This window comes from Lutra lutra, chromosome 16, assembly GCF_902655055.1.
Source record: "Lutra lutra chromosome 16, mLutLut1.2, whole genome shotgun sequence".
In the NCBI taxonomy this organism is placed as follows: Eukaryota; Metazoa; Chordata; class Mammalia; order Carnivora; family Mustelidae; genus Lutra; species Lutra lutra.
The window spans coordinates 28,943,816-29,015,904 of NC_062293.1; positions in this window are offsets into that span (position 1 = coordinate 28,943,816).

Consider the following 72,089-nt stretch of genomic DNA (forward strand, 5'->3'; position numbering starts at 1 on the left):
AGAGCTAGTTCAAAAGTCTCTAAATCTAATTCACAGAATTGTTGGGCTCAAATTAGATAATGGTTGTTAGTGCGTTTTGTAAAATGCAAAGCTATCAACCTGAGTGGCTCTGGAAGTATTATAGCATGGACTTAAATTTTCTCAGCTTGCAAAGTGGACTAACCTCCTTCTTTTTTTTTTTTTTTTTTGACTGTCTCAGCTTGATTTCTCTTGCCCTTGTACCCTTATATGGCTCATAAAAGAACCCAGTTTCCTGAACACACCCTTTCATCAGACTCTTTGATCCCAATCATATGTTGGCCTCAACCAACTTCAGGAGAGGTAGAATATATAGTTAGAGTAATCCTGCCTCCTCCTGTATTCCGACTGGCAGGGCTGAGAAAATACCCACAAGCCTGTGCTGGGAATACAATGCTCAGGGAAGATTTCTGGGTACCCACATTAGACATCCTAACCTCTGCGCAAAAGTCAGCACTTCCTTGAACAATAGAGCCGAATGAGCAGTTTCGTCTTAGCAATGGGCACTCTTCAGGTCCTGCTGAACTCACCCCTTTCCTGAGCCCCAATAACATACCCATAATGCCTCACCCCAAAGGTGCTCACTGTGAAAATGCACAATTTTGTATCTAGCCATTCTGTACTGGTAATGGTGAAAAAAAAAATCATTCCACAAGTATGAATTAGGAATGATTTGTGAAGACTCAGGACATCCTTAGCTAACTTTGGATGTTTGAGGTAGGTTTCAGGGAAACACATGTATTTACTCATGAAAACATGAAAACACATGTATTTATCCAAACAAAGAAATTTGGAGGGGCGCCTGGGTGGCTCAGTGGGTCAAGCCTCTGCCTTTGGCTCAGGTCATGATCTCAGGGTCCTGGGATCGAGCCCCACATCAGGCTCTTTGCTCAGCAGGGAGCCTGCTTCCCTCTCTCTCTCTCTCTCTCTCTGCCTACCTCTGCCTACTGGTGATCTCACTGTCAAATAAATAAATAAAATCTTTCAAAAAAAAAAAGAAATTTGGAATAGATTTTCCCCATTGAGGGAACAGCATCAACCACAAATCAGACAAAACTACAGTCAGTGTTATTGCGAAAGCATGATGCGTGAAGTCTATCCAGAATGACTAGAAACTTAGCTGAAGAATGAGACTGTCTTAGAAGGAGTTTATGCTAATGTTAATGCATTTGGACTTCATTCTGCAAGTCATGAGAGAACCCTCAAGCAATTTAAGCCAAAAAGTGATCTACCTCTACAAATTCTTATTTTTACATATATGTCTTGAAATGGTTTGTTTGGGTAAACCACTGCTTCTAATATGCTATTTACATTTGCACATCAAGAGGTTTTTTTTTTTTTTTTATGAGAAAGTACATGTAAATTATATGAGAGCAGGGATATAAATGCAACGACTCTGAAAACATTTTGCAAATACTGCGGTGGAATATTTTAAAGCGTATACGTTTGCACTGAAATCCAGATTCCTAAACGTTAACCTCTTTCTGAATGTTGGAAATTATTTTATCACTGGCAAGCACATAGCTCATTTACAGAGGCTTACATTTTACTGACACTGGCTTAACAAGGCACTGGAGGCTTTAGTTTACATTTCTCCCTAAAATGCTGTTAGAGTTATGCAGATCTGTTCCTGATGCTGCTGTTGCTCTACCTAATTATTTTTTGCATATTCATTTGAGTGTTTTGGTTCATTTTCTTCCACATGTTCTCTGACTTCAAAGTGGTTTTGGGTCCCCTCACACATTTATGATATTTCTCCCCCACTGGATTCTAAAATGTGGCAACTAGCTACCTTTTAGGAGATGATCTAGCAGTTAAAAAAAAAGAAATTCTTTAAATTTTAATTCCAGTGTGGTTAACATACAGTGTTATGTTAGTTTTCAGGAGTAGGATATAATGAGTCAGCAATTCCACACATCACCCAGTGTTCGTCAGGACAAGTAGGCTCCTTAATCCCATTCGGGGATTTTGATCCTGGGCATTTATAGGCTGAATTGGTGGTGTCCTCAGTATCCTCTCAACCGTGCTGCTGAGAAGAGCATGACGAAAATCTAGACTACTGCTTCCTCCTCCAGCCCCCTTTCCTCTTCTTACTCATCCCTGCCAGCCTCTTTCCCCCATACTTTTGAATACTTAAAAGAAGAATAATCCAAATTTTCCCTCCATTCCATTTCTACACACATTCTATTATTTGTTCCCATTTCCACTGAAGACTGTCTCATCAGAGAAGGAAGATCTTTTAATTGATCGCCTACAGTAAAAGAATGGCAACACACAAACTCATCCCTCTTCTAGGCAATGTCTTCAGAACAAGATCTGAATATTAATATCATAATCATCATCAGAAGCACAAGAGCTACCAGAGATTGAGCAGGCAATGTTATGACTTACATAACTACCTCAATTAATTTTGCAGGAATATTATGGAGCTGTCATTAACACTATCTCCAATTACAGAGAAAAAAACTGTATTTATTCAGAGTGAATATATTTCCCCAGATCAGACCGCTAGTAAGTCAAAGAATCAGTATTCATCCCCAGTCTCTCTGACTTTTAAACCTGTTTTGTGAAACCCATTCTATGTCTGCTCTGCAATCCACACCTTCAGACATTCATCCGTTCATCAAGAGGTAAAAATGGCTACCATCGGCAGACCCTGTGTTATAAACCACACAGGATACCAACAGGAGTCCAAACTGCATTCAGTCCTCAAGAATCACACATTTTTTAATACAGATAAGTACAATACGAGATAGAAGAAAACACTGTAACAGCGACATGTGAAATACGTGTTGCTGAAGTTCCAAGGACGAGGCAATGCCCCAGCTGGATGACTGGGAAGGGCTCTTAGATGTGCAGCCTCATTAATATTCAGAAAAACGCAAACTGAAATGACAATTAAATATCCTGGCAATCTTAGATCAGCAAAAATGTTAATGTCTGCACTAACTTGTTGAAGATGTAGAGCAAAAGAGTTTTATAGAATCAATTGTTCAAAATCTGGGAAAATGTAAGGTGCACACACATCCTAGAATGCCATGGTACCTCTCTCAGGGTATCGCTAAGAAGTACTCTTGCAAAACTACACCAGGAGAGACATGCAAGTATGTTCACAGAATTGTTTGTAATAGACTAAAACTGGACAACCTAAATGTCCATCATGACCTGATAAATACAAAACAACAAAACAAAAAAAGGGATGTATCCCACCTATAGGGTACCATACAGTAATTAAAACGAATGCACTGTAACCATATGCTTTAACATCAGGGCATCTCACAAAAAAAAAAAAAAAAAAAATTCAGAACCAAAGAAGCAGACCACAAAATAATATATACAGAATGATTCCAGCTACATAAAATTTTAAAAGAGGCAAAATGAAGTTATTTTTCAGGATGTATGCATACATGGTGAAACTATAAATAACAGCAGGAGAATGTTTCCCGAGAAGGAGTCAGGCTGTTGGTGGTCTCTGTTCCAGAGGCAGGATGATATGTGAAGAGAGTTTACATGTAGTGAATGACATCTTATCTCTTAACACAGGCAGTGGACAACATGAGTGGGCTCCAGTCAGTCTTCACACTTTACAATGACCTTTTAAACACTCTGCATGTTACAAGTATCATTTTATACGCAAAGCATTTAAAAAAACACACAGTTTTCAAGACCGGACTACGAAAGGCTGCGATGGAAATGTTCTTTATGTGATCACAAGGAAGGAGGGCTTTGGGATTATGGAGAAGGGCAGGAAGGGTATCAGAGACAAAGGTGCAGCACGACCTACTACTGCTTACCTAGGGTGTGGTCGTGATGCTATATGGGATGAGTAATCGTAATCATTGTGAAAATGAGGCCCCTAAATAATTACATGAATGTCCTGGGGGGCTCAGCGGAGAGGAAGCACATGCATGAACAGGAGCTGTTGTGAAGAACAGTTCCTGGAGATAACTGTGGGTCAGCGGAAGCTGAAGACTGATATCAACAAAATCCGATGTTTTTGTAAAAATATCTGCCCGTTGTAGGAGTATCTAAAAATGTGTCTGTGATGACATAATACCTACATAATAGAGACAGCAGTGTAAGATGTGATGGACATGAGCCCTTCTGAAGACCACGAGCCACAAAATGTATTAATGATTTAAAAACATGTTATGCCGGTATTTATCACATGAAAGCAAAGGTGGGTAGGCAGCATCATGAGACTAAATTAGAAAAGTATCAAGACACAGAGAGTATGGGCCTTCTTTGAGCAAAAATCCACAATAAAGTGGCACCTGGGTGGCTCAGTCATTAAGCATCTGCCTTTGGCTCAGGTCATGATCTCTGAGCGCTGGGATCGAGCCAGGCGTCAAGCTCCCTGCTCAGCAGGAAGCCTGCTTCTCCCTCTCCCACTCCCCCTGCTTATGTTCCCTCTCTCGCTGTCTCTGTCTCTGTCAAATAAGTAAAATCTTAAAAAAAAAAAAAAATCCACAATAAAGCCGACAGAGGAAAACATAGAGGTCTTAGACCGTTAACGTTGAGACACAGAAATGGTGGGAAATGTAAGTTGCTCCAGCAGCAACTGAAATTCTTGCATTCCCATGGCTACAAAAGACTCAGAGCCAGAGCTATCCAGAGCTCACAAATCTTAAATGCTTTCAAGGGTCAGAGAAAAAAAAAAAAAGGCAGTGGTAGGAAATGTAATTAAGGGAAGAGAGTCCACATAACATGCAGGCAGTCAGAATCAAATTTAGAAAATGAGTAATGTGCATATGCCTCCTGAATTCAGCCTTCAGGCCACCAGACGGGGACTCCTGAAGGCCAGTTGCCTTCGATAAGGCAAAGGGAACTACCTGCCATCATACAACCAAGCAATACCGTAACACTATATATAGTAGAGTCTCCGTCCTCCTCATTCAGCACTGTTTCCATTACAGTAGTCTAGCAGTACCCTTTCTGAGGATTATGCTGTCAATGGAGAGTGGTGGGGGTTGCAGCAGATACAGTGACATGTATGGTCCGTCCCTGAGCTGGATAGAATTTAGACTTTCCATTTTAAAAGTAATATCAACTCATTTCAAAAGCACACAAACCTAAATTAACATACAGGTGTGGATTTTTAAATCTTATGAAATAAATGAGGTCATTGTATTCAGCACATTCTTGACGTCTTAATGAAGCATATTAACAAAAATTATGTTCCAAAGTCATTACACTAAGCTATTATTCTCTGTTACACTAGGCCATCACTGAATCTGAAGGAAAAACACCTAATAAAATTATGTTATGGTAATATTATCAATAATGGCATAATTATAGTGACATTAATGACAATACGAGGGACTTCATTCTAAAATATCACTACATGGTTGAACAAGTTGAGTGTAAATAAAAAGCCATCATTTGTAGCTCATGAGCAATTCTCTGCTTAATTTTTCATGCTGTAATTTGCAGTAAAAATGACAATACGGAGACCCATACTTTACTTGAGAAGAAGAAAGCTGCACTTTCTTTATTATCCATCACTGAAAGTATCCATTCCAGGCAATCTGAATTTCTCATTCTCCCAGCATTTTGATAATACAGTGAGAAGTGTAGAAAGTATTCTACACTTGGACATACTTTAAATAAATTAATGTTGTCTTTTAATATTGCCATCTCGAACTATTTTACTATCATCATCATTATCATTTTTACTATTAACTAGATCCCTTGATGGCAACAGATGTAGTGACTCCAAAATTGAAGAGAATCTAAACTGTGAGCCCCATGATCTTGTACTTCTCAGTCAAACAAGTCAAGTGACTAGTTTTATTTCTAAGGATATTCTCCACTAAAATCTAAGGTAGAAGCAGCATTCTTTGCTTCCCCACTTACCAGCTGAAGGGCTTTTGAAGTGGCACTTAAGTTCTCTGAAGCTTCCTTGAATGATCTGTAACATGGGAAGTTCCTAATGGAAAAAGAATAGCTGAGTTTAAGACCAAAAGAAATTAGTGAGGGAAGACTGACTGGCCACATGAACCAATGAGCTCATCTTTTCCAAAGTCATGTACTCAGCTGACCAGACTCAGACTCAGTCTTGCCAAAGTCTTGGAGTTGATCAAGGATGATGATTTATATGAGCAAAACTTGCAAGAGCTGTAACATTAACACAGTTCCTGACATTTGTACATAGTGAAGGAAAAATAGTTCCCTAAGTACCACATAACTCCCAGAGAGTCTCTGTCAACAGTGTGAATAGCACTATTCATGCTCTTTAAAAGGAGCCACACAATACAGGGAACAAAACTCGCCATGGAGTCAGTCATCTTATTGATGCCAAATAGTATCCAGAAGCCTAGTAGGGTATCATGCTCTCTAGTATATATGTTCCAGCAGAAATTCATCTCTCTTTTGATGGACATCTTCTGGTTACACAAAGACCAAGACACGGCTCTGTAATGACTACTTTTCTATACCTGGTCAATCTCAGCTCTTAGAGTGTATACTCAGTACTATGCCTTATAAAAAGAAGAAGATATTGCCTCCTTCTTAATATATGAATGATTTAAAAAATATACATTAGTAGAGAGAATAGTAATAACGAACACTTACATACCTATAACTCAGCATAAACAACAAACAGCATAGAGATGACCTTGTTTCTCTCTAACCCCCTCCACCCTGCTATCTCTTTAAATAGCCACATCAAACTCATGTATTAGAGTCCATCATTATCTTACCTCACAAAGCAATGGATGCCTCAAAAATAATTAAATACGATGGCAGAGGTCACACTTAGTGAATGCCAGACCCACAGTTCAAAGACAGTTCTGTCTATTCCAGAGTCTTTTCTCTGGTCTGCTTTTGTGTGCTCCATGAAAGTTAGTGGAGTCTAGAGCCATATAAATTGCCATATCAGTCACAGCACTGCCATAAAATAGATGGCATACTTAAATCGGTAATTTAAAAAAAGGTTAATAAAATGACTATTTACAAAAAGTTAATGACGTTCCATGAGTTCATAAAATCCAAAGGAAGTGTCACTAACCCTAAGCCCAAAGAGCAAAGGTAATGAGCATTTATAGGAACCCAGATTCAGAATAGCTTGATAGGAGCCCCTGTATTTAAGGGACATGGCTAATGTAATTGAGTCCACAGAGAGTAGCTGGAGCTATCTCACATGCTATTCCTTTATTTCCTTACTTCTCAGCTGCTGAAATCCAATCAAATGCCAGAAACCAAGGTCACCCATTGATAAGAGTCCACAGGAGTCAGGCTCCCAGAGCTCAGAGCAGAATAGAAATGCTGGATTTGGACAAGACAAAGATGATACATGACACAATTGTCTATCTATACATAGGGAAGATAGGGGATATTATTTTGACATAATGACCCTATGCTTATCAGAAATTTAGGAACCTGATGAATAAAAAATGGTATTGATCTTTCATTAAAAAAGATGGCATTACTTATTACATTGGTAATGCAGATATAAAGTTTTAAAGAATTTGTTATAGCCATTAAATCAAAATCTGCAACAGTTTAAGAACATTTTCTCAGTAGAGGCAGGATGGGGGAGAAGAAGTGGACTGAAATGACATCAGATCTGAGGAGTACAGCTAGATAGGTATCAAACCATTCCGAACACCTATGAACTCAACAGGAGATAGAAGAGAAGAAGAACAGCAATTCTAGGAACAGAAAATCAACCATTTTATGAAAGGTAGGACATGCAGAGAAGTGAATCCGAAGTGATGAGAACATAGACCATGGGGGTAGGGGCTGGCGCCCAGTGAGTGGCAGAGTAGCGAAGCACAAAATCAGAAATTTAGAAGTCTGCTCCACTGAGGGACATCACTCCAGAGGCTAAGCCGGGATGGAGCCCTCGTGGGGATAGTGTCACGTGGGGTCACAGAAAGATCGGGGGTGTCTGAGTGTAGCAGAGCTCACAGGTAACAGAGTGGGGAAGCCAACTACAGAGACAAAGCAGGGAAGTGAGCTTTCAGATTGGGGTTACCTTAAACTTGATCCAAGGCACAGTTGGACCACTGTTCTTCGAGCAGGGACCCCACAAGTGGCAGATCTGGGGAGACCCACCTTCCTCCTCTAGAAGGAGCAGCGTGGCAGAAATCTGGGTTTGGAGACTCCAAATAGGGCCATTTGCCAGAGACAGAAGTGCTTGGTCACAGGCATGGTGAGCAAGGAGTATGGCCAGAGACCAGGGAGATAGGAGTGATTGACAGCTTTTCTCTGAGGGCTCACTGAGGAGTGGGGCCCTGAGCTCTCAGATCCTCCAGGCAGGAGATTAGGAGGCCAACATTTTCATTCCTGTCCTCCAAAATGGCACAGAAAGCATTCAGGGAACAAAAGCTCTTAGAGCAAACACAGGCAGATTACTCAGCCGGGTCCCCGGCAAGGGTAGTGCAATTCTGCCTCGGGCAAAGACATTTGAGAATCACTGCAACAGGCCCCTCCCGCAGAAGATCAGCAAGAACATCCAGCCAAGACCAAGCTCACTGATCAAGGAGAACAGTGGAACTTCAGAGCTGAGGAAAGCAACACACAGAATTCATGGCTTTTTCCCAATGATCCTTTAGTCTTGCAAAGTTAATGTGTTTTTTTTTTTATTTCATTTTTTTCTTATTCTATCTTTTTAAGATTTCATCTTCCCTCTTTTAACGTTTTTTTTAACAAGTTTATCTAAACAATACCTTTCTAAAAATAATATTTTTAAACCTTCATTGTTATAGTCATATTTTATCCCTTCATTGTATTTAACCTTATTTATTGTATACATTTGTATACATATAGGTTTGTTTTTTCTAAAAAATTTTGGGATACAATTTCTTATAATAATCAAAATACAACCTAATCTAGCACATGGCTTTGTTCTAGTCTCCAGACTGAGCATATTCCCTCCTCTTTTTCTTCATTTTCTTTTTCCAACCAACTTATCTTCCCAATTTTTCTTTTAGAATTTTTAAAATTTTCATCATTACAGTCATATTCCACCCCTTCATCGTGCTTACCTTTATTTTTGTATACATATATAAATTTTTTCTTCTTTAAAATTGTGGGAGGTAGTTTCTTCCAAGAGAACAAAATACACCAAAAATCAAGTGGGTGGCTCTGTTCTATTCATCAGTCTACTATATATTATTTTTAATATTTTAGTTTTTATTTCCTTTTCCCCCTTTTTTCTCTACCCCCCCCCAGATTAGGATTGCTTCTGATTTGATTAGTGTACATTTTTCTGGGGACTTTGCCACCCTTTTAGTATTTTTTACTCTTGTTCATATATTCTACTCTGGATAAAATAACAAGGAGGAAAATGACACAAAAAAACAAAAACAAACAAACAAACAAAAACAAAAAGCAAAAAAACCCCACAAGAGTCAGTACCGGTGCCTAGGGACCGAATCAATACAAACATTGGCAATGTGTCAGAAAGCGAGTTCAAAACAATGATACTCAAGGTGCTAGCTCAAAAAAGGCATGGCAGATATTAGAGAAACCCTGTCTGGAGAAATAAAATCCCTTACTGGAGAAATAAAAGAACTAAAATCTAACCAAGTTGAATTCAAAAAAGCTATTAATGAGGTGCAATAAAAAATGGAGGCCCTTACTGCTAGGATAAAAGAGGCAGAAGAGAGAATTAGTGATATAGAAGACCAAATGACGCAGAACAAGGAAACTGAGCAAAAGAGAGATAAACAACTACTGGACCACGAGGGGAGAATTCGAGAGATAAGTGATACCATAAAATGAAACTATATTAGAATAATTGGGATCCCAGAGGAAGAAGAAAGAGAAAGAGGGGCAGAAGGTATACTGGAGCAAAGTATAGTAGAGAATTTCCCTAATATGGCAAAGGGAAGACCATCAAAACCCAGGAGGCACAGAGAACCCCCCCTCAAAATCAATAAAAATAGGTCCGCACTGTGTCATCTAATAGTAAAATGTAGAAGTCTTAGTGACAAAGAGAAAATACAGAGAGCTTCTCAGGACAAGAAGTCTGCAAGACCTGGCAAGCCAGAAAGATCTGGCATAATATATTCAGACCACAAAATGAGAAAAACATGCATCCATGAATACTCTATCCACCTAGGCAGTCACTGAAAATAGGAGAGATAAAAAGCTTCCAGAACAAACAAAGATTAAAAGAATTTGCAAACACCAAACCAGCCCTACAAGAAATACTGAAAGGGGTCCTCCAAGCAAAGAGAGAGCCTAAAAGTAGTAGACGAGAAAGGGACAGAGACAATATACAGTAACAGTCACCTTACAGGCAGTACAATAGCACTAAATTAATATCTTTGAATAGTTACCCTGAATGTAAATGGGCTAAATGCCCCAATCAAAAGACACGGGGTATCAGAATGGATAAAAAACCAAAACCTATCAATATACTGTCTACAAGACACTCATTTTAGACCCAAAGACACCTCCAGATTTAAAGTGAGGGGGTGGAAAACAATTTACCATGCTAATGGACATCAAAAGAAAGCTGAGGTGGCAATCCTTATATCAGATAAATTAGATTTTAAGCCAAAGACTACAATAAGAGATGAGGAAGGACACTATATATACTTAGTCTATCCAAAAAAAAGATCTAACAATTTTAAATATCTATGCCCCTAACATGGGAGCAGCCAATTATATAAACCAATTAATAACAAAATCAAAGAAACACACTGACAATGATACAATAATAGTCGGGGACTTTAACACCCCCTCACTGAAAATGACAGATCATCTAAGCAAAAGATCAACAAGGAAATAAAGGCTTTAAATGACACACTGGTTTAGATGGACATCACAGATTTATTCAGAACATTCCATCCCAAAGCACTAGAATCGACATTCTTCTCTAGTGCCCATGGAACATTTTCCAGAATAGATCACATCCTCGGTCACAAATCAGGACTCAACCAATACCAAAAGACTGTGATCATTCCCTGCATATTTTCAGACCATAATGCTCTGAAGTTGGAACTCAATCACAAGAGGAAACTTGGAAAGAACTTGAATACATGGAGGCTAAAGAACATCCTACTAAAGAATGAATGGGCCAACCAGGAAATTAAAGAAGAATTGAAAAAATTCATGGAAACAAATGATAATGAAAACACAACTGTTCAAAATCTGTGGGACACAGCAAAGGCGGTCCTGACAGGAAAGTATATAGTGATCCAGGCCTTTCTCAAGAAACAAGAGTGGTGTCAAGTACACAACCTGACCCTACACCTAAGGGAACTGGAGAAAGAACAGCAAAGAAAGCCTAAACCCAAAAGGAGAAGAGAAATCTTAAAGATCAGAGCAGAAGTCAATGAAATAGAAACCAAAACAACAGCAGAACAAATCAATGAAACTAGGAGATGGTTCTTTAAAAAAATTCATAAGATTGATAAACCCCTGGCCATACTTATCAAAAAGAAAAGAGAAAGGACCCAAATAAATAAAATCATGAATGAAAGAGGAGAGATGACAACCAATACCAAAGAAATACAAACAAGTATAAGAACATATTATGAGCAACTATATGCCAGCAAATTGGACAATCTGGAAGAAATGGATGCATTCCTAGAGACATACAAATTACCAAAACTGAACCAGGAAGAAATAGAAAAGCTGAACAGACCCATAACCAGAAAGGAGATTGAAGTAGTCATCAAAAATCTCCCAACAAACAAGAGCCCAGGGCTTGATAGCTTCACAGGAGAATTCTACCAAACATTTAAAGTAGAATTAATGCCTATTCTCCTGAAACTCTTCTAAAAAATAGAAATGGAAGGAAAACTTCCAAACTCATTTAATGAGGCCACCATTACCTTGATCCTAAAACCAAGACCCCAGGAAAAAGGAGAATTACAGACCAATATCCTTGATGAACAACAGATGCAAAAATTCTCACCAAAATACTAGCCAGTGGATCCAACAGTACATTAAAAGGATTATTCACCATGACAAAGTGGGATTTATTCCTGGGCTGCAAGGTTGGTTCAACATCTGCCAATCAATCAATGTGATACAATACATTAATAAAAGTAAGAACAAGAACCATATGACACTCTCAATAGATGCTGAAAAAGCATTTGAGAAAGTAAAGCATCCTTTCTTGATCAAAACTCTACAAAGTGTAGGGATAGATGGTACATCCCTCAATATCATCAAAGCCATCTATGAAAAACCCACAGTGAATATCATTCTCAATTGGGAAAAACTGAGAGCTTTTTCACTAAGGTCAGGAACATGGCCGGGATGTCCACTATTACCACTGCTATTCAATACAGTAATAGAAGTCCTAGCCTCAGCAATCAGACAACAAAAAGAAATAAAAGGCATCTGAATCAGCAAAGAAGTCAAACTCTCACTCTTTGCAGATGATATGATACTTTATGTGGAAAACCCAAAAGACTCCACTCCAAAACTGCTAGAACTCATACAGGAATTCAGTAAAGTGTCAGGATGTAAAATCAATGCACAGAAATCAGTTGCATTTCTATACACCAACAGCAAGACAGAAGAAAGAAAAATTAAGGAGTTGACCACATTTACAATTGCACCCAAAACCATAAGATACCTAGGAATAAACCTAACCAAAGAGACAAAGAATCTAGGCTCAGAAAACTATTAAGTACTCATGAAAGAACTTGAGGAAGACACAAAGAAATGGAAAAATGTCCCATCCTTATAGATTGGAAGAACAAATATTGTGAAACTGTCTATGCTACATAAAGCAATCTACACAATTAATGCAATCCCTATCAAAATACCATTGATTTTTTTTTTCAAAGAAATGGAACACATAGTCCTAAAATTTATATGGAGCCAGAAAAGACCTCAAATAGCCAGAGGAATGTTGAAAAAGAAAACCAAAGTTGGTGGTATCACAATTCCATACTTCAAGCTCTATTACAAAGCTGTCATCATCAAGACAGTATGGTCCTGGCACAAAAACAGACACATAGATCAATAGAACAGAATAGAGAGTCCAGAAATAGACCCTCAACTCTATGGTCAACTAATCTTCAACAAAGCAGGAAAGGATGCCCAATAGAAAAAAAGACAGTCTCTTCAACAAATGGTGTTGGGAAAATTGGACAGCCACATGCAGAAAAATGAAACTGGGCCATTTCCTTACACCACACACAAATATAGATTTCACGTGGATGAAAGACCTCAGTGTGAGACAGGAAGCCATAAAAATCCTTGAGAAGAACACAGGCAGCAACCTCTTCGACCTAAGCCACAGCAACTTCTTCCTAGAAACATCAGCAAAGGCAAGGGAAGCAAGAGCAATATGAACTACTGGGACTTCATCAAGATCAAAAGCTTTTGCAGAGCAAAGAAAACAGTCAACAAAACCAAAGGACAACTGACAGAATGGGAGAAGATATTTGCAAACGACATATCAGATAAAGGGCTAGTATTCAAAATCTATAAAGAACTTATCAAACTCAACACTGAAAGAACAAATAAACCAATCAAGAAATGGGCAGAGGACATGAACAGACATTTCTGCAAAGAAGACATCCAGATGGCCAACAGACACATGAAAAAGTGCTCCACATCACTCGGCATCAGGGAAATAACAAATCAAAACCACAATGAGATGTCAGAATGGCCAAATTGGCAAGTCAGGAAATGACAGATACTGGCAAGGATGTGGAGAAAGGGGAACCCTCCTACACCTGTTGGTGGGAATGCAAGCTGGTGCAGCCACTCTGGAAAACAGCATGGAGGTTCCTCAAAAAGTTGAAAATAGAGCTACCCTTCAACCCAGCAATCACACTACTGGGTATTTACCCTAAAGATACAAATGTAGTTATCCAAAGGGGCACATGCACCCGAATGTTTATAGCAGTAATGTCCACAATAGCCAAACTATGGATAGAACCTGGATGTCCATCAACAGATGAATGAATAAAGAAGATGTGGTATATATACACAATGGAATACTACACAGGCATCAAAAATGATATCTTGCCTTTGCGATCCTGTGGATGGAACTAGATGGTATAATGCTGAGCAAAAAAGTCAATCAGGGAAAGACAATTATCATACGATCTCCCTGATAATGAGGAATTTGAGAGGCAGGGTCTGGGTCTGGGCGGTAGGGAAGGAAAATATGAAACAAGATGGGATCGGGAGGGAGACAAACCATGAGAGACTCTTTTTTTTTTTTTAAGATTTTTATTTATTTGACAGAGATCACAAGCAGGCAGAGAGACAGGTAGAGAGAGAGGAGAAAGCAGGCTCTCCACGGAGCAGAGAGCCCGATGCGGGGCTCGATCCCAGGACCCTGGGACCATGACCCAAGCCGAAGGCAGAGGTTTTAACCCACTGAGCCACCCAGGCGCCCCCCATGAGAGACTCTCAATCTCACAAAACAAACTGAGTGTTGCCAGGGGGAGGGGTGTACGAAGGCAGTGGTTGGGTTATGGACATTGGGGAGGGTATATGCTATGGTGAGTGCTGTGAAGTGTGTAAGCCTGATGATTCACAGACCTGCACCTCTGGGGCAAATAATACATTATATGTTAACCGAAATACTTAATAAGAAAAAGCAAAAAAAATATTCTTACACAATACTTAAAGCAGCATGTAATCACCAACAGAGTATATAACACTTCGTATGTACTTGATCAACTTTTGTTTTTACATGGGGACACAGAAGAGCTCAGCTGGGCTTGAAAGACCATGTCCATGTTATTAAGGAAGAACAGAACCAGAATATAACAGCCTTGTTCCTTTCTGATTTCACTGGTGAGTCATGGGTAAATATTTATTACAGCGGTCGCACTACTAGGGAATTCCTGAAAGAACTTTAAAACCATGAAGATATTTAAATCCACCCAGGCCACACCTACTCAGTCAGAATCACCAGAGGGCACCTGACATGTGCATGTATTGAAGCCTCAGAGATGATTATCAAGCATAACCAGGGTGAAGAAGCCTTGATTTGTCTTGAACCGCTTGATAATGTTTACATGATATATGTAAAAGTTTGTGGAATGAGGAAAGAGGAAATCCAAGATGACTTTCCTGGGATGTAATCTTGAAGGTGGAGATCTGTGTCTCTTTCGTGCACGGATATATTACAAGAGTGCCTGCCATTATGTCATCGGTATTTGGTAATATTTTGTTGAGTAAATTAATTCCAAAATGAGATCATGTGCACAAAGGACTTAGCACAGTGACCAAATTATGTCACAATCAAAATTAATCTTTTTTCTTCTAACTGATTGATTATACATCTATCTTTATTAGCAAATTATCCAGTCTCTCCCTTTTGCATTCTCAGTCTAGTGATGTATCCAAACACCAGGGAAGCAGAGACAAATAAAGGATCACACAAACTGCCATTAATTCTTACAGTGGTGCTGTCACTTGGGAAGACAGCTCTGAACAGTCAATAGAATGATTGTATACTGTTTGTCCATTTCTGGGTAATGGGCTTGCTAGTCCAAATTTGTGCACTATACATAAAGATTCATCCATTCCTATATTGTACATCCTTATGCATATCCAAACTTTAAATGTGCCAGCATGGCCAAGTAATAAGGAACATTAATGCTTCTCTTTTGAAAGAGTCCTTCCAGGGCAGCTGTGTGGCTCCATTGGCTAAGTGTCTGCCTTCAGCTCAGGTCATGTTCCCAGGGTCCTGGGATCGAGTCCCATATCAGGCTCCCTGCTCATCAGCAGGCAGCCTGCTTCTCCCTCTCCCTCTGCTCCTCCTACCCTCTCATGCTCTCTCTTGCTCTATCTCAAATAAGTAAAATCTTAAAAAATGGCATGTAAGCCACCATTACTGAGCTTCTAGCTCCATCTTCCTGCTGTGTGCTTGGTAAGTCCTTAGCAAAGGTTAATTTGGATCCTTCCTTCCTCTCACTTCTCCCCATCAACAAATAGCCCTCATTTTATATTTTGGAGAGGCAGAAATAATTTGGAATCTCCACCTGGCCATTACCTAACAATCTGAGCCTCTAGCACATACTGGAAAGTATTTATTGAATGTTGATGATATCAAAGATATTAGGTATCCTACATCAGTGTTTGTGTTCTATCCATCACTATTTTGATAGTCTTCAACTTGTGCTCAGTGTCCAAAAGATTTCATGGTCCACATATTGTACAGTTCTATTTATAAGAGATGTCCAGAAGAAGCAAATTGATGGAGACAGAAAGTAAATGAGTGACTCCCAGGTGAGATCAGAATACTGGGGAGGGGGTGATGGCTGAGAGTTGTGAGGTTTCTTTTCGGGATGATAAAAATGTTCCAGTATCAATTGTGGTATGGCTGCACATTTATGAATATACCAAAAGGCAGTGAATTTAAATTGGTTAACTCCACGGTGTGTGAATTATATCTAACAATGGTGTTTGAAAGAAAAAAAAAAAAACGGATTTTTCTGGTAAGTAAGCTTGGGAGCACTCATTACTAAAATACATTGGCATAACAAATGTTCCGATCAATCCCAAAGTGAAATATAGTCAATTACAGTTACACTTATTTACACATAGAGAGACTTCTGTGTTTATTTTGCCTTATTAAATGCACCAACTTACTATATCCTGAACAGTTTCTGCTGCCGTTTTCCCAAAACACCAGTTTGGGAACTACACATATTTGACAAGAACTCGTTTAATTTTCACAGTGGTTCTTTATTAAAAAAAAGTTATCCCTATTTTAGCAGATGAAGTAACTCGTAGGGTTAATATATTTGTCCAAGATACCACAAATGGCAACAAATGAAGATTGGTTGTGAATTAGGTCCCCACACACATCTGTGTGATTGAATGCTACACAAATACTAAAAATATGATGCAATTCTATATTACTGATGTGGAGAGAGAAAGCCATAATAAATTTTGAAACCAAGCAATAATATTCTCTTACATAGCATATATTTATTTTAAAAAAGTTACATATGTAAATATCTCTGTGTGTATTTGTGTGTGTTTATGTATAAGAATATAAAGTAAACAGGTGGTAGTGTTACAGACGGATAAAAAGGTATTTTTAATTTATGAGTATATTTTACTTTTTCAGCAAACACATGCATTAGTTGTAACCAAAAACAAGGATAAACAATCTTCTCCTGCTTCCTACCCCATTTTCTTCCTTTTCTTCCCTATAAGAACAAAAAGCATCTTGAAAATATTTTATGAGCTAGAGATGTACCTAGAAATCCCAAATGGATTTTGTTTTCATTTTTGTGTGTGTGTTTGTGTTTTAGGAATATGAGAATTTTGGGGTTTCCAACCAAATAACTCATTTGGACCTTGATTTTGATGTTTTTGTTTTTAACCTTAAAATTCTACCTTCACAGATACAATGAAATCTACCTACACTGTTATTTACTTACTTTTTATAGTTGATAAGTTGCTGCAATATAAAAAGCACAAAGAAAATTAGAGTCAGAAAGGCCAAGAGAGATAAATAAGTCAAGGCTCTTCATTTTGGAGATGAGGAAAATAAGAGTGCAGAGAGGTTAAGTAATTTGTCCAGGCTCACAGAGTTTGCTGGGGAGAGTAAAGGCTAATCTGTACCTCTCTAAATTCCCCTCCCAGCCCACTTTCTGCTCAATGACATTATGTCCCCAAGAAAACTTGATTTTTCTGCATAGTCCTATACTAATTAAAAACATCCACATTTCCTCTGCATAGGCAAAACCTTTCAGATGGTACCCAGCAGGTATCTCAAGACCAAAGCTTTCAGAGCAGCAAGAATGAATGCTTTCAGTTGTCCCTCCACCCCAACAAACAACAGAACAAATGTTTTCAATATATGCTCTGTGGCACAACATACCATGTTAATGCACTGTTGCACTGTGCCTTCCAAGGAGAGATTTCCAGCCCTGGCCACTGGCTGATACACTTTGGAGCTCAGTTGCATGAAACTCCCTGTTGTAAGTTGTTGCCCCCTTGAGATTCTCCTCCTTGGAATTCTGTGATTGGTTTTGCCCTTCATCAGTAAGCACAAGGAGGTCAGCAAACCTGAAGAGGATAATGCCTGGAGGTTCAGGGAATTTACTTTTCATATTCTATCAGTTAAGAGTCAGTTAAAGAAGCAGAACTATTGGAATACAGATAGATAGACAGACAGACAGTAGTTTTGTGGGGTGTTTTGTTTTGTTTTGTTTTTTAGCAACTGGCTATCTTGGAACTAATCTGACTTTGCTAACTAAGCCTCAGTATTCTTAATGTTCTTACAAACTGATACAAGGCAAACTGATACAATTAAATCATATTGTTCTTTTGTTGGACACGAACAATCTCACAGAACACCTACCTCAAAAAAGGACATTGTGCAACACAAAATATCAAACATCCCCCTCTCACTAAATGAGTGACTGCTGCTTCCTTACTAGGGACAGCTTTATCCCTGCTGCTGTGTGCCCTCCCTATAGATAAGATTTGAAATATCCAATCACAGAATTGTTTCTGCTTTCCAGTAACTCCCAATTTAGATCAAACCTTTGCTTCCTTATGCCCTCCCCTAAATTATTCAATTGAAGTCCAAATTCTTTAATAGATCTTTCTTACACCCTTTTACTGAGATACCCCACATTTCTCCAGGGTGTATATTCTTGCTCACTATAATGAATAAAAGTAAAGCTTCTTCTACTGCAGATATACCTATGGTCTTTGCTCGAAGAGCACAGACCCCATTTATTTGTGTGTGTATATATATATATACAGGAGGTATCTCAAAACCAAGGTTTTCAGACCTACAAGAATGAATGAGTGAATGAATGAATAAACAAATATGTGTACACACACACACACACACACACACACACACATATATGTATATATATATATGTATGGAATTGTTTTTGCTATAGGGATTTGACCTTGCACAATTGTGGAGACCAGTTTAACCATCTCTGTAATGCTATTATCTGCTTATCTGATGCTGGATCTAGAAATGCACAGGACAGGCAGTTGGGAAAGAAAGATGAATAGAAAGTGAGGGAGAGCTGGGATAAAGTGAGAACAAGCTGGATCACTGGAGACAGCACTATAAACTCATGTTTAACTTAATATAGATACAGTTGGCTACATACAGAAATATTTGGAGATATGTCTATATACATTGTTTAGTATGCACACAAATATCTTCTGGCCCAATCAGCTGCAAAGGCCGAAAAGAAAAAACACCCCACTAGCAATTAAGACACCTCATATCCAGATCTTGATTTCTACTCTCATTCTCCAATAAAAGGATCCAGAACTCCTTGGAGAAATGGCTGGTACTAGGACTGGAGCAGAAAATACATAATGTGAGTCTGAAGCATCCTATGATGCCAGAAAAAAAGAAAGTGCTAAAAAAAAATCCCTATAATGGGGATAAGTCAGAGAAATATTGGGACCACCTGCAAGAGCTCCTAATAGCCAACACTGGAATAAACTGAGCAATAAAATAAAATGGTATTTGATTATAACCCAAAAAAATAAAATAAATATTTATCAGTTCATATTGATGCAAGTATATGACTGAACAAAAAAAATAGTAAATAAGTGGGGAGAATAGACAAATTTCTCATGCAAAAGATCCCAATAATAGTTATAGATACTTTGCTTTTAAGGAGGTTGAACATAACGGCCAATTCCTAAATGTGAGCTGAGCATAGAGGCTTTCTTCCAAAGAACACGGTATAGAAGGGAAAAGAAAAAAGAGCAACTTTACAGTGAAGAGAGGTAACAAATACTACCTGAAGCCAGGTAATCAAAGCTCTCAGATTTTCTGAGACTGCTCCCTCAAATGGACTGTACAGTTTTTGAGATGAGACCTCACCCATCCCTTGCTTTAATCCTCTATCCTCAGCAACTTGCAGAGTATCCAACACACAGCAGGGTGACTAAATATTTGTTGAATGAATGACTGAATAGTATAGGTATATTTACAAAGAAAAAAAATTAATATTACGGCAGCAGCATTGTTTAATGGAAAGATCACAGCGTCAGAATCAGAGAACGCTACCATTGGGGCCTCCGAGAAGATATTTAACATCTAAATTGAAAATTTTTTTCATCTACAGGCTTATGACTCCCACTTTTATACTTTTAGCCCAAAGTACTTCTCTCAACTACCACTCTCATGTCCAACGGCCTGCCTGACATCTCCATTTGGACATCTAGTAGACTGGGCAGACTCAACATGTCTAAAACTAAGCTCTAGATGAGTTCTATCCCACAACTTAAGACAGTATTTTGTGGGGATGCCTGGGAAGCTCAGTCAGTTAAGCATCTGGCTCTTGGTTTCGGCTCAGGTTGTGATCTCATGGGTTGCAGGATCAAAACTAGCATCTGGCTCTGGGCTCAGCGTGGAGTCTGCTGGAGATTCTCTCCCGCTGCCCCTCCCCCCACTCTCTCTCTCTCTTTCTATCAAATAAGTAAGTAAATAAATAAATAAATTTTTTAAAAGCTTTTATGGACTGTTCCTCACTCATTCATTAATGTCAACTCCATTCTTCCAACTGCTTATGCCAAATATATGATGTTCCCTTTAATTCTTCATTCTATCCCAGACTTTAAAACCGGCTCATCAGCAAATTTCATCCTCTCTATTTTCAAAATATTTATAATTTATAATTTGACCACTTCTCATCTTCCCTATTGGCTCTGCTCTAAGCCACTATCATCTGTGACTGTGATTATTGCAATAGGGTCTTAACCAATCTCTCTGCTTCTGTCATTGCTGTCCTTGAAGACAATTCTCAAAACAACTGCCAGGTTTATCTCCTTAAAAATCATAGTGTTTCTACTCATAGCTGTGTTTCTACTCAGAGGAAGAGACCAACACCAAACATTCTTACTATGAGCTGTGATGCCTTATAAAAGCTGCATTCCTTTACTGCTTCAGTTATCTTTACGCATTTGTCCTCCACTAGTTTGTTGCTCATTCACTCACTCCAGCCACACTGGCCTCCTAGGGAGGATAATAGTATCTAACTTAGGTTTTATCACAAGTATTAAATGAGATAAAACATATAGAGTGTAGCCCAGAGCCTGCTTCAGGGAAGCATTTAACAGAAGTGAAGAGCAGTTGCTAAGGTTGTTGTCATCATTTTACCATTATTATGCTTCCCAAGGAAGCAACATTTGAAGATGGTGTATTCATCTTCATCATTAACCATATGACTCAAAAATCACTTTCAACTGCTTCTCAAAGTCAAGTTTATCCTCCAAGGTTAAAAAAATTTGCCATGAATTTATTTCTCAAAACATTTACTTCAGACTCTGGAGGGACTTCCAAAATGCAATTTCTAAATTACCCTATGTTTCACAAACATCACTTGCTAAACACTCTTTGGTTGGGAAAACAGTAAATCACGTAAGTTTATATATATATATATATATATATATATATATATATATATATAATTTTTAAAGATTTTATTTATTTATTTGACAGAGAGATCACAAGCAGGCAGAGAGGCAGGCAGAGAGAGAGGAGGAAGCAGGCTCCCCGCCGAGCAGAGAGCCCGATGCGGGGCTCGATCCCAGGACTCTGAGATCATGACCCGAGCCGAAGGCAGCGGCTTAACCCACTGAGCCACCCAGGCGCCCCATATATATATATATATATATATATATATATATATATATATATATTTTAATATGAGCTCCTTTCCTTCACTCATGTATTATAGAACATAAGGCATCATACATTTAAAATCATATCCAAATAATACCATGAACAGCTAGTAATAAATAAAACTTAAATTTAAATAATGCTTTGTTTCCTTTCTGATAAGTTTTTCAAAGTTGGGAGGGAGTGGAAGCTTTTGTTGCTGCTATTGTTTTTGCTTTTTGCTTGCTTTTAAATTTCCCTTTGTGTCCAGGGCTCAGAACTTGCAAAGAAATCCAACACCAGTTTCTTTTGCTATATAAGGGTAAGCTTGGGAAATGAAATATTTTTATACTTTTACCATCGACTTACTTAAAATCGGGGCAAGAATTTATGTCTCTATGCCTTATGGTACTATTGCAAACACTGAGACAGGTTTCAGAAAATTTCTGCTAATATGATTTGAAAAGAGCTCTTCTATCTTTGGCCCATTGGTGATGGATCACCAACATGTCTCTCACCCAGTCACAGTCCTTCAGATAGGGAATCCCCTTTCTTGGCCTGGTGACTTCCTGAGCAGACCAGTGTTCCTTTATATGGAGCTATACAAACTCCTTAGGTTCTTTTTGATGGCCTAAAGACCCAGTTACCTGGAGTTAGAGGAGATGTCATCTACCACCTCTACCCTTCTCTTGTGTTAGTTCAAGCTTCCCTCATTCTGAACCTCCAGCCAAAACCAGACATGAGAGAGGAGGAAGAAGATGGTGGAGGAGTAGCAGAATAAAATGACATCAGGTCCCAAGAGTTCAGCTATAAAGTTATCAAACCATTCTGAACACCTACAAACTCAACAGGAGATAGAAGAGAAGAAGAACAGCAATTCTAGGAACAGAAAATTGACCACTTTCTGGAAGGTAGGAGGTATGGAGAAGTGAATCTGAAGTGACAGGAAGCTAGACCACGGTGGGGAGGGGCCGGCTCCCGGCAAGCGGTGGAGCAGTGGAGCACAAAAATCTGAACTTTGAGAAGTCTGCTCCACTGAGGGATGTCACTCCAGAGGCTAAGCGGGCAGTGGGAGGGGGGCGGCGTGGAGCCCTCGTGGAGACAATGTGGTCTCAGGTCCCGCAGGGTCACAGAAAGATCAGGGGTGTCTGAGTGTGGCAGAGCTGCCAGGTATCAGAGCACAGAAGCCAGCTACAGAGAAGGAGCCGAGGAGTGAGCTCGCAGCTTCGGGTTACCTTAGACCATGATCCAAGAGAGAGTGGGGCCATTGCTCTTTGACCAGGGACCACACAAGTGGCAAATCTGAGAAGACCCCCTCCTTTCTCCTCTAGGAGAAGTGGCGAGGGAGCATGTGGTGGGAATACGCTGGGTTTGGAGACTCCAAATGGAGCTGTGGGCCAGAGACAGAAATACTTGGTCACAAGCTGAGTGAGCTCTGAGTGCGGCTGGAGACCAGGGAGATGGGAAGGACTGACTGTTTTTCTCGGAGAGTGCAGTGAGGAGTGGGGCCCCAAGCACTTGGCTCTTCTGGACCGGAGATTGGGAGGCTGCCATTTTCATTCCCATACTCCAGAGCTGTACAGAAAGTGTTCAGGGAACAAAAGCTACGGAGAGCAAGCCCGAGCAGATTACTTCGCCTGGCCCCAGCAAAGGAGGTGCAGTTCCACCTCAGGCAAAGACATATGAGAATCACTACAACAGACCCCTCTCCCCCAAAGATCAGCAAGAACAACCAGCCAAGACCAACTTCACAGATGCATGAGAACTGCAGAACTCCACAGCTTGGAGAAAGCAATGCATAGAATTCATGGCTTTTTCCCCATGATCCTTTAGTCTTGCAAAGTTAAATTTTTTTAATTTTATTTTTTTCTTATTGTATATTTTTTTAACTTTTCCTCTTTCCTCTTTTAACATTTTTAAACTAGTTTATCTTAACAAAATCTTTTTAAAAAATCTTTTAAAATTTTCATTGTTATAGTCATATTTTATCCCTTCATTGTATTTAACCTTATTTTTTGAATACATAGGGGCTTTTTTTTTTCTTTAAAATTTTGGGATACAATTTCTTCTAATAGATGGAAATATACCCTAAATCAAGCATATAGCTTTGTTCTAGTCTCCAGCCTGATCACATTCTCCACTTTTTTTTCCTCTTTCCAACCAGCTTATCTTATCAACTCCTTTTTCAGAATCTTTTTTACATTTTCACCTTTACAGTAATATTTCATCCTTTCATTGTGTTTACCCTTATTTTTGTATATATATGTTTTACTTTCTTTCAAATTTTGGGATGTAGTTTCTTCTAAGAGACCAGAATAACCCAAAATAGAGTGGGTGACTCTGTTCTATTCAATAGTCTAATTAATATATATATAATATAAATATGAATATATATTTATATAAATACATGAATATAAAATATATTTATTTGTATATAAATATTATATAGTCACATATTATTTTTACATATAAATAATAATATAAATATATAATATATATAAATAATATAAATATATATTATATTATATAAAATATATTATATTATATATGTTTTATATATAATATTTTATATAAATATCATATACATACACACACACACATTCCCCACCCATTTTCTTCTCCCCACAGTTTTGAGGTCTCTTCAGGTTTGGTTAGCATACATTTAGCTGGGGTCACTGTCATTATTTAGCATTTTATTCTCTCATTCATATATTCTTATCTGGATAAAATGACAAAGCAGAAGAAACCTCCACACAAAAAAATAACAAGAGGCAGTACCAACAGCTAGGGACCTAATATGGACATTGGTAATATGTCAGAACTCGAGTTCAGAATGACAATTATCAAGTTCCCAGCTGGGCTCAGAAAAGGCATGGAAGATATGAAAGAATCCCCTTCTGGAAAAATAAAAGAACTAAAATCTAACCAAGTTGAATTCAAAAAGCTATTAACGAGGTACAATAAAAATGGAGGCTCTTACTGCTAGGATAAAAGAGGCAGAAGAGAGAATTAGTGATATACAAGACCAAATGACAGAGAATAAAAAAGCAGAACAAAAGAGAGATAAACAACTACTGGACCATAAGGGGAGAATTCGAGAGATAAGTGATACCATAAGATGAAACAATATTAGAATAACTGGGATTCGAGAAGAAGAAGAAAGAGAGAGGGGGGCAGTAGGTATATTGGAGCAAATTATAGTAGAGAATTTCCCTAATATGGCAAAGGGAACAAACATCAAAATCCAGGAGGCACAGAGAACCTCCCCTTCAAAATCAATAAAAATAGGTCCACACCCTGTCATCAAATACTAAAACTTACAAGTATTAGTGACAAAGAGAAAATCCTGAAAGCAGCTTGGGACAAGAAGTCTGTAACATACAATACTAGAAATATTAGATTGCAACAGACCTATCCACAGAGACCTGGCAGGCCAGAAAGAATTAGCATGATATATTCAGAGCACTAACTGAGAAAGATATGCAGCCAAGAATACTATATCCAGCTAGGCTGTTATTCAAAATAGAAGGAAAGATAAAAAGCTTCTGGGACAAACAAAAATTAAAAGAATTTGCAAACACCAAACCAGCCCTACAAGAAATATTGAAAGCGGTCCTCTAAGCAAAGAGACAGCCTAAAAGTAGTAGACCAGAAAGGAACAGAGACAATATACAATAACAGTCACCTTAGAGGCAATACAATGGCACTAAATTCATATCTTTCAGTAGTTACCTGAATGTAAATGGGCTAAATGCCCCAAATAAAGGACACAGAGTATCAGAATGGATAAACAAACAAACAAACAAAAAACCCATCAATATACTGTCTATAAGACACTTATTTTAGACCCAAAGACACCTCCAGATTTAAAGTGAGGGGGTGGAGAACAATTTACCATGCTAATGGACATCAAAAGAAAGCTGAGGTAGCAATCCTTATATCAGATAAATTAGATTTTAAGCCAAAGACTACAATAAGAGATGAGGAAGGACACTATATATACTTAGTCTGTCCAAAAAGAAAGATCTAACAAATTTACATATCTATCCCCTAACATGGGAGCAGTCAACTATATAAACCAATTAATAACAAAATCAAAGAAACACACTGACAGTTATACAATAATAGTCAGGGACTTTAACTCCCCCCTCACTGAAAAGGACAGATCATCCAAGCAAAAGGTCAACAAGGAAATAACGGTTTTAACTGACATACTGGTCCAGATGGACATCACAGATATATTCAGAACTTTCCATCCCAAAGCAACAGAATATACATTCTTCTCTAGTGCACATGGAACATTCTTCAGAATAGATCACATCCTCGGTCACAAATCAGGACTCAACTGGTACCAAAAGACTGTGATCATTCCCTGCATATTTTCAGACCATAATGCTCTGAAGCTAGAACTAAATCACAAGAGGAAACTTGGAAAGAACTCAAATACATGGAGGCTAAAGAGCATCCTACTAAAGAATGAATGGGTCAAACAGGAAAGTAAAAAAGAATTGAAAAAATTCATGGAAACAAATGAAAATGAAGCCACAACTGTTCAAAATCTGTGGGACACAGCAAAGGCAGTCCTGAGAGGAAAATATATAGTGATCCAGGCCTTTCTCAAAAAATAGGAAAGGTCTCAAGTACACAACCTAACCCTACACCTAGAGGAGCTGGAGAAAGAACAACAAAGAAAGCCAAACCCCAGAAGGAGAAGAGAAATCATAAAGATTGGAGCAGAAATCAATGCAATAGAAACCAAAACAACAGTAGAACAGATCAACAAAACTAGGAGCTGGTTCACTGAAAGAATTAATGATTGTTAAACCCCTGGCCAGACTTATCAAGAAGAAAAGTGAAAGGACTCAAATTAGGGGTGCCTGGGTGGCTCAGTGGGTTAAAGCCTCTACCTTCGGCTCAGGTCATGATCCTGGGGTCCTGGGATCGAGCCCCACATTGGGCTCTCTGCTCGGCAGAGTGCCTGCTTCCTCCTCTATCTCTGCCTGCCTCTCTGCCTACTTGTGATCTCTGTCTGTCAAATAAATAAATAAAATCTTTTAAAAAAAGAAAGGACTCAAATTAGTAAAATCATGAATGAAAGAGGACAAATCACAGCCAACATCAAAGGAATACAAACAATTATAAGAACATATTATGAGCCACTATATGCCAGATAATTTGACAATAAGGAAAAAATGGATGAATTCCTAGAGACATATAAGCTACCAAAACTGAACCAGGAAGAAATAGAAAAGCTGAACAGACCCATAACCAGTAAGGAGATTGAAGCAGTCGTCAAAAATCTTCCAACAAACAAGAGCCCAGGGCCAGATACCTTCCAAGAGGAATTCTACCAAACATTCAAAGAAGAATTAATACCTATTCTCCTGAAACTGTTCCAAAAAATACAAATGGAAGGAAAACTTCCAAACTCATTTTATGAGGCCAGCATTGCCTTGATCCCAAAACCAGACAAAGACCCCAGCAAAAAGGAGAATTACAGACCAATATCCTTGATGAACACAGATGTGAAAATTCTAACTAGAATACTAGCCAATAGGATCCAACAGTACATTAAGAGGATTATCCTCCACCATGACCAAGTGGGATTTATTCCTGGGCTGCAAGGTTGGTTAAACAACTGTAAATCAATCAATGTGATACAATGCATTAATAAAAGAAAGAACAAGAACCATATGATCTTCTCAATAGATACCAAAAAAGCACTTGACAACGTACGGCATCTTTTCTTTCTTTTTTTTTTTTTTTTAATTTATTTATTTGACAGAGAGAGAGAGATCACAAGTAGGCAGAAAGGCAGGCAGAGATAGAGGGGGAAGCAGGCTCCCCGCTGAGCAGAGAGCCCAATGTGGGGCTCGATCCTAGGACCCTGGGATCATGACCTGAGCTGAAGGCAGAGACTGAACCCACTGAGCCACCCAGGCATCCCAAGAGACTTTAATCTCACAAAACAAACTGAGGGCTGCTGAGGGATAAGAGGTTATGGAGAGGGTGGTTGGGTTATGGACATCGGGGAGGGTATGTGATATGGTGAGTGCTGTGAAATGTGCAAGCCTGACGATTCACAGATCTGTACCCCTGGGACAAATAACACACTACATGTTAATAAAAATAATTAATTAAAAAAATACATGCATTTGCCAGCATGCCCCTCAGAGCACAGTCTGTGTGCTAAAATAGTTTAGGTTTATGGCCCATTTCTTCCCATAGAATATAAGTTCCATAAGCTCAGGAATATTTTTTTTAATATTTCTCCTTGATGTAACCATCATTTCTAGAACAATGACTATAAACCAAATGAATGAATCTTTCCCCCTATACAGCATATAGGATCCATGTAATTTTATTATTAATCATTTGGTAAGCCTAATTGTAAGAGCAATCCAAAAAAAAAAATGCTCTTCGTTTGTAGGTTTTGAAAAAAACCTTCCAATAGTCACGTGTGTCAGTGCTGTATGGCATAAAATGTCAAAGCCTCACAAAAAGAGAAATTAAAGAATACTGTAAAGGGCAATGATTACCGCAGGGCTTACATAAAATATTTTATAGTTACAACAGTCTATTTTAAGCTGATAATTTAATTTCATTTGCACAAAAAAATGGACATCTTTACTTTTCTCCCAACATTGTTATTGATGTCAAATTTACTTCTAATTATTTTGTGTATCCATTAAAGTAATTATAGTTATTTGTAATACCTTTGTCTTTTAACATTTATACTAGAAATAGAAGTTATTTACCCACAGCCATTCCATTAACACAGCATTCTGTATTTGTCTATATGTTTACCTTTAATAATGAGCTTTATACTTTCATATGCTACCACAGGATGAGATCAGGGCTCAGGCCACTGAAGGTCCACCACCACCACTGAACATTGCCGGCAATCATGGCATGGCTATCTTTTCCTCATGATAGGAAACAGAAAAGTATCCTGAAGGGCACAAAAGGGAATGAAGGGAACAAGAGTTTCTGGACCTAAGCAGGAAGAGATGAAGAGCCTGGATGCTATGAAGAATCTTCACATGCACTGATGAAAAAATTTCTAATATTTTCTTTAAAGATTTATTTATTTATTTGATGGAGAGAGAGAGAGCACAAGCAGGCAGAGAGGCAGGCAGAGAGAGAGGGGGAGAAGCAGGCTCCCTGCTGATCAGAGAGCCCGATATGGGGCTCGATCCCAGGACCTTGAGATCATGACCTGAGCCGAAGGCAGAGGCTTAACCCACTGAGCCACCCAGGCGCCCCAAAAATTTCCAATATTTAACAACATTTTCTCTACCCAGCATTCTAAATCATCATCAGTGAGTCACTGTACATCACACGGGCCAATAAATTTAGCATTACACTTTTTAATAAAATTGTTTATAAAGACAAAGAGCCACCAGAAATATTTGCCCAGGATCTGCACAAGGTCACCCTTGTTTATATTAGTCACAAACTATAATGCCGGTGCACCAATAACCGCATCTCCTGCTATACCATGCACCATGCCCAGGATGCAGTGATTTTACACATTTTTATAACTGTTTCATAATAATATAGGGAGTAGATGTACCACAGTCTGTGTCATAATCCCCACTATACTCAACACTGTATTGGGTAGCAAATGCATTTGTTTGACCCTCTCATTTTCTCTTCATTAATTTGATTTTGCCTTGAACGTTATTTTTTCCTCCCTTTTGATTTTTTTCTACTTCTGTTTTATTTTCTTTTATAATTTTTGTTCCTCCTTTAATGACTTTGTTGTTTATCATTTTTGCAACTATTATTCAGTTTTAGTCTTTGGCTTTACTCTATATACTTAAGCTTCTCTTCATGTCATATGTTGACAGCCTCATGAGGCATCTAGCAGAAAACTCACCCTTCTTTCCTATGAGACAGACACTTGGTTCCCCTCCCCACCCTGTATTAATAACAATTTGCACTAGTTTTACCTCTGCCCAATTTTGAGTTTTTGAGAGATTAATTTTGATTATTACCATAGTGCAACATCCATTTTATGCTACTGGTGAAATTGTAATTTCTTGACCTTACCTCACTGGTGTTCAAGAAAGCCCTTCTAAGACTTGACTACAGAAAATTATTATTATTTTTTTAAAACTCATGTTCAGGGCGCCTGGGTGGCTCAGTCCATGAAGTGTCTGCAGTTGTATCAGGTCATGATCCCAAGGTCCTGAGATCCAGTCCCACATCAGGCTCTCTGCTCAGTGGGGAGTCTGCTTCTCCCTCCACCCCTGTCTCTGCTTGTGCTCTGTCTGCCTCTCTCTCTCCAGCTGTCTCTCAAACAAATAAATAAAAACTTAAAAAAAAAATAAAACTCACTTCTCCTATAAGGCCTTCCCTGTTCTCAGTCTCAGGCAAAAGCATTTCCTCAATGGTCTGATGCCTATGGTTTACAAAGTTTTCTTTGACTATGTATCTCTGTCTACCTCTCTGGAGTGAGCTTCTGAGGTGTGGAAGTCTGGTCTTTCCTGCTGGTTGTACCTCTAACTCTTGGCACAACTAATAATACACCAGAGCTGGTCAGTGAATGCCTCCCTTGGTAGCTGTTCCTCAGAATAAGAATAAAAAAATATTCACATCTACTTTCCATCCTGGTTGCATTCTTTTTCATATACTATTTTCATTTGAATTACAAAATATTTTAATCACCCACCGAAGTACAGAAAACAATGCTGCAATCATTCATGCATCTACATCTGAGATTAAAGAGATATTAATAATTTGTATTATTTGCTTTTCATAGCCCCCTATTTTAAAATAAATGAAATATTATAAAAAACAACAAAACCTCATTCTCCCTCACTCCTCTGTTCCCCTCTCCTCCCTTTCCGGGGCTAACTAATGCCCTGAAGTTTGTGTGTATTAATCCTACACAAGACTTTTGACTTTTAAAGTAAATGTAGGAATCTATAAACAATATATACTGCTGTGTTGGGTGTTTTGTTTTTTTTTTTAAATCTCATAAGCTACATTGAATATAAAAATATTATAATTTTTACCCTCACCAACCATTTTTAGACTTGCATTTTTAGCATGTGTGGAAAAGGAAAGGAGAGGAAAGAAGAGGAAAAGAGAGTGGAGGGGAGGGGAGGGAAAGGAGGGGAGGGAAGAAAAGAAAGAAAGGAAGGAAGGAAGGAAGAAAGAAAGAAAAAGAAAGTTAGTTCTCACTCCTATAATCTTACTGGTTACTGGTTATATCTAAGCATCTGACATCAGAAATAATTGTTTACTTATTTCATGTATTAGGGTTCTCTAGAAAAACAGAGCTAATAGAATGTGAGTGTGTATCTGTAACTAATATTTATCTGTATATCTATATCTATGCTGAAAGTGAGACAGAGAGAGGGGGATTGGCTTATTATAAAGAACTGGCTCATGTGATTATGGAGACTAGCAAACCCAAAAGCTACAAGGTGGTCCAGCAGGCTGAAGACCCAGAAAATCTGTGAAGACTGTCTGCTGGAGAATTCTCTCTTCCTCAGGGGAGGCCAATCTTTTGGTTCTATGCAGGCCTTCTACTGATTGGATGAGGCCCACCCACATACTGCAGGCTAACTGCTTTATTCAAAGTCTATCACATTTAAATGCTAATCTTATCTAAAATACCCTCAATAATGTTTTGTCCAAGCCACCTTGAACATGTAAATTGACCATTATCTTCTCTGAATCTGTTTACTTAGTTTCATGTTAAGTCTGAACAATACCCTTCCTGTGTTCAGGAGAAAGGTGTCATGGCCAAAACATATTTCTTTTGACATTTCTTTTGGAATACAGTCATGACCTCTTATCTAATCATTACTCTACACTTAATCATAGTCACCATGACCCACCCCCTCAGTCTTCCATCTTTCTATGGATATTCTGTGCTAAGAACAAATCCGGCCAAGCCTTTCTTCATTTAGCTAATAGGAAGGGCTAAAACCCAATCCTTTTATAAAAAATAATTACCCTTCCTCAAATTGGTCTTTGTTTCTTCTGTGAATGTCCCTCCTGGTTCTTTTCTCTTGATGCCCCTTAGGCTAAAGCCCTATCCTTCTACAGCCTTGTAATCTATGCCATTCATCCCTAATTGAAGTTATGCTTAACCCAGTTTGTAAGATTTTAATTAATCCTTCAAGCTTTCCTTCAAGCAAAACCTTCCTACTTGGAAGTTTTACTTCACTTACATTTGTAAGATTTTAATTAGTTCTCCAAGGCTGCTGCTTTTGAACTTTCTCTCTGACTTCACCACTTTTGCTGCCATTTTCTCAGACTCTAAAATGCCCTGTGTTGTAAGACGCACTGCTGGTTAGTAACAGCTTTCTTTTTCATGTGGGGGAATTAATGGGATTGAATCAAGAGTACATAGTTTCTTTTATAAAATAAATTAATGACCAAAAGAATGTATTTGTCCATATAATTACATAGTGCTTCCTTTTTCAGTATCACAATCAAAATTTGAAAAAAGCTCATCTCCTTAGCCAAAGTGCAGTCTTCTCATTCCCTCCTAGGCACCAGCTGTTAGGCATCTGCATCATTGTAATGAGCTGCTTTTCATAACCTGTGCTTACGCCAATTTAGAAACCTTGCCCTCTGGTCTTCTTCCCTAGTATTGTATCTGTGTCTGCTTTTGATGCATCCAATATAACCTATAGTAAATAACCTTGGGAACTTTTCCTAGGCTCTGGAATTGTTTCAGCATAAAAATTAACAGTTCCTTGTAGACTTGATGGAAATGCACAAATAAAATTGTGTGGAGGGTGAAATCTGGAATTACAACTTTTTTTTTTAAAGATTTTATTTATTTATTTGACAGAGAGAGATCACAAGTAGACGGAGAGGCAGGCAGAGAGAGAGAGAGAGAGAGAGGGAAGCAGACTCCCTGCTGAGCAGAGAGCCCGATGTGGGACTCGATCCCAGGACCCTGAGATCATGACCTGAGCCAAAGGCAGCGGCCCAACCCACTGAGCCACCCAGACGCCCCTGGAATTACAACTTTTCAATTTTGTCTCCTGATTATAGTTTTAATCAAATGCCTTAAGAAATTTTGTTCAATTATGGTTTCCTTAAATTGACCATTTAATCTAGGAGCCTAAATTTATTAATGTAATTGATATAAGTATTACCTTATAGTCTCACTGTCACACAAGCATTTAATCACTCAAGTTTATTTCCATTTTCTTGACTGCAGTACGTTATTCCCCTTTGTGAAACTCTTCCTTCTATTCTCTTTCATGTTCTCTCCTTATTTTACTTCATTGAATACAGTTTAGTTTTTGTTTGCTTGCTAATATGGTAGGAAAAATTGGCAATCCTTTTCACACACACACACACACACACACACACACACACACACACATTTCATCCATCCGAATGGGACTGCTGAAGTTAAACACTAAATCAGGACTGACACATATTCATGGAAATAGCGAGAACAGATATTAAAAAGCTAATGAGGTGCTTTATTATTCCAAAAGGGTCCAATTTGAGCAGATAAGAAATCAAAGACACCTCAATAATAAGCTGCTGACTTTTAAGAGCTGAGTAGGTTTCATGTAATAAACAAGATATTATTCCCTCAGTATGGGTATAAAATATATGTTACCTAAAAAGCAATACCAGGCATTAATTAGAGCCTATCCTTATCTCCATCCACCTACAGAATGGATGCAGTAGGGGTAACGACTATCACTGCTCACCCCACAAAAGCTGGAGCACCCTAAGATCCCACCATGTGGAGGTAAGGAAGAGGGCCATTGTAAACAGTCACTTCATCTTAAAGGAGCAAGGTTATACCACTGGAGGAACCTGTAATTTGGTTGTGAAATAAGTCAGATGAGAAAGACAAAACTATATGGTCTCACTTATATGTGGAATCTAAAAAACAAAAACAAAACAAAACACCAAAAATCCAAAAAAACAAACAAACAAAAACCTGAGGTCGTATAAACAGAAAGTAGAATGGTGACTGCTAGTGGCTGCGGGGAGAGTAGAGGAAATGGGAGATGTTGGTCAAAGGGCATAAACTTCAGTTTACAAGATAAATAAGGTCTGGGAATTCACTGTATAGCATGGTAACCATAGTTAACAATACTATATTGTACACTTGAATATTGCTTTGAAAGTAAGATCTTAAAATTTCTCAATACACACCCAGAGTCAAAATGTATGGCAATGGATCTATTAACTTTACTGTGATAATCATTTCACTATCTGTGTATGCATCAAATCATCATGTTGTACATCTTAAACTGGTACAAGGTTACATGCCATTATATCTCAATAAAGCTGTAAAAAAAAAAAAAAGACAAGCTAAAAAAAATAGATGTAAACAAGAGAGTGCCTTGGGTTTCACCTTCAGAGGCTGCGTTAGGAGTGGCATTGACTGAAAGGATACCCATCCCCTGTCTCTAAGTGCTTCTTTACTGAGTTCAAGGGAAATAACTCCAGCTGTCTTTCCTTTCACACTTAGACAATACCTCCAGAAACTGATGTGTGTTTGTATTGGCTCCTTGGGGCTTCATAAAAAATTCTTTTTATTTTTTTTAAGATTTTATTTATTTATTTGACAGAGCGAGACATCACAAGTAGGCAGAGAGAGAGGAGGAAACAAGCTCCCTGCTGAGCAGAGAGCCCAATGCGGGGCTCGATCCCAGGACCCTGAGACCACGACCTGAGCTGAAGCAGAGGCTTTAACCCACTGAGCCACCCAGGTGCCCCTTCATAAAAAATTCTTAAAGACAAAGATATTAAATCTGAATCTTGAAAAGCCGGTAAGTTTTATCAATGTGGATGAGGAAGAAACAAATCTAGGAAGAGAAAAAAGTATGAACAAGGATGCTGTCACTCTGAATTCAAATTCAGAGACAGACTTGGAGATAGACTGATGGAGATAAAAATACCAGCTTTACTCCTGCTAAAGGCTCTACCCAGCTGAAGTGATGTAGAGGTAAGGCCATGAAGTATTTTCTGAGACTCTCGTGTGGTAGGAAAGTTCTAGGACGGCTCCCAGTGATGCCAGTATGCATCTATGCATCTGGTTACTCCTGATATACATACCTCTGTGTAATCCCTTCTTCCCAAGTGTGGGCTCACCTACAGACTTGCCTCTAATAAAGAGAATGCAAGTATAAGATGTCACTTCTGAGGCTGAGTTATAAAGAAGCTCTGACTTCCATCTTGTGTTGATTCTTTCCTTCTCCTCCCGGCTCTTCTCAGCTTCCTTGTTTTAGTGAAACAAACGGCCTTGTTGAGAGCTGTCTTATGGAGAAGAGCACATAAGAAGGACCTGAGAGTGGGGGTACCTTGGGGGCTCAATCGGTTGAGTGTCAGACTCTTGATTTCCACTTGGGCCATGATCTCAGGGTCATGAGATCAAGCCAGACATAAGGTTCTGTGGTCAGCACAGAGTCTGCTGGAGATTTTTTCTCTCCCTCCTCATCTGCCCTTCTCCCCTGCTTGTGTGTGCTCTCTCTCAAATAAAGAATATTTTTTTAAAAAAAGCAGGGGGCAGAGAAAGAGAAAGAAAGAAAAAGAAAGGACCCAAGAGTGGTTTCTGGCTAATGGCTAACAATGAGTCAACTAGGAAGTGAAGTGAATCCTTTCCCTATCAGTGTTGAGAAGACTGTAGCTCTGGCCAATACCTTAACTTTAACTCATGAGAGACTATAAAGTGGAGGATAAGCCAAACCCAGATTGCTGATCCATGAACTATGATATAATAAATGTGAGAGTCACCAAGTTTTGAGGTAATCTGTTAGGCAGGAATAGGTAACTAACAAACTTCCAGAGAACACCGTCTCAATGGACAAATAAAGTCCATGCATGAGGAAAGAATCCTTATTACCAAGGAAGGAAGAAGCCTTTAAGAAGACAAAAAACAGAAACAAAAACATATTAAGGTACACATCCCTGCCTCTATTTTCCAAATTCATCAATTAGATAACCATTCCCTCTTCCCCCAGGGAGTGTTATTCAAAGAGCAGAATTTGTCCAAACGTGAACCTATGTTGCTTAGATAACAAGCTAGTTAGAATCTGAGGGCTCACTTTTCCTCTAGCAAAAGGGAAAATCTTCAAGTCTCAATTCCCTTGGGACTGGAACCACTTTGTTTTTGTTTTTATGGTCTGTGGGACTACATCATCCCACAGACCCCAAGTTTCAGGTGCAAAGTAACTGGCGTTTCCAGAAAATATTGTAAATAAGAAGCTCTACAAATCCAGACGGTGCAGTGCCAAGTAACCTGAGCTTCCCATAGACAAGGTAATTTTCTCATGCTTCTATTATAAAAAGTGGCACCCATGGGTCAGGCTGGGGTTGGGGGGGGAATGGGAATGCAGTTCCCATTCTGGGTTCTGCAGATGCCTAAACTGGCATGCGTCTCCTAGGGATAATGGAGAGACTGAGAATCCCATGCATCTCTATCTTGTTATCTCTGGCTTAAGAGTAATCCTTCCCCCCAGCAATCTATCCCTTAATTCAGATTATGGAATCCATTCCAACCACTTGTATGATACCCCCTCACCCTCCGCAAGAGAGAGAGGAGTGAGAGACAGAAGTTATGTCAGAAGTGTTTCTTCTCTATTTTCCCCCATGAGAGGGAAAATGTGAGGAGAGAGTTAAGTATCCCTTCACCACCTCCTGTGCGTGTGCACGCAGCCATATCAGAGACAGAAAGACATCAGTGGAAGAGGAGATGAAGAGATAGAACAGGTTAGGAAAATACAAAGGGATCTGCAGGATGAGGTAAAAAGGTAAGTTCAAGGACATGTGTCAGAATGTCACATATACAGGGCCACCCTGTTGTTATTATTATTTATTATGTTATGTTAGTCACCATACAGTACATCATTAGTTTTTGATGTAGTGTTCCATGATTCATTGTTTGCTTATAACACCCAGTGCTCCATGCAATATGTGCCCTCCTTAATACCCACCACCAGGCTCACCCATTCCCCCCACCCCGCCTAAAACCCTCAGTTTGTTTCTGAGAGTCCAGAGTCTCTCATGGTTCGTCTCCCCCTCTAATGTCCCTGTTCATTTTTCCCTTCCTTCTCCTAATGTCACCCATGCTATTACTTATGTTCTACAAGTAAGTGAAACCATATGACTGACTTTCTCTGCTTGACTTATTTCACTCAGCATTACCTCCTCCAGTCCCATCATGTTGATGCAAAAGTAGGGACACGCTGTTCTAAAACTCCATGCTGCCCAAACCCATAGGGCTGCTCCCCTTTGGAGCTGCTCAATGCAGTAGCCCCCAGAGGAGTGTTTAAATGACACTAGTCACTCATATCTCCATCTCTCCCTTGACCTTTCCTATTTTAGGGATGACAGTTGTATTGGCACAAGCAAAACAGAACAAAAACTCTAAATGAGTCCAAGACCTGCCACCATGGCACTGAATTGCTTCTTACCTTTCTGTTGTATTTGTGGGGCTGCTCAAAATAAGTAGCAGAATGAGTCATCGTAGCCCCTGGAAGTTGTCTGACAGTACTCTATTCCGGTGTCTGACTGAAGCTACTTATCTCTTGTGTCACTTTCTGCAGTGACTCAGTTCCAAGCAAAGATTAATGCGGTTAGAGTATTTTGCAGAAATAGTAAATCACCCTTGCAACTGATTGCTCCTCTAGAGCTGCCTAGCCTGTGAGTTATTCACGTAGCTCTCCAACATTGCCTTCATAAACAGATATTGTTTCATTGGTTGCTAGTCATTCCTGCTGAAGTTAGAGTAGGCTCAAGGCCATACCGAGCTTTTATTCAAAGAAGTATAAAGTCTGCAAGATGTACAAAATGTCAAGCAACTCCTTGTCCCAGATTCTCCTTAGGGTGATGGACACTGACTACATACACTGACTGCCATCTCTCTTAAGAAGGGTTTGTATTCAGAGCCATCCTATATCAAGTCTCATCTGTGCAGCTCTTTCTGGTAACAAAGCCATTCAATTATTTGTTTGTAAGTCTCTGTTACCATATTGACTGTGTTTCACAATGGTATTTTCCTACGTCAAAACAAATGATAGTCACGTAAGTTAATATCATCAGGAGATTTATCAGGAAGACTAATTTCCCTTGGTTCTTTTATTGCCTATTCCCCAGAAGACAATATTTTTAGAAAAAATTCATTTTTAATTTATAATGTCTCAACCACTGCTTTGTTGTTTTTAGTTACTGAAAGTCTTTCAGGGCTTTCAGAACACACCAAAAGCTTTGTGAGTGCACATTCCCCAAGAAAAGTGTAGAGCTCCTGGGAGAGATTCAAAAGGTCTACTGAACAGTGGATTTCAACAGTCTAGCAGGACCCCACGACTTCCTTGAGCTTCCATGATGCTTATTCAGATGTGGGAAACTTTACCCAACGGTAATAGATAAAGAAGTCATTTCAATTTGAAGCCCTCATTGCTCTCATTTCTGGACCAAGTCTATTTGGAATTCTAGCTTCTTTATTAGATTCAGTGCTCTCAAGAAAATTTATATTTCAAGTGCTCAATCCATCTCTGAAATAAAGTTGAGGGAAACCATCCTTGGAAATATCAACCTTAAAACTGACTGCACATTGGAACAAATGCCCTTTCCTGCTTGGTTTTATGCAGCCAAGATGCGAATGTATCATTTCTAGTCAAATGAAATGTCTTTAGCATCTCCTTCCTTCACTTAATGTCTAAAGAGGCTTGGTGGCTAATTGTCTCATTTAAAAGTGGCATCACTAGACAGGTGAAAGAAAAAAGAGCTATCTTTGGTAAACCACAGGCAAGGGACTACAAAGAAATATTTAGCTCCATTTGATGACTCTGCTGACATCATATCTTTTCACTCAGAATCACTGTAGTCAGATTCATCAAGTATTATAGGTCAAATCCATAATTCTCTAAGTTTGCTTCCATTGCTGACATTCCATCCCCCCACCACATAGTAACAGAGATTGAATTATGTGTCCCATTCATCTTCCATGCCAAGTGGGGTCTTTAGAAAAGGTGGACAAGGGGCACCTGGGTGGCTCAGTGGGTTAAGCCTCTGCCTTTGGCTCAGATCATGATCTCAGGGTCCTGGGATCAAGCCCTGCATCGGGCTCTCTGCTCAGCGGGGAGCCTGCTTCCTTCCTCTCTCTGCCCGCCTCTCTGCCTAGTTGTGATCTCTCTCTCTGTCAAATAAATAAATAAAATCTTTAAAAAAGAAAAAAAAGAAAAGTGGACAAGGCTGAAGCACATCACACAGTGGGTCCAGTGGGCTTGAGGGAGTACATCTCCTCTTCATTAGGAAGTGTCAGTTGAGGGCCAAGTAGCATTAAAATCATCAGAATTCAACTTGTAAAACATAGATTCCCCTGCCAGTGCAAAGGACCTGGGCAGATTATAGAAACCGATGTGTGGGATCCAGAAATTAGGAAAGCTTAGGGGCAAGGAGGGTACAGAGAGGGCAAATGGAAAGTCATCTGAAACAATTCCACAGTATGCCAGACATTTCCAAAGGTCTTTCATGCAGTAACCCATTTGCCATGGACTTAGTGTCTGTATCCCTCTCCTCAAAATTCTTATTTTAGAACCCTAATTCTCAGTGTGATAGATTTTAAAAGAAATGGGCCCTTGGGGAGGTAATTCGATCATGAGGGTAAAGCTCTCATTATGGTATTTTTACCCTTATATGAAGAGACACAACAGAGTATGTTTTCTCTTTCTGTTCTTCACCATGTGAAGATACAAGGAGAAAACAGCCATCTGCAAACAGGATGCAGCTGTTGCCAGACACTGGATCTGCTGGCCACAGTACCCTGATCTTAGACTTCCCAGCCTTTAGAACTGGAAGAAATAAATGACTGCTCTTTAAGTCATCCTGTTGATTATAATTTGTTAGAGCAGCCCAAACTAAGATGCCATGGGATTCCATTGGTTTGTTGGTCTCACTTAAAGGACATGATTAAAAAAAATACACACACACACACACACATATATATATACACACACACAAACATACATACATACATCTTTAGGAAACAGATTCGTCTATGTTGTCCTGTATTTTACTCATTGTTATTTTATAGATGCTCCCTGACTTATAATGGTTCAACTTAGGATTTTCAACTTCACAGTGTTGCAAAGAGGTATGCATTCAGTAGAAAACATACTTCAAAATTTTAATTTTGGCCTTTTACAGGGCTAGCTCTATGCAGCCCATTATTCTCTTATAATGTGGAACAGGGGCAGCAAGCTGCAGGTCCCAGTTAGCCATGGAAACACCAGGACAAACAACTGATCCACTTACAACTACCCACACAGCCATTCTGTTTTTCACTTTCAGTACACTATTCAATTCGTTACTCGAGCTATTCAACACTCTATAAAATAAGCTTTGTGTTAGATGATCTCACCCAACCATAGGCTAATGGAAGTGTTCTGAGCATGTTGAGGTAGGCTGGGCTGAGTTATGATGTTCAGTGGGTTATGGGTTATGTGTATTCAATGCATTTTTGAGTTGCGATATTTTCAGTTTATGATGGGTCTGTTTGGATGCAACCCCATCATCAATCAAGAAGACCTGTATCAAGCTGATGGGGAAGAGAAAGCAATTTTTAATATCCCTTTAGCCCCTTTTTTTTTTTAACTTGGAACAGTAAGGATGAAACAGCATTGCCCTTGAAAACTGCTAAGACAGAATGATTTTTAAGTGACATCTCCACTTTTGTACTGAGACAAATGCACTGCTTCATTGTTACCCCCCTCAACAACCAAGAAGCTGATGTTCTTACTGCATAAAGTCTAAATAACCTATGTACAGCAACATTGTCCAATAGAACTTTCTGCAATGTGGGAAGTAGTCTACATGTGAATTCTCCAATATATGGCTATTAAGCCTTTGAAATATGGCTGGGGCAGCTGAAGAAATGAGTTTTAAATTGTGTTTAATTTCACTTAATTTAAATTTAAATATCCACTTGTATTGGACATATTGGATTGGGACACTGCTATAGTTTTAGCATCGTCTGCCTTACCTCTTTCCAGAGACTTCTGAATTATTCACGATGGACAAAGTATGTTTCAGGCCCATTCAGGCAAGTTCTTTGCCATTGTGCAAGTTTACGGACCCAATCAGGATATCATAACATATGGATTTATTTCACTTTTGATTTTCACTTGAGATTACCTACCTTATACGTGTGCTCTCTCTCTCGCTCTCTCTCTCTCTCTCTCTCTCACACACACACACACACACACACACACACACACACACACACACACACACACCCTTCCATTATACTTCCCAACTTGCTTATGTAAAAACAGTCTCAGGGTACCTGGTTGGCTCAGTCAGCAAAGCATGTGGCTCTTGATCTCAGGGTTGTAAGTTCAAGCCCCATGTTGGCTGTAGAGTTTGCTTAAATAAATAAGCTTAACACAAACAAACAACAAGAACAAAACACAGTGTTCAACACTGAAAAACAATCCATAAACTTCAGAGGATGCCTTATGGTATCTAGCAGCTAGGGCATTCACTCCTATTTATTTTGATCAAAACTGTTATAGCCAGGAGCAACTTTTATTCAGTAACCTTATCTTCCAAAATAGCTATAAATATTAGCAAATCATATGGGAAATTGAGCTGGTGTGGAAAGCTACAGGAAAAAAAAAAGAAACAAGTCTTTAAAAAATATATATATTATGGTTTATCATGGATGTTAGCTGGGGAAAGAAGTCAAGGCTATGGGAATCAGTGCACTCCTAAGAACCTTAAAAACCTTAAAAACCTTAAAAACCAATTTTACTATATGCTAGCTGGGTGATGACACTGGCCCAGTTAACAAACCTCTCTGAGTCTGAGATTCCCTAATTCTAAAAGAAGATATCCATTCTTAATGCAAAATCATTGTGGAGATTAAATAAGATAATATATGCAAATAGCTTACTATATACCAGACTTTAAATATGTTAATCCCTTGCATTTCTACTTTTTAGGCAAATATTTTGAAAGATCTGAAAATTAATTGAAGCTATGTATGTTCCAGAATAATTCAATCAATCAGACATTTCTGTGAATAAGAATTCAGTGTAACTTTGTATATAGTCTGTATAGAGCCAGAGTATCACTGGACCCCAAGCAGATGGTCACATTCTGGGTGAAAGAAAAAAAAAGAAAGAGGAAGAAAGCGAAAGAAAAAGAAAAGCTTCTTTTTCAGAAAATCCTCTTTAGTTGGTTCCTTCATTACAATTCGGCAAAATGCCACTTACAACAGATGGATATGAATACAGGCAACCAAAGAGGCTGTGCTTGTACCCCAAGTCTTGGCATATGGCACCAAATTCTCTCACCAGGCTGTCAAAACAGCTGCTGTGCACTTTCCCCACCTGCGGTTGTAAAGCTCTGCCAAGAGTGTCCAAGCTTAGAGAAGAAACTGCCGTCAGGTGGTTCCTGGGTTAGAAACCACCCCGTTTGCACTTAGAACCCTAGAAGACCCCATTCCAATCTTTCTTTCAACTTTCTGGGAATGCAGGAGATATTTAATCATTCAAGTATGACACCTATCCTTTCATTAACATTGAGGAGACAAAAGTCTTAGTAGAAAAAAGTGGATAGAAATGTATTCAAATCACAACTCAACAATTTATATCTACAGTTCAATAAAGTTATTGAATATCTGTCATCCTTAGTTGCCTCCTCTTCAAGTAGAGTTAAACAATACTTGGCCGGAGTATAGTGCGGATTAGAGCTGACAATGCCAGGAAGAGTTGTGGTGCTCAGGGGAGTAGCTGTACGGGTACCATTAGTGATATCCTACATGGATGGACTGCTCATTACACATGAGATAGATTCCAAATGCTTTATAAGTTTTGGTCATTGTTCATGTGACCCTCACAGCCACCTCACAAACACATATACTTTGTAAGGAAATTGAGACAGAATGAGTTTAAATCACTTGCTCAAGATCACAAAGATAGACAGGTTTGAAGTGAGGATTAAAACCCAGGGAGTCTGGCTCCAGAGGCTGTAGGCTAACCATGACTTGTAGGTGTTAAGGAAATGGTAACTATTTTTATGAGGATGGGGGTGGGGAGAGGAAGACCCACAGGAAATTGACTATGTTAATGAACCCTCCACTGGCGAAAAGCAAATGACAGCCATTGGATCTGTGAATGATTTCTAACTGGCAATTTTTGCTTAGATAGGAAAATTTGCTAAGGGAAGGATAATTCAAAGTCACTCCTTTTTATGGGAACCCAGAAATAGTGCTACAAAACTCAAAATCATTACAGGCACGTTACAAAGAAGCAGTATAATTTAAGTAATCGGGAAATTCTGAAAGAATTGTTTTTATATTTTAATTGCTGGCAGAATAAATTTAGTTAATGGGTTTTATATTCTTAAATTTACATTTGATATTAATCCTAGTCTGTATTTATATGTGATTCTGCATACAGCACATTAAACAGCCTGACCTGATGAAATTGATTTTATTAAATCTGGCAAAAATTAACCACTTGTTGAAACCAGATTGGTCTCATGTGTATATTTGAAACTTTTTTTAATCAGGTAGATTTCATTTTTTTCCCTCCTATCAAGGACCATGGACCTAAGGAGAAGAATATCAATTGCAGGCTACCACAAGGTTAAAAAGTAGATTCATTAAGGCTGATTTTTAAACTTATAGAAATAAAAAGTGCTCATGTGCTCACTTTGAACATTTAGAACATGCAACACAATCTTTTACACTATAAATGCCACAAGTCCCAAAATATATATTTTGGTTTAATATAAAGCCTGTAATAAGAAAGAATGTTAAGGAACTGGACATGGATTGAGATGGAAACACATATAATTACACAAAGGGATCTTAACAGATAAAGAAAGAAGATGGACAAGTAACATAAGGAAGAGACAGACCTCAACCTCCCTAAATTCCATTCTCTTTTTTCTCACTTCAGCTTTGCTTGGATTCTCTTTCCCCATGCCACTGGCCAGAAAGTACATCTAGGCAGAAACCTAGGGCAATAATAGGGTTGGCCATATATAATTTCCTCCTCAGAGGTCTCAGTCCTGTATTACCTCGTGCCTAAGACCTATGTAGAGATGCATCCTATACTTCACATAAATTTTATAGCTATTTCTACCAAAAGGCATAGTAGGTTAAATAATGGCTCCCCAAAGATATCTGTGTCCTAATCCCTGGAAACTTTGAATATGTTATCTTATGTAGCAAAAGAGAATTAGCAGATGTGGATAAATTAAGAATCATGGAACGAGGAGATTATCCTGAGATATCTGACAGGCTCAATGTAATCTTGGGGTCTTTATGAGAGACGAAAGAAGGCCAGAGTCGGATAGACAGAGATGTGACAACAGAAGAAGCAGTCAGAATGATACAGGACCATGACCCAAGGAATGTGGGCTGGTGCTAGAAGTTGAAAAAGTAAGAGAACAGACTCTCTTCTAGAGCCTCCAGAAGAAATGCAGACTTGTTAAGCCATTTGAGATTTCTGAAATGTAAAATAATACATTTGTGTCGTTTTAAATTACTAAGCGTGGCATTTTTTTTTTTTTTTTTTTACAGAAGCAACAGAAAACTAATAGAGGGGAGTGGTCTAATAATAATCTCCATCACTACAGGATATAGAAATCCCTGACTACAGATTTTTTAAAAAGATTATTTATTTATTTATTTGTCAGAGAGAGAGAGAGCCAGAGAGGGAACACAAGCAGGGGGAGTGGAGAGGGAGAAGCAGGCTTCCCGCTAAGCAGGGAGCCTGATGTGAGGCTCGATCCCAGAACCCTGGGATCATGACCTGAGCCAAAGGCAGACACTTAACAACTGAGCCACCCAGGTGCCCCTCTCCCTACAGATTTTTTAAAGTGTTCTTCCCCCCAACCCCAAATCCTGAGAACCTGGTATGATATAACCATAACAGTATCTCAAATAGGAGGAAGGGGTCTGAGCTATTGGCATTTGACCAGGAAAAAAAAAAAAAAAAGGACAAGAACTAAATGACACTTACTTCATTCGTTAAACAAAAATCCTGATTGAAGGATTCTAACCAGAATGTAGAAAGATGAAAAGTTGTTCGCTGTCAACAAATTAAAAAGTCAAGATAATCTATAAAATAGTAACTTTTCTTGAATCCATGCAAGAGTTAAGTTTGCAGGACAAAAAACTTGGCTGCAACTTATGGAAATAAAAGCACCTCCAAGGAGACAAGGACAGAACCACCTGCTCACCTCTGGAAGAGCATGGGAGGAAGATGATGCTGGCATACAGCTGGTAAGAACAATTCAGTTAAAATTATAAAGGAATTGCTATAAAAGTCAAGTAGAGACTGGCATGGTAATATAATGCCTGGGAGATTCAGACACAAGGGGAGTCTTCACCTACTAGCAGATTCTTCTCCATGGATTTTCATAACATAGTCATGAAAAAGATCAGGGACAGGCAGAAAACCAAAGAAATACACATTTTATAGTTCAAGTCTGGAGTATGTGAGAGACACACATTGCAGAAAAGGCATGAAAACCGCAAATGAACTTTTCTCCTCTAAGGAAAAACAAACAAAAAACCTTGAGTGAATGGGGGAAAGATATCAAACTCTGCCATACTGAAGGCACAGGCCATTACAGCTATGGAAAAGTCAAGAAAAGAGAGAAAAAGAGAGAAAAAAAAGAGGGGAGAGAAGAGGGAGAGGCAGAAACGGAGAGAGGAAGAAATCACCTTTCCCTTTTGAGGAAGAACAGGTAATCATTCCTGTAATCCCTAATTAAAGACCATTAGGAGTCTCTTACCTCCATTCACATCACTGCAAATGGCAAGATTTCATTCTTTTTTATGGCTGAGTAATATTTCATGGAGCCAGTATTATGCTATGTGAAATAAGTCATACAGAGAAAGACAAATACCATATAATTTCATTCATATGTGGAATTCAAGAAACAAAACAAATAAGCAAAGGGAAGAAAGGGAGAAAGAGGCAAACTAAGAAACAGACTTTCCTTTTTTTTTTTTTTTCTGATTTGATTTATTTACTTGAGAGAGAGTGTGAGACCAAGAGAGAGAGCACAGAGGGAGACAGCAAGCACAGAAGGAAAGGGAGAAGCATACTCTGGAGACCAACTTGGGGCTTGATCCCAAGACCCTAAGGTCATGACCTGAGCCAAAGTCAGACACTTAACCAACTGAGCCACCCAGGCAGCCAAAGAAACAGACTCTTAACTACAGAGAAGAAACTGATGGTTACCAAAGGGGCAGAGAGTGGGGGGGGAATGGGTGAAATAGGTGAGGGGGATTAAGGGCTGCATTTGTTGTAAAATGAGCTCCAGTGATGTAAAAAAGTGTTGAATCACTCTGTTGTACACCTGAAACTAATATTATACTGTAGGAATTTTAATAAACACTTAAAATTTAATTTAAATAAAAACTTAAAAAAATAAAAAGTATCTTACCAGTAGATGAAAGGAAAGGATCACTGAGAAACAGGGATGTATGGGCCATCTAAGGTAAGGCTTGGCCAGTGCAACTATAACACATCTCCACCACTGCCCTCCAATACAGCTCTGATACTAGTTACCAAGTAACTGGTTATCAAGAAACTAGTAACAGAACTGTAATGCTATGGGAGAGAGGAAAGCAGAGAGAGAGATTTCAGAGGCATAGGAACACAGGGAAGGCTGAAAGCTGAGAGTGGAGCAAAATCATTAAAAAAGTCTTCTGGCCAACCATTCTAACACCTTACTCACCGGCTAAAGATAGAGGAATCTGAAATGTACACTGGATATAACCAATAGCAACAATAAAACCCAAACCCAGCTCAACTCCTGACTAGACTGACTCAATCCCCCCAAATTCCCCAAACAGAACCCAGTTAAAGGTAGCCAGTAAAAGTAAGACACCTGATGCAAGGGACAAAACTCAGATTTGCAGAAAACAGAGAAAATTAATTAAATCAATATCTATCCTTTAAAAAAATCAATTTAAAAATAAATCAAAAACAAAAAAACCTTCGAATCAGTGTGATTAAGGAAAAAAACAAAACAAAAACAAAAACCAGACAAATATTACAAATACCACATAAGAAAGATGAAACACCATTATAGATACTATAGATATTACAAGAAAAGTTTGGGAATGTTATGAACATCTTCATGTCAAAGAAGTCCAACAATATAGATAAAATGGGAAAATCCCTTGAAAGATACAATTTGCCAAAATTCACTCAAAATGAAATGAATAACTTGGGTAAATTAAGCCTATAAGACTTCTAGATGAAAATCTTTATGACCTTGGGTTAGATTCCTTAGATATGAAACCAAAAGCATAATTCACAAAATAAATAAATTAGCAATTGAACTTCAACAAAATTGAAATGGTCTCTTCAAAAGTGATTAAAAGAATGAAAAGACAGGTCACCGAATGGGAAGAAAATATTTGCAAGTCACATATCTGATGTCATTCCATTTATATGACATTTTGAAAAAGGCAGAATCGAGGAAGAGATTAGTTGTTGCCAGAATCTTGAGGTGAAGAGAAGATGTGGCCTCTTCTTTAGGTTTATTGTGGTGTTTGTTACACAATTCTACACATTTATCAAAACTCATAGGAGTATACACCAAGGAAGGTGAATTTTACAGTATATAAATTATATTTCAATAATGCCAAGTAAAAAGAAAAAGAAATTTCTCATTTGAGCTAGAGAGATCTACAAAGCAGAACAAGATCCCTGCTGTTTTAGAGTACAAATAGTACTGGAGAAGGCAGACAATAGAAAGTAAACACATAAATACATAACATGATTTCATTTGGCTGATTGATACAATTCCATTTGGCTGAGTCATTTATACTAATGAATGCAATAAGAAAGAAATAGGGCAGGCTAAAACAGTAGGCTTCACAAATTCACTCATGTAATGACAAATAATAAATAGTAACACTTAGTATTTAAGCAGCACATTGGGTTAAGTGGTTTAGGGATGTTTCTAGTCAGAGGGAACTTGTGGTAGCTTGGGGACAGGAAGATAAAGGCATTGCCTACCCATCCCAAGAGGTAATAGGCTCAATATTTGGAAACTATCACAATGCATGGAATCCAGACTGGAAAATCCTAAGGAAAGGGCAAAAAATGGAAGTTAGTACTCAGGTGAAACATCTGGGAATATAACATTTAAATAAAGACCTAGATGAACTAAGCAAGTCCTGAAATATTTGGGGGGAGGGAGTGGTGACTGTTCTAAAGAAAGAAAGAGCAATCAAAAAGGAAGTCGTTCCTAAGAAGGAATAACTTGAGCAAGTCAGAGGAAAAAGTAAGGACTATGGGGCTGGAGAGGTGTGAGCAATGGCAAGTTTGACAGAGGTTAGAAGGTGAAGTCAGAGAGGTGGTCAGGAGCCAGATCACTCAGATCTTAGACATGATAGTAAGATATCTGAAGTTCATTTATGTATCATATAAAACCATTACAGTGTTTTAAGCAAGGGAATAACAGGATCTTATTTAAAGTTTTAAAATATCAGCATGATTTTGGGGACAAGACTGTTTAGAGGGTTGGAAATACAAGCAAAGAGATGGTTAGGTGGCTAGTATATTAGCCAGGTAAAAGATGAAAAAGCGTAATTCAGTATGCTAGTTGGAAAATGGGTAAAAACTTGTCAGATTAGGGAAATGATCTAACACTGTCCTAATGGATTAGATGTGGACATGAAGAGACAAATGGCATTAAATGCTTCCTAGATTTTTGGTATGAACAATTGAGTATATGGTGATACTATTTAGTGAAACAGGGAAGATTAGAGAAAAGCATGTGAGGAGATTTGGTTTTGGGTATCTTAACCTGGTATGCCTTTTGGAGGGGATATAAAATAGCTGGATACAGAAAATATACATTTTGAAGTCATCAATATGTAGATATGTTTTTACTCATTCATTTACACCAGGGGAATAAATGAGATCACCTAAGGAAGAGAATAAAAACCAAGAAGAAAAGTGAGTCCTCCATACTCTAAATTCTTGAAGACAAAGCAGAGTTAGAAATGGCGAAAGACACTTAAAATAAGTAGACAGTGGGGTAAGAGAAACACCAGATAAACTTGGTGTCCCAGGAGTCAAATGAAAAGAAATGTTTCCAAAAAGATGAAGTGACCAACTACGGAAATTGTCTCTTCATTTCAACATCAAAAAGTATTGGCTAGTATTAAAAATGGCTACCTGCAAAAAAGACATATTGCAAGTGATATATCCATCCTGAGGAATCTATGATATGCAATAATAAAGTCATTCTTAAGACTATTACCTATCACTTCAAGGACTCAGATAATGGGTGCATTATGGCTGAAGTATTAGAGGATTTGGTTAAAAAAAAAAAAAAAAAGGTCAGATGTTGGAGTCTGTTGGCCCCTTCTTCATGTCTTTCATGATCGGGGAGACAAATTAGCACTATAAATGCAGACAGAGAAGAGCAGGAGAACCTTTTTGTTCACTTTTCAGACTACAGCCCATGATCCCAGACCAGCTAATGTCAGAGAATCATGTGACTGTTAAATTGCATGAGCCATATTCTCTTCTACATTTGGAATGGATGTGCTGCTCAGAAATGTATATACCAAGAGAGCCAGAGGAATTGGCAAAGCTGATTTCAGCAGACATCTACCAAGCATCTGCTGTCGGGCGGAGGTAATAAGGCTTTCCTGCAAACTGCACTGATAGAATTGGCCACAGCCTAGGGGCAGAGAGCAGATTAGTTCTGTGTCAGTATCCCCATCAAGGCAGAAGCAGAGGCTGAGGCAAAGAGAAAGTCTCTTAAGCCAAGCCTATAGGGACACAGAAAGTTCCCAGAGCCTGTTACTATTTCAAAGAGTGAGTGAAGTAAAGAGAATCACAATAAAAGGTATAGCTAAGCAATATTTTATAATTTGTCATCTGCCAGCTAAAACTCACACAATGAAAGCAGCTCATATTTAAGTTGGGTTTGAGAAGGTTGGATTGCCAGAAAACCCCAACCACGCCAAAATGTGCATAAAATTAATCTCCACTAGCCCAAGGTAATCCCCAGACTTTTCCATGCTCATCAAAGGAACTGGGCTGATGAATCCAGAAAGCACGCTCTGGAGCTGTAGTAGAATATAGCAACTGCTAAACACTGCAGCTATTACATTTAAATTTATTAAAGTGAAAAATAGTAAAGATTTTGCTTCTCAGTCACACCAGTCTCATTTCAAGTGTCCATGTGGCAAGTGGCTAACACTTTGGTTAGTGCCAAAGAAACCATTCCAACATTCCTATCTGTTGGACAGGACTGCTGTAGGAAATAAGGGGCCAACTATCCTGATGCATGAAGACACTGGGAAACAGCATGCAGATTTCCTAGCCCAGGAGGCAGAATCCGGAATAGCCATATTGACTCACCAAACAATGCAGGGCAGAGACAGGAAGAGTTGTCAGCATCATGCTATCATTTAAGATCTTCTAGCCCCAACATTTACAACACTATCCCAATCCAGTGGACTAGGATACGTATTTCAGGGCTGGGGAGGGAGGCCATCCCAAGTTATTTCCCCATTCCCTCTTTTATAATTGAGAGATCATATTAAAATTTCCTTTTCTTTTTAATGTTCTCCACTATTAAATATTTGGCAGATAATGCAAAGGCAGAAAACAAAGGATAGCAATGTATAATTCTAATACAGGAAAAGAGAAGGAACTGGCAACAGGAATGTAACCTGCCACAGAGAATGTAGGAAGGCCAAAGGAGCAGGGAGTCTTACTGAACATTATTTCACTACCAAAACAAGGAAAAAGGGAGTTCTATATTGTTCACGAATTGCAGGGCTACACCCAGAGTTTTCTTTTGAGTAGACCCCAGTGAGCCAGCACTTAGGAATGGGTCCAGCCATTACAGAGAGCAAATACAAATAGAATCAATATCTAGAAAGATAGATCTCCTAGAAAAAAAAAACAGACAGCAACTAGAACAAATAAACACAAGCACATACATATATATACACACAAACAAAGAAACAAAAGAAAATATGAAACCACTTACAGAGACTAGGGCAGAGCATAAAATAGATTTCTGGAAACCTATAATTATATGTTTATAATTTAAAATACAGTTGATGATACAAAGAAGAGAATGCTCACTATTAAAAGCTGAGTTGGTGGCCTAGCAGGCAAAGTAGAAGAAATACCTCAAGGAAGATAGCATAAATACAAGATCGTGGAAGTAATAAGGAAAAAGAGTAAGATATTTGGTTGCATTTGAAGGAAGAATCATTGGCCAAAAACAGAACAAAAAAAGTGTTACGGGGCGCCTGGGTGACTCAGTGGGTTAAGCCTCTGCCTTCAGCTCAGGTCACGGTCTCAGGGTCCTGGGATCGAGCCCCGCATCGGGCTCTCTGCTCAGCAGGGAGCCTGCTTCCCCATCTCCCTCTGCCTGCCTCTCTGCCTACTTATGATCTTTCTCTCTGTCAAATAAGTAAATAAAAAATCTCAAAAAAAAAAAGTATTACAGAAGAAGTAAAAGGAAAAGATGGACAAAGAATATTATTTAACAAATATAAGAAAGAAATTTCTCCAGGTTGAAGAAGGATATGCATCTACAGTTTTAAGGGATATACTAAATTTTAGGAAGTTTTGATGAAGGGACAAAACCTACCTGTACACATATTTTGGTAAAATTCCTGAATTCAAAGAATAAAAACAAACAAACAAAACAAAACAAAACAAAACCTAATGGTTTCCAGAAGAAAAGCACAAGATAGGGACAAAGAAAAAATAAGAAGTTTCAGTGTCATAATTTTGCAAATAAAAACACTTAAAAAGGTTTATTTATTTTATGTTCAGAGAGAAAGACTGTGAGTAGGGGGAGTAGGGAGGGAAAGAATCACAAGTAGACTCCCCACAGTGGGGAGTCCTATGTGGGGCTTCATCTCAGGACCCTGAGATCATGACCTGAGTCAAAAATCAAGTTGGGAGAAGAATCAAGATGGCAGAGAAGTAGCAGACTGAGATGACATCAGGTCACAGGAGTTCAGCTAGATAGTTATCAAACCATTCCAAATACCTACAAACCCAACAGGAGATTGAAGAGAAGAAGAGCAACAACTCTAGAAACAGAAAATTGACCACTTTCTGAAAGGTAGGACATGCGGAGAAGTGAATCTGAAGCGACAGGAATAAAGACCACAGTGGGAGGGTCTGGCTCCCAGCAAGTAGTGGAGCAACAGAGCACAAAATCTGAACTTTTAGAAGTCACTCCAGAGGCTAAGTGGGGGTGAAGCCCTTACAGGGACAGTGTGATCTCAGGTCCTGTGGGCTCACAGAAAGATTGGGGATGTCTGAGTGTGGCAGAGCTCGCAGGTATCAGAGCAGGGAAGCCAACTACAGAGACAGAGCCAAGGAATGAGCTCTCAGTTTGGGGTTACCTTAAACTGTAATCCTTGGCACAGTTTTGTGCAGGGATTACAGTTGGCAGATCTGGGGAGACTCAACTTCCTCCACTGGAAGAGCAGCATGGCAGGAATCTGCTGGGTCTGGACACTCTGAACGGAGCTGTGTACCAGAGACAGAAATGCTCAGTCACAGGCTGGGTAAGCTCAGAATGTGGCCAGAAACCAGGAGACAGGAGTGATTGACCACTTTTCTCTGAAGGCACACTAAGGAGTGGGGCCCCAAGCTCTCGGCTCCTCCAGGACAGAGATTGGGAGGCCGCCATTTTCATTCCCATCCTCCAGAACTCTACAGAAAGCAGTCAGGGAACAAAAGCTCAAGAGAGTGAACCTGAGCTGATTACTTAGCCTGGCCTCTGGCAAGGGCGGCACAATTCCACCTGGGGCAAAAACATTTGAGAATCACTACAACAGACCTCTCCCCCAGAAGATCAGCAAGAACATCAGCCAAGACCAAGCTCACTGATTAAGAAGGACAGAATTGCATAGCTAGGGAAAAGCAAAGCATGGAATTCATGGCTTTCTTCCTATGATTCTTTAGTCTTGGAACGTTAATTAAAATTTTTTAATTTTATTTTTTTCTTATTCTAATTTTTTTAACTTTTCCTCTTTCCTCTTTTAAAGTTTTTTACCTAGTTTATCTAAATAATACCCTTCTAAAAAAATCTTTTTAAGCCTTAATTATTATACTCATATTTTATCCTTCATTGTATATAAATTTATTTTTTTTATACATATAGGGGTTTTTTTTTTCCCCTAAACAATTTTGGGATACAATTTCTTCTAATAGATCAAAATATACCCTAGGAATACCTGGGTGGCTCAGTGGGTTAAAGCCTCTGCCTTCAGCTCAGGTCATGATCCCACGGTCCTGGGATAGAGCCCCACATCAGGCTCTCAGCTCAGCAGGGAGCCTGCTTCCTCCTCTCTCTCTCTGCCTGCCTCTCTGCCTATTTATGATCTCTGTCTGTCAAATAAATTAATAAAATCTTTATATATATATATATATATATATATATATATATCCTAAATCTAGCACAGGGCTTTGTTCTAGTTTCCAGCCTGAGCAAATTCTCTCCACTTTTTTTTTTCTTTCTTTTTCCCACCAACTGATCTTATCAATTCCTTTTTTAGAATTTTTCTTTTATTTTTCATCTTTGCAGTCATATTCTATCTCTTCATCGTGTTTACCCTTATTTTTGTATAAATTTAAGTTTTTCTTTCGTTAACATTTTGGGAGTAGTTTCTATTCCTCTTCTTCTTTTTTTTTTTTTTTTAAAGATTTGGGGTTGTTCTGATTGGGGGTCTCTTCTGATTTGGTTAGTTTACTTTTACCTGGGGTATTTGCCAACATTTTAGTATTTTATTCTCTCGTTCATATATTTTTATCTGGATAAAATGACAAAGTGGAAAAACTCACCACGAAAAAAAGAACAAGAGGCAATACCAACGGCTAGGGACCTAATCAATACAGACATTGGTAATATGTCAGATCTAGAGTTCAGAAAGATGATTCTCAAAGTACTAGCTGGACTTGAAAAAGGCATGTTAGATAGCAGAGAAACCCTATCTGGAGAAATAAAAAACCTTTCTGGAGAAATAAAAGAACTAAAATCTAACCAAGTTGAATTTAAAAAAAAGCTATTAATGAGGGGCAATAAAAATGGATGCTCTTACTGCTAGGATAAATGAGGCAGAGGAGAAAATTAGTGATATACAAGACCAAATGACACAGAATAAAGAAGCTGAACAAAAGAGAGACAAACAACTATTGGACCATGAGGGAAGAATTCGAGAGATAATTGATACCATAAGAAAAAACAATATTAGAATAATTGGGATTCCAGAAAAAGAAGAAAGAAAAAGAGGGGCAGAAGGTACACTGGAGCAAATTATAGTAGAGAATTTCCCTAATATGGCAAAAAGAACAAGCATCAAAATGCAGGAGGCACAGAGAACCCCCCTCAAAATCAATAAAAATGGGTCCACACCCCATCATCTAATAGTAAAACTCACAAGCCTTAATGACAAAGAGAAAATCCTGAAAGCTCAGAATAAGAAGTCTATAACATACAATGGTAAAAATATTAGACTGGCAGCAGACTTATCCACAGAGACCTGGCAGGCCAGAAAAAAAGTGGCATCATATATTCAGAGCACTAAATGAGAAAAACATGCAGTCAAGAATACTATATCTAGCTAGGTTATCATTGAAAATAGAAGGAGAGGGCACGTGGGTGGCTCAGTTGATTAAGTGACTGCCCTCAGCTGAGGTCATGATCCTGGAGTCACAGAATTGAGGCCCTCATTGGGCTCCCCTCCATGGGGAGTCTGCCTCTCCCTCTCACCTTCTTCCCTCTCATGCTCTCTCTTGTTATCTCTCTCAAATAAAGAAAACCTTTAAAAAAAAAAAGGAAAAGAAAAAAGAAAGAAAATAGGAGAGATAAAAAGCTTCCAGGACAAACAAAAATCAAAAGAATTTGCAAACACCAAACCAGCCCTTCAGGAAATATTGATAGGGGTCTTCTAAGTAAAGAGAGAGCCTAAAAGTAGTAGACCAGCAAGGAACAGAGACAATATACAATAGCAGTCACCTTACAGGCAATACAATGGCACTAAATTCATATCTTTCAATAGTTATCTGAATGTAAATGGGCTAAATGCCCCAATCAAAAGACACAGGGTATCAGAATGGATAAAAAAACAAAAGGTATCAATATGCTGTCTGCAAGAAACTCATTTTAGACCCAAAGACATCTCCAGATTTAGAGTGAGGGGGTGGAGAACCATTTACCATGCTAATGGACATCAAAAGAAAGGTGGGGTGGCACTCCTTATATCAGATAAATTAGATTTTAAGCCAAAGACTAAAATAAGAGATGAAGAAAGATACTATATGATACTCAAAGGATCTGTCAACAAGAAGATCTAACAATTTTAAATATCTATAACCCATGTCCCTAACATGGGGGCAGCCAACTATAAAAACCAGTTAATAACAAAACCAAAGAAACACATCGACAATAATACAGTAATAGTAGGGGACTGACTTTAACACCCCACATCACTGAAATGGACAGATCATCCAAGCAAAAGATCAACAAGGAAATAAAGGCCTTAAATGACACACTGGACCAGATGGACATCATAGATATATTTGGAACATTCCATCCCAAAGCAACAGAATACACATTCTTCTCTAGTGCCCATGGAACATTCTCCAGAATAGATCACATCCTCGGTCACAAATCAGGACTCAACCAGTACCAAAAGATTGGGATCATCCCCTGCATATTTTCAGACTACAACAGTCTGAAGCTAGAACTCAGTTACAAGAGGAAAGTTGGAAAGAACACAAATACATGGAGGCTAAAGAGCATTCTCTAAAGAATGAATGGGTCAACCAGGAAAGTAAAAAAGAATAGAAAAGATTCATGGAAACAAATGAAAATGAAAACACAACTGTTCAAAATCTGTGGGACACAGCAAAGGCAGTCCTGGGAGCAAAGTACATAGTGATACAGGGCTTTCTCAAGAAACAAGAAAGGTCTCAAGTACACAACCTAACCCTACACCTAAAGGAGCTGGAGAAAGAACAGCAAAGAAAGCCTAAACCCAGCAAGAGAAGAGAAATCATAAAGATCAAAGCAGAATTCAATGAAATAGAAACAAACAAACAAAAAAAAAACCAAAAAAACACAGTAGAACAAATCAAGGAAACTAGGAGCTGGTTCTTTGAAATGATCAAGAAGATTGATAAAGCCCTGGCCAGACTTCTCAAAAAGAAAAGAGAAAGGGCCCAAATAAATAAAATCATGAATGGAAGAGGAGAGATCACAACCAACAGCAAGGAAATACAAAGAATTATAAGATCATATTATAAGCAACTATACACCAGCAAATTGGACAATCTGGAAGAAATGGATGCATTCCTAGAGATATACAAATTACCAAAACTGAACCAGGAAGAAATAGAAAACCTGAACAGACCCATAGCCAGTAATGAGATTGAAGCAGTCATCAAAAATCTCCCAACAAACAAGAACCCAGGGCCAGACAGCTTCCCAGGGGAATTCTGCCAAACATTTAAAGAAGAATGAATACCTATTGTTCTGAAACTGTTCCATAAAATAGAAATGAAAGGAAAACTTCCAAACTCATTTATGAGGCCAGCATTGCCTTGATCCCCAAACCAGACAAAGACCCCATCAAAAAAGAGAATTACAGACCAATATCCTTGATGAACACAGATGTGAAAATTCTCACCAAAATACTAGCCAATAGGATCCAACAGTACATTAAAAGGATTATTCACCACAACCAAGTGGGATTTATTCTTGGGCTGCAAGGTTGGTTCAAAATCTGCAAATCAATCAATGTGATACAATACTTTAATAAAAGAAAGAACAAGAACCATATGATACTCTCAATAGATGCTGAAAAAGCATTTGACAAAGTACAAATCCTTTATTGACCAAAATCCTCAAAGTGTAGGGATAGAGGGTACATACCTCCATATCATCAAAGTCATCTATGAAAAACCCACAGTGAGTACCATTATCAATAGAGGAAAAACTGAGAGCTTTTCCACTAAGGTCAGGAACATGGCAGGGATGTCCATTATCACCACTGCTATTCAACATAGTACTAGAAGTCCTAGCCTCAGCAATCAGACAACAAAACGAAATTAAGGGCATCCAAATCGTCAAAGAAGTCAAACCCTCACTCTTTGCTGATGATATAATACCTTATGTATCATAGACAAAGACTCCACTCCAAATCTGCTAGAACTTGTATAGGAATTCAGTAAAGTGTCACGATATAAAATCAATGCACAGAAATCAGTTGCATTTCTATATACCAACAACAAGACAGAAAAAAGAGAAATTAAGGAGCCGATCCCATTTACAATTGCACCCAAAACCATAATATACCTAGGAATAAACCTAACCAAAGAGACAAAGAATCTGGGCTCAGAAAACTGTAAAAACTATAAAGTACTCATGAATGAAACTGAGGAAGACACAAAGAAATGGAAGAATGTTCCATGCTCATGGATTGGAAGAACAAATATTGTGAAAACATCTTGCTAACTAAAGCAATCTACAGATTTAATGCAATCCCTATCAAAATACCATCACTTTTTTTAAAGAAATAGAACAAATAATCCTAAAATTTATATGGAATCAGAAAATACCCCAAATAGCCAGAGGAATGTTGAAAAAGAAAGCCAAAGTTGGTGGCATCCCAATTACAGACTTCAAGCTCTATTACAAAGCTGTAGACATCAAGACAGTATGGTCCTGGCACAAAAACAGACACATAGATCAATGGAACAGAATAGAGAGCCCAGAAATGGACACTCAACTCTATGGTCAACTAATCTTCGACAAAGCAGGAAAGAATGTTCAATGAAAAAAAAAGACAGTCTCTTCAACAAATGGTGTTGGGAAAATTGGACAGCTACAGTCAGAAAAATGAAACTAGACTATTTTCCTTACACCACACACAAAAATAGACTCCAAACAGAGGAAAGACCTCAATGTGAGAAAGGAATCCAACAAAATTCTTGAGGAGGACACAGGCAGCAACACCTTTGACCTCAGCCACAGCAACTTCTTCCTAGAAACATTGCCAAAGACAAGGGGAGAAAGGGCAAAAATAAACTATTTGGACTTCATCAAGATCAAAATCTTTTGCACAACAAAGGAAACAGTCCACAAAACCAAAAGACAACTGACAGAATGGGAGAAGATATTTGCAAATGACACATCAGATAAAGGGCTAGTATCCAAAATCTATAAAGAACTTATCAAACTCAACACTCAAAGAACAAATAATCCAATCAAGAAATGGGCAGAGGACATGAACAGACATTTCTGCAAAGAAGACATCCAGATGGCCAACAGACACATGAAAAAGTGATCCACATCCCTTGGCATCAGGGAAATAACAAATCAAAACCACAATGAGATACCACTCACACCAGTCAGGATGGTAAAATTAACACATCAGGCAAGGACAGGTGTTGGTGAGGATGCAGAGAAAGGGGAACCCTCCTACACTATTGGTGGGAATGCAAGCTGATGTAGCATCTCTGGAAAACAGCATGGAGGTTCCTCAAAAAGTTGAAAATAGAGCTACCCTATGACCCTGCAATCGCACTACTGGACATTTACCACAAAGATACAAATGTAGTGCTCCAAAGGGGCACATGCACCCGAATGTTTATAGCAGTAATGTCCACAATAACCAAACTATGGATATATCCTGGATGTTCATCAATAGATAAATGGATAAAGCAGATGTGGTATATCTATCTATCTATCTATATGTATGTATGTGTATATACATATACATATACATGTATACACACACACACACACATACATACATACAATGGAATACTATGAAGCCATCATAAGAAATGAAATCTTGCCATTTGCAACAACGTGAATGGAACTAGAGGGTATTATGCTGAGCCAAATAAGTCAATCAGAGAAAGACAATAATCGTATGATCTCCCTGATATGAAGAATTTGAGAGGCAAAGTGGAGGGTCTGGGGGGTTGGGAAGGAAAAAATGAAACAAGGTGGGATTGGGAGGGAGACAGACCATAATAGACTTTTAAGTTCACAAAACAAACTGAGGGTTGCCAGCGGGGAGGGGGGTATGGAGAGGGTGTTGGGTTGTGGACATTGGGTAGGATATGTGCTATGGTGAGTGCTACGGTGAGTGCCTGAGGATTCATAGACCTGTACTCCTGGGGCAAGTAATACATTGTATGTTAATAAAGAAAAGTATTAAAGAAACTGCTAGGAAAGGTAAGCAGGGGGATACAATTTAATAGCCTCTTAGAGTGAATCTTAGAACAGACAAAGCAAATGATCTGAAGTCACGGGATGACAGAGAGAACGAAGATGAGAGTAAACTAGAGCACTCTCTCTTAATGGCATATTAGCTGACTCTACAGTCACTGATGCCTGTAGGGTACACCTTTGTTTTAGTGCACAAACTAGTTGAAGTAACATGTTTACTAAAAGAAAATTACTCTCCCAATTTAAGAAAGAACATTTTTAAAAAGATGAAACCTTTTAAACTCTATTGAAGAAAGTACAGTTTTGAGGAGAAAATTAACAAGAACCCGATCTGAGAAAGATATTTCTTGTGGTGTCCTTTACAACATTCTTTTGAGGAGAAACTAATTTCTACTAGCATTAGGAAGTAATTGTTCCTGTTCATTTAGAAACTTAGTTATATAATGACCAAGCTGATGGTCATTCAGGAATCTGATAATCTTAGCTATATATGTTTTCTCTTTATACAGTGTAATAAAGAATATTTAAACACTTAAAAAGAAATCAAGTTGGATGCTCAGCCAACTGAGCCACCCAAGCACCCCAAAAAAGACTTTTTTTTTTAAAACAAATCTTCTTTGCAGTCATTCTTTCCATTTGGTCTATAAAGGTCAACTTTCTGTGTCCTTATGTCTAAGATTTTATTTTTCTTGTCCACTTGAGATCTAGTTTGGTTGGATATAATACAGTTGGGTATAATGGGGTATAATATTATTTTGGGTATAATATATAATTCTAGGTACAATTATTTTTCATTTAACTTTAAACGTTTTATCTCCATTGTTTCCTAGCCTCTCTTTTACTTAAAATGCAACATAAAGAGCAATTCAAGACAGTGAAGGAGATCCCAGCCACTATTCCCCTGCAAAGAACAACTAGCTGTCCACAAACAAAAGTAGCTCTGGGACAGCACAGGAGTCCACTTAAGAAGCTTCTGCAACATAGTAGAGCAAAAAACCTTGTAAATAATGGCAGAAAAATGCATAAGAAGAAGAGTTCCTTTTGCCTGCATCATCTCATCTCTCAGGTAGGCATGTTAATGCCAAGACGGAAATTCCTCTCAGTGGGAAAAGGAGAATGGGGTGAGTGACCAACCTCCTCAGCTTTCTGGAGCACTCCACAGGGGATCTGCCACAGTTTCTCATGACCTAGAGACCAGTCACAATGTCTAGAGATTGACAAAGACATGGAAGAAAGAAAGAGGCCACCAGTATCGTCCATGTGGTAGAATGACCATGGTTCCAAGTAGCTTACTCTGCACAGGACCCCAGCAGCCTTAGCCACTCAGGATCTCAACAGCCCTTGTGGATGCTGTGGACTCCCACTACTCACATAACTAAGGACCCTGCTATAGATCCCAGGGGACTGCTCTGCAGAACCCCAGCAGTTTTTGCCATTGAGGAAACCTGTAGTCAGCACAACTTCTGTAGACTTCCTACAGATTTCACCACTGAGAACCCCATCATTTTTTGAGTTCACAAATTCCAGCTACCTGAGTCTATCCACCCCACCCCCCACTCTGCCTAACAGAGCTACTCCAGCCAGTGCTGCCATAGGTAGCCTGAACCCTGGGATTCATGTCAGCAGCCAGCCCTGGTGCCAACTATATAAGAACTACATAAGCTAGCCCAGGCCTCTATGGCCAACCCCTACTACCGTGCATGCACCTGTAGTTGCCCCTGCAGCCACATGAGTGCACCTCAATAGCCCAGTCCACCACAGCTGCTCTAGTAGCCAGGGCCAGCCCTAATTCCTGTCACTAGCCTTATTAACTTCCAGGCATGCCTGCAGCTACTCCTTGCAGCATTACTTGTATCCCACCAGGTTGAGCTCCTGTCACCTAACCTCCACTGCCAAGCACACACTTGTGACCAGCTCCTGCAGTTACATGAGTGAATGCTGATAGCCAAGGTGTCCATGGCCACTCATGCACTAGGAGCTGGTCCCAAGCACTTCTGCAGGACTATACCAATATGCATGCCTGCAGCTAGCTCCCGCCATCTCACAAGTGCACACCAATAGCCTGAGCCTCCACAGTTGCTTATGTGCCCATATTTGGCCCTGGCCCCCACCACTGGCCCTGGTACTCACCACTATTCACATACATGCAGCCAGCCCCTGCTACCATATGGGCACCTAAAGTCAGCACCCACAATTAAGTGTATACACACTACCACCTCCAGCTATCACTGCCACCTGTCCAATGTCCTTGCCTACTGGAGCTGGAGATGACACTCAAATGGGCCTCAATAACCCTTACAGCCACTATGGACCTGTTATGATTCTCACTACCAAGAATCACATAGTAATCAATGTCATGGACCCTAGCTGCTTAAGCCAACAAGACCATCTCTCTTCAAACCCAAAACCAAAATTTACCCCTATACATGGCACCCACCACTAGACCTGGGGCAACAGCACACTCTGGTGTTCCCCTCTGCTCCAGTTAAGGTCTTTTCTTACCAAAGCCAATCCATAAAATCTGGAAGAGGTGCCTATTTCTTCAAATGTATAGGTGACAACACAAAGCTGTAAGGATGATAAAGAATCAAGGAAAGATTGGTAATACCAAGGGAACACAACAAACTCCCAGTAACTGATCCCAAATAAAAGGAGATCCATAAATTGATAAAGATTCAAAACAACTATTCAAAAGTAGCTCAGGGAGCTAAAAGATAACACAGATAAACAATTGGACAAAATCAGGAAAATACAGGAACAAAAGAGAAGTTCACAAAGGAACAGAAAATATAACAAAGAACCAAACAGAAATTTTGGAGCTGAAGCAAACAAAGACTGAACTTAAAAATGTAAAAGAGAAGTTGAACAGCAGACTCAGTCAAACAGAACAAGGAATTAGTGAACTCAGTGAAGAGTCATTCTGTCAGAAGAGAAAAAAGAAAGAATGAAAAAAGCAGACAAACTTATAGGACCTCATTAACTGAAACAATATCAGTATTATGGGGATCCCAAAAGGATGAAAGGGAGGAAAAGAAGCAGAAAGCTTATTTAAAGCTATAATGACTAAAAGCTTCCCTCATTTGGGGAAAGATATGGATATCCAGGTACATGAATCTCAAAAGTCCCAGATCAGTTTCAACACAAAGATGGTTTCATTGAGATACACTGTCAAAAATTAAACTCAAAGAGAGAGTCTTAGCAATAAACAAGAGAAAAGAAGTTTATCATATTCCAGGGAACTCCCATAAGACTATTGGTAGGTTTCTCTGCAGAACCTTGCAACTTGGGAGAGAGGGAGTATTATGTTCAAGGTATAGAAAGAAAATTTAAAAACTGCCAATGAGGAATAATTTATGAGGCAATGCTATCCTTTAAAACAGAAGGAGGGTTACACACATTCCCAGACAACAAAACTTGAAGGGGTTTATCACCACTATACCAGCCTTACAAGAAATGCTAAGTTAAAAAGAATGGATGCTAATTAATAACATGAAACATATGAAAGGATAAAAGTCACTGCTATGGTAAATGTATAGTCAAATTCAGAAGACATTAATACTGTGATGGTTGTAAATCACCCATTATTATAGTATAAAGATTAAAAGCAAAATAATTAAAAATAACTATAGCTACAATAATTTGTTAATTGGTACACAATGTAAAATAATGTAAAGTGTGATTAAAAAAAATCAATGTGGTGGGGGGATAAACTGTTGAGTATGTGAACAAAGTTATTAGCTCAAAACAGACTGTTATAACATGTTTTATGTGAGCCTAATGGTAAACCCAATGCAAACATCTCTAGTAGATAGAAGATAAAGAAAAAGGAATCAAAGCATAACACTACAGAGAGTCATCAAATTACAAAAAAAGGCAGCAAGAGAGGAAGAAAAGAATAAAGGATCTACAAAATCCCCAGAACACAGTTAACAAAACAGCAATAGTCTAGAGTTAGCTTCTCCTTTTCCTGTCTTCTTTATGGGATGGGAGAAGATACTTGCAAATGACATACATGCTAAAAGGTTAGTATGCAAAATATAAAAAGAACTTATCAAACTCAACACTAAAAAAAAAAAAAAAAGAAAGAAATAATCCAGTTAAGAAATGGGCAGAAGAGGGACTCTTCTTTCCTGTGTATGTTTAGGTTGAATCTTCTCTATCTTTGTTAATCCATCAGTCTATTCTCATCTGCTATCATCCAGAAATTTTTTGAAATATATGAACCACTGATCAATCTTTTTATTTCCTATTGCTATTATTATTTACCCCTTTAAATTCCTTTCTCTGTCACATAATCATGTAGGAAAGGAAAAAAGATATAGATGTTTAATCTGAAACCACCTAATCTTTATGGTTTTGGACTTAAAACACACCTCAAAGAAATTTTTTAGTATATGTGCTGCCAAAGCAAGCACACCTCAAAGAAATTTTTATTTTGGAAAGAAAAATGGGGGGAAAAATTACAGCCTTTGTGGTGGACTGAGATTTCCCTATCTTGATGGCTTCTCTTCCAATACTTTTTTCTTGGCAAGGAAGACAAGGGCAACTACCATGACAGTAAATGCAACCACATCACCTATCTTAAGTGGTGTGTGGGAAAAATGACAATTAGATAGTAAAAAGTGGTCTCTGGCCCAGAAGTCTTATCAAGCACAAAAACAAAGTGGAATACCAGGGACATTGCATTGAGGAGAATCCTATTAATCCAACTCTGTCTCATGTCTAGGAATCTATCCCAAAGCTATACCTCTAACATTATGAAAATGATATATGTGCAAGGCTATTTATTGCAGCACTGATTGTAAGTACAAAATATTGGAAATAGTATAAAGACTTATATATATGTATACATTTATGTATATGTATATATTATAAATATATATGTATATGTAAAATGTATACATATATGTATATGTATGCATATATGTATATATTATACACATATAAGCCTTTATATTATTTCCAATATTTTGTACTTAGAACCAGTAAGTACATTATATATGTATATATTAAATGTATACATATATGCACACATATATACAATTACATACATATTAAATGTACACATATATACAATTATATTCATATATTACATGCATACATATATTATATGCATGTGTATGCATATACATACGTGCATGTGTGTATACCTGTATGTATATGTGTATATATTATATGTATGTTTACCATATGTGTATATATGTATATGTATACATATGTGTATGTGTGTACATATATGTATAAATGTGTATATGTATAGATGTAGATTATAATACATCCACATAGTAAGAACTACACAGCTATAAAAAAAATGAGAAAGATGTCTATGAACTGATATGGGGTCATCTCCAGGACATACTGTTAAATAAAAAAACAAAGCACAAAGTAGTATCTATAACATGTTACTTTCATATATAATATATATATTTTTTAAGAGGGCATCAAGAGATAGTTCTTATCTGCTTACTTGTGAAAAAATTAATACAATGAGAACAAACCAGAAACTAAAGGGACTATTTATCTATAGGGATAAGTAGAAAAGGAAGAGAGGAAGAAGTGGGGAATGTGATCAGGGTAGCAGTGACGAGCAAGGGGTACAACTTTTCTGTGTATATAATTTTTCACACTGAACAAAAGTTTATTTTAAAAAGTCCCAGCAGCAAGAATAGTAACAAAAGGAGAGACAAGTAAACAAAACAAGGAGGAGGTGTGTCCTTGGGAATGTGTCTCCCTTCTTCAGTTGTTATTTATGTTGATCAAACATGACTCTTGGCAGTGTCTCAGTAAGTCTTCAACTGCCTCTTGCTGGTTTTTCTGGGAGCCCCCACATTGTGCCTCTCCTCCAGACTTCAGTCTCTTAATACTGAAGACAATCCAGGAGAGCCATATGTGAAGCCCGCCCCCTTCCTCTAGCCAGTCATGTGCATTTTGTATAGCTCCCACTCTGAGGACTATAATGATGCTCATTATCATCATCATCGTAATATAATCATCATCCTTCATATGCCTTAGAAAGTAAATAAACAAGACCAACTAGCTTGTGGAGAGTACAAGTTTTCTCCCCAAATTAAAGAAAAATTAGGTCAGGTTAGCCGTCTTATCAATAATGAATGAAAAATTAAGTTAAATGTTAAGAGCAGATCACTGGTCTTACCAAAAGATTCAACAGTATTGTAGAAGTAAATAAACATGTAAGAGTTTTTATTTTTTCATTTATTTTTTATTTTTTTAAAGATTTTATTTATTTATTTGACAGAGAGAGATCACAAGTAGGGAGAGAGGCAGACAGAGGGGGGTAGGAAGCAGTCTCCCTGCCGAGCAGAGAGCCCGATGTGGGGCTCGATCCCAGGACCCCAGGACCATGACCTGAGCTGAAAGCAGAGGCTTTAACCCACTGAGCCACCCAGGCACCCCAACATGTAAGAGTTTTTAAACAAGTTTTAAGAGTATATTTCTAAATACTGCATGCCACAAAAGACTGATATAAAAAAAATGGTATAATTACTCAGCAGCCTTTCCCCCCTTCCTCTTGAGGAAGCATTCAATTAAAGGGAAAACAACCTGGATACTCTAAAATAAGCAGGGAACGTGAGATGGCCACATAATAGTGAGATAAAGAGCGTTGACTAAGAAAAAACCAAAAATGCCATATTAGAATTTAAAATGATATTCTAAAGCACAAAGTTTTGAGCTCATTCTGAGGAAAACAGAAGGAAGACTAAGAAAATTAACTCGGGAAACACTTCAGGAATGCGGAGGGAATGGAAAACCATTCCATGCTCATGGATTAGAAGAACAAACATTGTTAAAATGTCTATACTACCTAAGGCAATCTACATACTTAATGCAACCAAAATACCCACAGCATTTATCACAGAGCTAGAGCTAACAATCCTAAAATTTGTATGGAACCACAAAAGACCTCTAATAGCCTAGGCAATCTTAAAAAAGAAAAGCAAACCAGGAGCGATCACAATTCCAGATTTCAAGTTATATTACAAAACTGCAGTGATGCAGACAGTACGGTACTGGCACAAAAACAGACACTGAGATAAATGGAACAGAATAGAGAGTCCATAAATGGATCCACAACTATGTGCTCAATTAATTTTTGACAAAGCAGGAAAGACTATCCCATGGAAAAAAGAAAGTCTCTTCAACAAATGGTGTTGGGAAAACTGGATAGCAACATGCAAAAGAATGAAACAGGAGCACGTTCTTGCACTCTACACAAAAATAAATTCAAAATGGTTGGAAGACCTGTGAGACAGGAAACCATTAAAACCCTACAGAAGAATGCAGGCAGTAACTTCTTTGACATTGACTGTAATAGCTTCATATTAGATATGTCTCCTGAGGCAAAGGAAACAAAAGCAAAAGTACACTATTGGGACTTAACCAAAATAAAAAGCTTCTTCACAGTGAAGGAAATAATCAACCAAACTAAAAGGCAACCTTTGGGATGAGAGACGATATTTGCAAATGACATATATGCTAAAAGGTTAGAAAATAGAAAATAGAAAAAGAACTTACCAAACTCAACACTCAAAAAAAGAGAAATAATCCAGTTAAGAAATGGGCAGAAGAGGGGCGCCTGGGTGGCTCAATGGGTTAAAGCCTCTGCCTTCGGCTAGGGTCATGATCCCAGGGTCCTGGAATCGAGCCCTGCTTGGGCTCTCTGCTCAGCAGGGAGCCTGCTTCCTCCTCTCTCTCTGCCTGCCTCTCTGCCTACTCTCTCTCTGTCAAATAAATAAAATCTTAAAAAAAAAAAAAAAGAAACAGGCAGAAGAACATGAATAGAGATTTTTCCAAAGAAGACATACAGATGACTGACAGACACATGAAAAGATGCCCAACATCACTCATCATGGGAAATACAAATCGAAACTACAATGAGATATCACCTCACACCTGTCAGAATGGCTAAAATCAGTAACACAAGAAACAACAGGTGTTGGCAAGGATGTGGGTAAAAAGAACCCTCTTGCACTGTTGGTGGGAATGAAAGTGGGTGCAGCCACACTGGAAAACAGTATGGCGGCTCCTCAAAAAGTGAATAATAGAACTACCCTAGGATCCAGCAACTACACTACTAGATATTTACTCAAAAGATACAAAAGTACTAATTCAAAGAGATATATGCACCCTGATGTTTATAGTAGCATTATCAACAATAGCCAAATTATGGCAAGACCCCAAATGTTCATCAGCTGATGAATGGATAAAGAAGTGGTATGTGTATATATACACAGATGTATGTGTACGTGTGTGTGTGTGTGTGTCTGTGTGTATATACATAATGCAATATTAGTCATCAAAAAGAACGAAATCTTGCCATTTGCAATGATGTGAATGGAGCTAGAGAGTATTATGCTGAAATAAGTGAAATAAGTCAGAGAAAGACAAATACCATATGATTTCACTGGAAATTACTGGAATTTAAGAAACAAAACAAATGAACATAGTGGGGCAGAGTAGGCAGGAAGAGATGCAAACCAAGATACAGACTCTCCACTTCAGAGAACTGATGGCTACTGGAGGGGAGGTGGGTGAGGGGATGAGTTAAACAGGTGATGAGTATCATGGAGGGCACTTGTGATGAGCACTGGATGATGCGTAAAACTGATGAATGACTAAATTCTACACCTGAAACCAACATTTCATGGTATGTTAACTAGCTAGAATTTAAATTAAAAATTGGAAAAAATGTGGAGGGAAATAAAGAGATGAAGACCAGGAGATAAGTTTTAGAAGACATAAAATGAAGAAGCAACAGATAGATAATAGGTGTATTTTTATGAAAAAATAAAAAAATAAAAAGAAATCAAATCAATATTTGAGACAATAAAAAAAATCATGACCTGATTAGAGACTTAAATTTTCATACCGAAACTCACAATATGAGGCTAAATCATACATATACCTAAACAGGACAAATTAATTTAACCGGGGTCATAAGTCAGGCATAGAAGCCTAATGGAATTACCACAAACCTCTTTTGAATCAATACTATCACTGAATCCTATCCAGTTTCTTCTGCAAGATGGACACTTGAAACAGGAAGAGTTGAGGTTTTTCAACAACCACTCTGATGTGACAATGTGACACGCTACTTTGTTACTACAGAGGTCAACAGAAGAGACACTTCATGCTTCCCAAATTAGGCAAGAGTGATCTTTTTTTTCCTGAGAATATCTTACTTTCTTTTTTCTTTTGAATTATTCCACTCTCATGTTAAAGCAATTTTCTTACCAAATTTTGAACTCGATTATTTGGCTGCTTTTAATTTAGACATTAAACCAAAGGCCATATGTTTTTATGGCTTTTCTGACATGTTTATTGCTCACCATTAAAGAAAAAAACATAGCTCTGTGAATTTTACATTTCACAAGAATGCACTCTTTAATTCAAACTATTGCTTTTAAATTTTTGAGCAGTGTTATAAATAAAAAAGTTTACAATAAGGGATGGTGCATTGCAGATATTGTTATTTATTCAAGCTTTATTAAATAAAAATTGATTTATGCCAGGACTGTATAATTTTAACAACTGTAGTTAGAAACTGCACTGAGGTCATGCTTATCATTTAAGCCAATCTCCAGGAAAGTTGCTTTTCTGGTTTTTGTTTTTAATAGCTTTTTTTAATTTGGAAAAGCAGAGAACTCAGATTCAATGCCTTGTGCTATCAGGCAGGCATGCCCTGGATAGGATACTAATGTGGATCAATGAAAGAAAAGTAAGAGACTGAAAGATTTTAATTGATCACATCAAGGTCCAAGTATCTTTGCTATAAAGTCAATTGAAGCTGAACTAGAAATCCGATATTACGTTTCACTTAAAAGTTGAATGCACTGGAGTGATAAAGAACATAATGAGTTACTAAGTGAAAAAGTCAACAAATCAGTTACGGCAAATTTGACTTCTATAAAGCCATACTATGAGACAAAGGTAATAATTCAGAGCCAAAAAGGGTTTCTTCAAAAGCACTGTCATAATGACAATCAGATCATGTATACCTGTAATGTGTGTCTGTAGAATCTTCATCTTATCCACTTAATTCCAGTCTCCTTCCCCTTACCTTCTACATTCTGTGATAAATAGTGAGCATACAGGAAAAGGGAGGTGAGGTAATACCTGTTGTTATTGTTGAATTTTTAAGAAATATTTGGCAAACTTTGGTGGTATCCTACAGCAGGGGGTTGTCTCTCCTTAATAAAAGGCCAAATGCTTTAGAGTTCACTTTTCTCTTTCTACATATGCCAGAAATTCAGTCCCAGATTGATTACCTTCCTTACCTAGATAACTAATTGAGAACTTCAAATTTGGAGTTTCGGCAATTTCCCTCAGGGCTAAGACCAATCAGTGTTATGGGACACTACCACAGCATCATGAAACTATTTTCCTTCTTAAGAGTTAACAAAATATAACAAGATCTATACATCCTAAAGAAAAATCACTTTAAAGGAAGAAAAAATGAAAAATCTCTGGTTCAAAGCTTATTTGTTTGGAGGGTGTACTGCCTTGCTTCCCATGTTTGTATTTTGAGAAATGAAAGAAAATTGTTCCATAGTGTTCTAAATAAAGAAACTTGTAGCTGCATGCCATTATTGAACTTACTACAAATTAATTATGAGAGTTATGCTTTAATGACGTGTCCCACAGCTTCTGTTCTAAGCAAGTAATAAATGGGTCACACCATTGGAATTTCACCCCAAACTCTGAACCAGTTGCTCATTTACCCATTCAGAGCTTGACTCTGTACTCTGAGAATAGAATCTCGATGTGTTCAGACTGCATCACAGAATGATACTTACAGGCATGCTTGGGTGGCTCAGCCAGCTAAGCCTTCAGCTCAGATCATGATCCCAGGGGCCTGGAATTGAGCCCCACATTGGGCTCCCTGCTCAGCAGGGAGTCTGCTTCTCCCTTTCTCCTTCTCTCTCCTTCTCCTCTCTCTCTCTCCTTCTCTCTCTCTCTTCTCCTCCCCCTTCCTTGTGCTCTCTGATTTTCTCTATCAAATAACTAAAATCTCTTAAAAAATGATACTTATAATTTGATACTCAAGACCATTCAGATATTTCAAAGAAATCAACCTCAGATGGAGAACTGAAACAGTGTAAGTAATATCTAAAGACCATTTAGTATTTTATTTGATGTAAAATAAATGGAAAAAAATGTTAAAAATAATAAAAACAAAAACCAAACATCTTGGCTGGTCTCTTGATGTCCTGAACTCTGGAACTTTTGTCCCAAATGAAAAAATATATATATATAAGTAAATCATAGCCTATGTCTGAGAGAGAGCTATAATTTGAGTAAGATCGGGTACCATCACGTGTCTATGGGTATCTTCCAGAGACAGATTATACTTCATAGTCTAAACCTGTATATCATTTCCAGGTCAGCAATTTCACAAATGCCTCTTTTGGGTAAAAGGACTATTATAGGGGTGCCTGGGTGGCTCGGTGGGTTGAAGACTCTGCCTTCGGCTCAGGTCATGATCTCAGGGTCCTGGGATAGAAGCCCCGCATCGGGCTCTCTGCTCAGCAGGGAGTCCACTTCCTCCCTCTCTCTCTCTCTGCCTGCCTCTCTGCCTACCTGTGATCTCTGTCTGTCAAATAAATAAATAAAACCTTCAAAAAAAAAAGGACTATTATAATGAGGATGAACTCAATCCACAGACATTCTTGAGTACATAAACCCAACAAACAGAATGTACTAAGTTCCATCTGTTGGTGACAATGGAGAAATAAGTGCTTACAGTCTACACAAGATATAGAAAGACAGAAAGAGACATTAAGTAATAAGCTCAAGTATAAAATTCTATTGTATTTGGCTTAAAGTTAAGATCAATAGTTATTTGGATTACTAGTCTAGGGACATGTATATACTCAATTAATTCCAAGTGTACAAAAGTGTTTATTATAATACCTTAAATACCTAAGCCACATCAGCCTCCTGCACATGTCAGCCTTTTATGCCTGAAATCTTAAGCATCCCTTTTCATCACCAAGAGAAACTTGGCTGAGGTAATAGCCTGATGATACATATATATAGTTCACTCCCCTACACAGTGAGCCAATGAGTAGGCCATTAACAATCCTGGAGACCAGGAAGACCAGCATCTCAAGACTATAAATATTTTGTACTAATGAAGGAATTTTAAGTTATCTTATTAATTTATTTCATATACATTCTCCCCAGATTTGTTCAACATAAGTTACTAGCGGTCATTCTTAGTTACTGGTGCAAGGGTGGTAAACAATTCTGTGGTAAATAGGAAAGAGTGAATTATTCTACATATATTTATATTTGTCTACAGAATTTTTTTTACAGAAATAGCAAATCGATCTTATTTTTATTGACTCATAGTTGAATTAACTTGGAAGTTTTGGATAAATAAAAAGGATCTAGATAACATGTATTGACAATTTTCTAGAACATATAAATTAATACATGTAGGAGTAAGTTGGCTATAAATCATTCATAAAATCACAAATTCTTATTTTAAAATTTTTTTAAAGATTTATTTATTTATTTATTTGACAGACAGAGATCACAAGTAGGCAGAGAGGCAGGCAGAGAGAGAGGGGGAAGCAGGCTCCCTGCTGAGCAGAGAGCCCGATGCAGGGCTCGATCCCAGGACCCTGAGATCATGACCTGAGCCGAAGGCAGAGGCTTTAACCCACTGAGCCACCCAGGCGCCTTTTATTTTAAAATTCTTAAAAATTCTACATAAAATAACATTTTATAGCACTGTAAACAATGGAATTCTCTGCTTATTTTCAGCATCATCTTATGCTAGAAATGCAAGCAACATGGACAGCCTAGCGTGGAATTTCTCAAAGTATGTTCTATGGTCCATTCTAATACTCTGAAAAAATATCCAGTGGTCAGTATGTTTTAGAAACTTCACATAATATACTTCTCTATGTTACCGGAGGCAAATCAAAAGAATAGGAAATCTTCTAATGAGGAAATCTACTTAACTCAAAGGGAAATACAGTATGATAGTTTAGAAGACCACAGACTCTAGGACTAAACTGAGTGGGTAGGAAGCCCAGCTTTGCCTCTTAGTTTTGTGAACCGGAGGAATTTCTTATCTCTGTGTCTGCTTTCTTAAAGAAAGATTACAGTAATGCCTACTTTAAAAGAAATTCTTGTGAGAATTTAAATGAGCTAATATACAGAGAAAAACATATCTGGCACATCATAAATATTGCAGAGCGTTTTAGTTGGTATTTCACCAACTTAACTAACCATGTGCGCACGCGCACGTATTTATTCGTTTATTTTT